Source organism: Myiozetetes cayanensis, unplaced genomic scaffold, assembly GCF_022539395.1.
Source record: "Myiozetetes cayanensis isolate MyiCay16 unplaced genomic scaffold, myiCay2020 scf13, whole genome shotgun sequence".
Classification (NCBI taxonomy): Eukaryota; Metazoa; Chordata; class Aves; order Passeriformes; family Tyrannidae; genus Myiozetetes; species Myiozetetes cayanensis.
This window is the reverse complement of record NW_026086937.1, coordinates 20,588,207-20,649,884: the sequence shown is the minus strand read 5'-3', so window position 1 is coordinate 20,649,884 and position 61,678 is coordinate 20,588,207. Positions and strand designations below refer to the sequence as shown.

Here is a 61,678-nt window from a genome sequence, read left to right as displayed (position 1 = left end):
GCAGAACTACTATACCATGACCAAAGAAAATAATTCTTTTAAATCTTTAAAAAGGAAAACCCGTTAAATATATATGGCTTGCAAAACAAGCAGCAGAATGCTCTTTTATTAAATGGATTCCTTTTCAGTGGCTAAATTTTTAAAGCTTAGATGGTAGAAATAACTGATTCTCAATGACAGCATATATCTTTCTTGTGTCTGATTAGCTGTTGCCATTATTTATAGCTCTGTGTATGTGATAGAAACATAGAGAAGACAACATGAATCTTTCTGCCTCTGTTGACAGGCCAACTAATCCATTACTAAGTCTCCTCCATTCTTAGTCCACTTACCTGTAAACCAATAGTGTCAGTGCTGAATTATATTTGATATTGAAACTATTGATGAATTGCAAAGGTTAAAATTAAAGTGTGATTTATGTTGCGATCAGCATCATGGTGTTAGAGCACCAAGTGATCTGTGCAAAATTATAACCATAAATACACTTCAGGCTTTGCTTTAGAACCTCTGCCAAACAGCCCTACTCCTTTTTTGTTTCATTCTCTGTCCCTCTCTCCTCTCTCTGATACCGTAGCAAAAGAAATGCAAATAATTTTGCTGATAAAGATCATAAGCTGCCCTGTTTTGATGACTTTCTGCACAAAAGGATGTTACTCTCTTTCCCTGGAGACTCATCTGAAATACTACTGCAATCAGTGGAAAAAAAATATTGAGTGGCACAACACACGCTGAGTTTCTCATTTGACAAAGGCTACAAAGGCAACAAAGTTTATAAAATCCCGGGTATAATTCACTGCAGTTCGGTAACTGGACATCTTTACTAGCATAAAAAATACTTAGCAAATGAAACATTTCCTCGAATAAACTGGAATAAAAGGTGTCCCTGTCAATAAGCCTCTGCTTCCTTCATGTAGGCACCAGTTTTCCTGATGAAATATTTAACAAAAGTGAGCAGGCCATTTTCTGTATCTGTACTTTGTAAGGAAACATCCCTAAAATAACTTTCTGATTCTCAGAAGGAGGTTAGAAATCCTGACTATTATCCTACCAATATCTCCCACTTCTCTATCCTCTTCCTCTTCAGGTGCAGAAGCAACAGAGCAGGTCCCAAAATACCACTGAAATGGGATCATCCTGCAGATCTGCACCTCGAGGCTTAGGGAGTAAAGGTTAATAAATTCTCTTGCCTCAGCAGGTCTCCCACTCCATGTTGCATAACAACAGTGAACTTGAAATGCACTCCTGGGTGTATCTGAGCAGGGATCTTCAGCCAATTCCTCCTCTGCACGATGCCAGAGAGCAGCCTGGCCTCACTGTGCAGGTTACAACTGTAGAAAAAAAACAGTGGAAAAAGGCAGAACTACCAATTTCTGGGGACAGCAAGTCCAACCCTGTTGATCTTTTCCTTCTCAAACATGGAATTATAAAATTACAGAATCATAGAATGGCCTGGGTTGGAAGGGGCTTCTAAAGCTCGAACTAAAATCTTAAAGAAATATCTCTCCTGATATTTGCCTGCTTTCATCTTGCTGAAATGTATGCTTGGCTTTCCTGCAGTAATTTAGTGTGTGTTTAATAAGGAAGAAACCTCTCTTGGAGAGCAACCCAAAGGGATAGATTTGTTAGCACAGTCCTGATTTAATTGGTTACACAGAGATTTTGTACTTCTACAGGTCATGGAGGAGAAGCAGAAACAATGACAGATGAATAAATTCCAACTACACAAGAAGTATTTATTTCTCTGTTTACAGTTTCCAGTCACAGAAAATGTTGTGTCTATTAATCCTGACATTCTATATGCCAAGAATGAGTTATTTGATGCACTGCTCCTCAAGCTTTGGTCCACCCCTTCCTGACAGCAAAGAAATAACTTATCCCTTTAAAAATGTTGCCTGGTCATCTCTGGAGGTTTAAAGGCCAGTTGATTTACTGTTCTCAAGTTATCTCATTAAAGGGACTGGATGGATCTTTGTTAGACACCTGGAAAATGGGAATATATGGCAATGTATCTGCCTGTCCATGTGTCTGTCCAGGTTTAACTGCAGAGAAAAAATCCTCACAATCCACAGATGTGTTTCCAGCAAAAAGAAAATGTCATAGGATAAAATTAATTCCCTCCCAGTTAAGCACAACTCCGAAAACTTGTGAGATTCTCAGATATTTGCAATTTTTTTATTCCAAACCAGAATATTACCAACATTCACATGAAAGAAAATACTCAAACCTCTGACCTTCATAAACATTATCAGGAGCTTTGCCTGATTTTACCCTAAGAAGATAAAGTAAGTCACATTTTGAGACTGAGCAGCAAAGTAACTCAGAAAGGGCTGGTAAATCCTTCCTGGAGAATTGTCCCACCAGTTCTGGGGCATTTTCACCCCACTGTCATTTGCAGGGACTAACTGGAGCTTCTCATGCAAAGGGACACTCAGACATTTATTCTTTGCTGAGTTAAACCTGGGAATCAGGATCTTTTCAGTACCTTGAAGATTAGAAAAAAACTTCATTTATAAAAACACATTTACAAAAGCAAATGAGAATTTCCCTGGTGGCGAGTTCTGTGGGATCCCCTCAGCACCTGAACCCAGATTTCAGCTCTGTGAGCATCCAGAAGCAGGAATGGAGCTTTCTTTTCCTACAATCTACTACACCACTCCTAAGAGTATTTTATAAATAGACTTCCTATGTTTAGATTTATACACATTTAAAATTCACTAACTGTAATTCTGAGTGATCCTAATGTTAGTTATTCAAACAAGCAATGGCAGGAACTGATAGACAGCCTGCAGAAACTGATACCTGATCATTTTAAAGATCTATAAAATTAGTTTGGTGCACAAAGCAGATCATTACAATCTACAGATGTTTATACAAGTGGAGGGGCTGTGGTGGTAGGAAATATGATGCAAAAGACAGCAATTTTCAGGAGAGAAAAAACTATGCTTTCAGGGTTTTTTAAATATTTCAGTGACGGGAAACACTGATTTAGGTTTACGTACCTGAGTGATTTAGAAATAAAGGACACATTTCAGTGAAAAATGCTGTGAAACTGGAGGAGGGGTGGGGAGAGAAAGGGAAAACCTTTGCACAAAATGGTTGAAAAGCCACCAAACTGCTCAAATGCCAGGGGTCTCCACAGTGGAATGGCTGTTGTTCTTTGCAGCAGGAGAGTTTTCCCACGTCATTGCAGATCGGGATGACAAATGTATTTCCATGACACTGAAGCCAAATGCTGTCTTCCCTATTCAGGCTGAGCAGTACCTTGTTTTGGAAGCCTGTCTGCTGGATGCAGTCCAAGAACACTTGACAAAGGATGGTGGCATGTCTTGTTTTCATGTGTGTTGAATGCTTCGAGCGATTTCAGACGAATGCTTGTGGAATAACCCAGCGGTTGCGGAAAATTGCCCAAGGAAAAGGATTTTCACATCCCTCCTCTGAGGATTGCTGGTGTTTCCCAAAAGAGCACTCCAATAGTTGTCAGAGAACATCTTTGGGACTCCCACTTATATTAATGAAAGTGCACAGTGTGAGCAAAAAGCTTGTTTAGTCCTATTCAACGTTCCTTCCAAGAGACTGAACATATTCTGTTCACTGCGGAGCACTTTTCCTTTGTGGGAATTCATTGGAGACATGATTAATAATTATTATCCTGTCCATATTAAAGAGGATCTTGTAGGTGAAGAGAAAGATTAAATGTACTTCCTAAAGTTACGTCTTAATGAGTTCAGTTTGACGCAGCAATTGATTTAATTTCGATTCTCCAGGAATTTTGCAAGCTGCCATTTCGTTGTCATTTGTGCTTGGTCTTTGATTAGAGGAGTTGTGAAGACAACAGCTTAAGATAAAGAAAGGTGGGAAGCAGCGTTTTCCAAGTATCCAGGTTTTAATTGAAACTCCTCACTCAAACAGGAGGTCCCTTCTGTTCTCTTTTTTCTATAAAGTAAAAAAAAAGACAATGGGAAATGGTTTGGGGATGTGCCAGGGGAGGTTCAAGTTGGATATCAGGGAAAATTTCTTCACTGATGCAGTGATTAGGCACTGGAACAGGCTGCCCAGGGAAGGAGTGGAGTCACCATCCCTGGAAGTATTCAAAAAATGAGTATACATGGCACTTTGCAATGTGGTTTGGTGGGCATGGTGATATTCAGTCCAAGGTTGGACTTTGTGATCTTGGAGGTCTTTTCCAAAACCTTACAGATTCTACTGATCTTATTGATTCTATGATCCTGTGCTGGTCACCAGAATGAACCATCACTGTGCTACTGAATTTCCATTTCTCTTCTAGGTAGTGCAGGTTTGGGAGGAGGATTCCCAGTGATTTATATATGGGATAAGAAATCTCTGTTCCCAGAGAGTCCAGTTTATATTTTCTCTATTTCCACCATCAAAGAGATTTCCTGGCAAAGAATGTGCATCCATCAGCTTTGTCTGGTCAATTAAACATATCTCTGAGATGAGATACAGTGGAGGTGTTTCAGGTGTCAAGGCCTCTCCACCAGAAGAGATTGAAGTTGGAAGTAAGAAAACGAGGCAAATTTCTCTGCCTAAAACCTTCTTCAGGTTTAAGACAAACTCATAAATCTGAATTCCATCTATAGGTTAGAATAAGAAGTATACACAACCAAGAAAAACAAATGGCATTTTGCAGAAAGAAGGAACTGAACAAAGTTTCCTTCCACTTGTTACTAGAATAGTTCATTTAGGTTATGAAACAGCACAACAGCATTGGTCCATCTTTCCAGAGCAAGCCCTTAGTGCACCAAAAATGGTGGAAGTTTATAATGAATATAAATGAGTTAAAAACTTCTCCCCCAGCCTGACAAAGACTCTTCTTGAATTGCACAAATGTCCACAGTGTAATTGTAGTGTTATTTATATGGAGCTCCCAACATGGAAACCCAACAAAATGACACGGTAAATGACACACAATTTAGAAAGTAAACAGTAGTTTTTTCCCCTAAGTTGCTTCTTTAACTGCATTGATTAGCAATTCATCATCCTATTTAAAATTCAATATTAACAAAATTGTAATGGATCAGCCTTGCTCTGAAATCAATTCCATAGTCATAGCCATGCCCTATTATGAAGTAATGGCAATGCTAATTTTATTCTGCCAACTGTAAATTGAGTGATTTATCACGCCATTATACAGTTACACCGCTCCTCAATTTGTTTGCAAAATGAAAAGAGGCAAAAGAAGAAACCTCAGGGTTACAACTCCCCGTTTTTGGTTGAAGTAGCACTGAGTTTAGCCAGTCAATCCATATAAACTCTAACAAAGGATTTTAAGAAAGGAGTCAGAACCATCTACCCTGATACTGCAATTCCCTCTGACTTCAGACTCCCTAATAGCTCCTGAGACTGGTTGGTTTTCCTGTCGGGTGAGAATCCAGCACTCAATTTCTGTTACATTTCAGGAAGAGATTTAATAAATATGACGCAGGACCGAGAAATAGAAAAGATTGGATTCTGTCCCTGATTCAAGATGAACTTCTACAAAAACAGAAAACAAAACCATGGTTCTGTTTACAAAACGCTTTGCCCAGCCATCCCTAATTGCTGTGGTGAATGATCTTTTACGGGCCGTTTTCACACTCGGTAAATCCGCCTCTTACCCCTACTTACTGCATATCTAATTTACTGTGAACAGAAGAAGCTAACAATATTACATCTGCTAAAGGAGCTGGGATGCATGAAAAAGGCCAGCCATTAATGTTTTGTGTTATTGAGCTTTTAAGGTTTTTGACTGCTGGCGTTATGCAAAGTACAGTCGTTTTAGTCGTTTCTTTGGTGGCTGCTACATTTTCGCAAGGACAGGCTACATGGCCTGGAGTATCTCTAAATAATGATTAAAAAAAAAAAAAAGGTAAAATAAAAGTATTTGACTTATAATTATGTAAGATGCACTCTAAGCTAACCTTAAGTGATAACATACATTAAACTTAAATAAGACTTGAGATTCTTGGCAGAAGCCTCAGGGATTGATGTGATGCTGCCCAAAATAAGCAGAAGGGCAACTGTAAAAAAATCTAAAAGAATGACCTATTTGGTTGTAATGTTAGCAGTGTGTAACTCTGTGTTTGTTTCACCTTTTTTCCCCTTCTTATTTCTGAATATATTGAAAATGCCTAAAAGTCTCAAGTTGAGGACAATTTTTGAACAGCTCAGAAAAAGCAGAAATATGACAACTTTGAGCCACAAATAAGTGCAAAAAAGGGTGGCCAACAGGGAGTAGTTATTCCTAGAAAACTTTTGAAAGTGTATATAATCTGTAAATTTTCATGACCGTGTTTTTGAGACTTGAACATTCTTTTCATTTCAGTAACCTGAAAATAAGAGTCATGAGAATGAAATACAGTCTAACCTAAAAAAAAAAAAAAAAAAAAAAAAAAAGGCAAGAAAGGGTAGCAAAAAGAAACAAAGGAAAAGTATTGTGACAAGAATCCAAGCTAAGTTAGTAATAAAAACCAAAAAAAAAAAAAAAGTCAGAAAGAGGTGACATGACTCACCATCTTCCTGCAGGACAGACACACCATGAAGGTCTCCTCCTCAGACATCCCAGTCCTCTGGAGAAGGACTGACCTTACTGCAGGTTTCCAGAGACAGGAACTCTCTGCACTGACTGTGTGTCCTTCCCGTGATGGAGCCAATTTAGCTTTCAAAGCCCTGAACCCACCCCTGATCTGCCAGCAGCAAATGCAACAGGGTGGCAGGAGACAGCCTGGAAAGGGGAACATTTGCTGTGAAGCTGTTTTATAATATCTCTGGAGCTCATGGCTCATCAGTCAGGGAGCAGTAATTGCCCAAATTAATGCTTCTGTCTCCACGGTGCCCTGGGGTCAGCGTGGGCAGTTTTCCCTGGGGGCAAAGGGGAGCGTGGCTGCTTCACTCACTCGGGCAGTTCATGCTCCAGCTCACTCCTTCTGGGAGTGGTGGCTCTCTGAGTGACACCTTAAGTGCAAAGCCATTTGTCTTATTCTTGCAAATGATACATCCAAACGCTCCAAGGTCTTTCATGCAAAAGCTTATAAGGTTGTTTGCAATTAAAGAGCCCGTTTGTATCCGTATTCCTCTGGTTTGACCTTACTTGAGAACCAATTCAACAAAAAAAGGAGGAAAAAAGCTGTTAATTGTAAGTAGTCTGGGAAGTGAGATGGAAATATCAAGCTGAAGATAGCTTTCTGCTTTACTTTCTTTGATACCACACGTACCTGAAATCTCAAAGTGTGGCAAGAGTCCTTTGTTGACCTACAAAACACTTGTGTGACGAATTTCTTGCTCAGACTGAACCTAAACCTTTACAGAGTAGCTGGAGTCTTTTCATTGACTCTCATGGGCATGGACCAGCTCTGAGCCTCTCCTTTCCTTTTTATCCCATCCTGATTGTGGGAAAAGCAGGGTAAATTACTGAACTATTTAAAAAAGTTACCCTTCTGCCAGGCAAAGGGGACATGACCACATTGCAGGAGGAGACACTTGCTGTTGATCAGCTTCTTTTCTTCCCACAACAATCCAGATGACAAGAAGTCCATGTGAGTGGAAGGGATGAACAGCTTTGCAGTGGAGGCAAAAAGCATGTCAGAAAAGCAGATATTTTTTGCAAAAAGTCACAGAATTTTCACTGAAGCAAAGGGTGAAGCTGAAGTTACTCCTCACTGTGCATTCAGATAACCTTTAGAAGTGTTAATGTTAGTGTGCTGTGTGTCTCATAAAGTCCTTCCAGGCATAACACACAAAAAGTGCAGACCTTAATAACTTACAGTGATATTTCTATAGAGACTGGAGCTCATCACTTGCAGGTTCAGAACAACGTGTCAAAAAACCCAAGGATCAAAACCTTCAGCTAGGAATGCTAACACTGCCTCATTTTAAATTAGGGGGAAAAAAAATGAATAGAAAGAAAGAAGAGAATGAGTTGTGAAGCGGAGATGATATCCAGCTAGCAAACACTGAAGGAATTAATACAAAAAGAAGAGGATCTGAGTTGTCTGGCACAATTGTGTGAAGATGTTTTTCTCTCAGTTCTATAAACATGGCAGCTTTGGAAGAAAACATCCTAAATGAGTTCTGCAAGCCGTGGATATCCCCTAGAAAGGCTATCACTGAGCTATAGATTGATATTTTAAACTCAATCTGGCAGAAAGATCCATGTGTGGAAGGGCTGTGCAGCAGCTGCTCTTGTGTTGATATCGCTCAGACAACACCCAAACAATGTGACAGGAGAAGCAGAAATCTGAATAACGTGGTACAGATGATGTGGGTGCCAAGAGGAGTGTTAAGGTGACAACCCCAAAGAGATTCACTGCCCTGCCAGCTACTCCTAACCTACAGGGTCCTGGGGCAGTGCCCACAAGTCTGGGGTGATAACTCCTGTCAGAATAAGCCCAGGAGCAATTTTTTTGGAGAAGGAACCCAAAACACAGAGCTCTGCAGAAGAAACAAAACACAGTGTTTTAAGACCGTATAGTACATCCCAGAATGCAACTGCTCTGCAGGTTAGACAGAGTCTCTGGCACTGCAAATCAAACATGATGTGAACGTGGTCTTTTCCTAACATTAAAGGAGCCCACGGGCAAGTAGAGCTCTGTGAACCCCCCCAGTGAGATTGTTCTACAGCACAAGTCCTTGGGACTGTGGGAAATGCTGGGTCTGCTATAAACAACCACATAAAGGATGTCAGCAGTCCTGTTTGGAGCTTGTTCCTTTCCTTTTTCTTATATTTTCTTCTCTGCTCACCAATATTCAGCAGAACTCATTTTCTCAAAGGGAAAATGCCCTAAATATCACACAGTGCACCTGTTTTCCTGCTCCAGCAAATATCCATCCATCCCCTACCATTTCAAATGCTGGCAATAAGGCAGCACATTTATTTCCTACAAGGGATTAGTTCCTTACAAACCCACACTGCTGCTGCACTAACAGGGAACAACTGAAGGTACAACCACTGCATTAATACTTTACCACCAACAAGCTTTGATCCTCCCTGGCTGCAGCTCACCATGGCCAATTAATTCCAGCTGAATCCTTGCCTATAGGCTAAAAAACACCTAAGCACAAGTCTAATGCTCTTGGAATGGTTCCCTGGAGAGCAAACCTACAGACAGAAGCAGTTTTGAACTAACTCATCTCCTGAGAGGAGGCAGAAGGCACTGGTTTCCCTCCAGGCTATTTAGCCAGATATTTTCCTGGCACCCACCACGGGTTTGCAGTCAGTCTGAGCTGAAGCTACACGATGTCACTGTTGTACCACTACATGCTTGAATTGCATTACAGCTGACTTGAAGTGCTGCTTCTGGATTGCAGGGCAGGCATGGTCAAATCTGCTTATGAGCTTTGGGAAATTTGACTGCATCGATGTCCCAGCTAACCTGAAATTTGACTTTATGTCCCAACTTACCTTGGTGACCTCAGGGGAAAACTGTGGAAAAACCCCATGCAGTGAAAATTTCTGCCTCTCAGTCTTACCTGTATTCTGTAACCTTCCCAGGGTGTTGTGGTTCACATTTAGCCATTAATTCACTGGAATTGGGCTGGCAAGCAGCACACTCGATTTATATTTAATCCACAGACTCCTGAATGTTGATATGTGCCAGCAAATCAAATGTAAATGCAAAGTAATATGTAATCTGTGAAAGCTAAGGAAAATTACCAAGTGACATACATTACCATGTGAAATAACTACATCAAACACGATTCCTTCCAAATGAACAGAGATGAGCCCCTGCACTGAATTTAAAAGGTCTAGTGATTCAACAAAGGCTCTGTTAATGAATCAGGAGGCTTATCCAAGGGGATATTGAAATAACCCAGCTCAGCAGCCCAGGGTTTCTTTTATTTGTTTCATTCATTACTTTGTTTACCAACACTAAAACCCTCTGCACTGCGAGTTGGCCATGAAGAAATCAGACTGATTAATGGAGAAAATGAAGAGAAACCAGCCCAGCTGATTAAACTGGAAGATAAACAAAATTCCTCTTTTTTTAACCAACTTCCTTGAGTTAAAATGAGACTCAGTAATCCTGCCTAGAACTGCTCCTGTATTAAACATGCCCATCTCGAATCTGGCATCTAATTCAGGGGCAGACCTCTGCAAAGGTTATTCATGTGTTATTTTTCCAGCTTTTTATTAGTGGTCACAGCAACTCAATTCTCTCTTGCAGAAGAGTGAAGCTAAAAAACACAACCCAGGCACCCTAAAGGCTCTGAAAAGAGAATTAAGCAGAATGTGCACTTTGAAAAGCCCCCACTCTCCCCCATTCTGTGGTGGGTTTGTGCAGGGGTGGGGGCAGGTGGTGCTGCAGGTTGTAGGACAAGGCAAGAGCTCTGATTGTGCATGTCCTATCCATACAAATTTGCCTGAATTCAAATTACAGGTGGTTTGTCTTTCATTTCAAAAAAGTCATGTTCACAAGAATATTTTCCAGACTACCTCAGAAATTAATTTCCCAGGCTGTGGCAATGCTGCAGAAAACACAGTTCTGTCTCTTTTTGACTTTGCCAATCAGCTGAATGTGCTGAGATTTGGGCTCTTCTATCCTGATGCGACTTTAGAACTTAATTTTACACAAAACTGTTGGCGCTACAACATTAAATGGGAGATGAAGTGCTATAATACACCCATTGCCTTTTTATTGAGTGCTTGGGGTTGCAGCACAATCCAATAAAATAAAATTTGTGCCCAAGTTTTTATTCTTTTGTTTTGTTTTGTTTTCCCAAATCGAATGACAACTGGAATCATTCAGTAGCTGCATAAACACCAAAATACTTCCTTAATCTCAATTTAGAATTCCTGAAAAGAGTTAAAGAGGCATTCAGCCATTAAAACTCTACAAAAACAATATAGATGCACTGGGTCACATCATCTGAGGATACAGGGTCAGAAACTTCATGAAATTTTCACTAATAAACTGATGCAAATAGAAACAAAATTGTCACTAATGCACTTCGTGTATGTCTTAGAACCTGATTCCTTCAAAATCCGTGACAATTATGGACAATTAGATTCAAATTTAAACACACTTCGACTTGCAGTTCCACAGCAGTAAATCTTTTTCTCCATCTTTATCCTTTGCTATTTCCAGCTGGAATTAACTTGTGCTGATATAGCTGAAGTATAATCAGAAACAGAGGTAATAATTACTTTATAAGGTATCAATTTGGGAAATTTGAAATAGTCTCTCTTAAAATGGCTATGTTAATTTAGCAAGTGGGATAACTGAAGCAGGAATGACAGGCAGGGATCCTGTACTGAAGAGCTGAAAATGATCCACTGACAAACCCTCCTATGGGAGGAAAACATGTCCAGTCCAGGTTGTGAGATCAGATTAAAAAAGGAGTTACACTCTTTCCCACACTCCAGAGGAACAATCTTCCTCCTGGGGAAGCCAACAGACACTTTCCCCACCATTTTGTGCAACAAAACTTAGAAACCTCCAGACTCTCTTTAGCAGTGAGGGTGTAAAAGTTACATTTAAGGGTTTTTTAAAACTTTTTGAGGTCCAGAATTTAAAACACTGGTGCTTTTGAATATGCCAAGTGGGAAAGTTTCTATGATTAGAGCATCTGTAATTTTAAGTACCTCGCACTGTCTGCCTGCTGCAATCAGGGCCTTCACTGAGAAACTCATCTCTGAACCAGCAAAGAGCTTGTTAATAATTCCTGATTTATAAGACATGGTATTTGTGCTCAATAATGCTAATTTTATGGATTCACGAACAGCTTCTTAAGTAATGTCATTATTTAATGTCAAAGGAGAGGGGAGTTCAAATAAACCAGCTGCATGTTTTCTCAATTTTGTGAGCTGCCTCCAGAGGAGAATACATTAAAAAAAAAAATCGAGAGTTTTGGCATAACTCACATCATCAGGATGGATTTACCAATCACACAGAACTGAATTATACCTCTTATTAACTAACAAATTCAATATTTAATATAAAGGCAACCTGAAGGGGATAATTACTTTTGCAATCTAAGCAGAAGATTGTGGCATGCAAAGGTGCAAATTGTCAGAAAAACAGGGTTTCACAGAAAGCCTTTCACAAATAGTCCTTTGTCTGGGAGCAAATTAGACCTCTCTGATTAACTTTGACACATGGAGGGGTTGCAAATGATTCAATTAATTCAAAAATTACTTTCATGGAAAAGATTTGTGTTTCTCTGCTGTTTAACTAATAATGAAATCAGTTTGATGGTACATTTAGACTTAGGAAATCTTGTGCTAGAAGGATCCAGATAATATGGTAAGAGTTGTTTGAGCTGGTACCTAAAATATTCAATTTGCAGCCAGATCCTGCAAAACTTGTTGGGATCTGGACAAAATTTCCAGCTATCACATCAAACAGCCAGTTAGTTTTTAGTTATAGACTATTTCATCTCATTAAAATCAGTACAAAATAAACCTCTGAGTCTTTTTATTCTCTGATTTTCCCCTTTTAATGTGGGATTCAATGTAACTGAGCTGTAAAAAATGTTTAAGTTCTTGTATACATCAGATATTTTTGCACATCTTTATTCCTAAGAGGCAATACTGAGAGTGCAGGCACTCCACCACTCAGATGTTAAATGGATCTGTACTGGAGGTGTTCTCCAGCATGGATTTGAGAATTACAGAATCACTAAGGTTGGAAAAGACCTCCAAGATCATGGAGTCCAACCTTTCCCTGAGCATCACCCTGTCCCCCAGCCCAGGGCACCGAGTCATTCCTTGACACCTCCAGGGATGGGGACTCCATCACTCCTCTGGGAAACCCATTCCAGTGCCTCACCAGCCTTTCCATGAAGGAATTCCTACTGATTTCCAGCCTGAACCTCCCCTGGCACAGCTTGAAGCCATTTCCTCTTCTCCTGCTCCTTGTTCCCTGATCCCCACCTCTCTCCACCCTCCTATCGGGGAGTTGTAGAGAGTCAGAAGGTCCCCCCCGAGCCTCCTTTTCCCCAGGCTGGAGGTACCACATTCACTAAGTGACTCATTAGTTATTAATTATCTCCCCTTTCGGGGTGAGTCTAAAGTTCTGACCACATTAAATACAAAATTTCCCATTGTGAGAACAGAATTGCAAGAAATCTCTCCTGGCGAAATTACAGATGGGGTCAAACCCTGCAGTCTTTATTTGACAATATTATCAGAGATATGGGATTTAATGACAGTGGTTTGACCCTATACTTCTGTACAGCAGATGTCAGCTGAAGTCCCACCTGAAGACATAACTTTGAGCCTGGCAGGAGCTCAGAAACATCTCCTTGAGCAAAACAGGGATGAGATTTATCCCGTGGTCTTGTCTGCCCTTTCTGAAGAAAGTCCTGCCATGAGTAGGTTGAAGTATTAAAATCCCTTCCAAACAGTTTGTAAAGCTTCTCCCTCACAACCACATTTTCAGCACTAAGTGTGCTCTGATCACAGCTTAATACACAGGAGCTGGTCTGGAATTAAACTTTGCCATGTTGTTATTACACATTTTTAGGTATAAAGACAACAAAACCTACACAGGTCACACTGCAGCTTCCCCTTGCATTCCTCTGATGCTAAAAGGAGTAAATAGATTGCAAGAGAGCAGGATGAACTTACACATTTAGTTTGTTGTTATCTCCAGGCCTCCTCAGCTCGGTGTAATTCAGCACAATTCAGTAAATTCTGCCCAAGGAACATCTGAAATGAGATTACAGGAGAATTGAAGGTCAGTCCTGAACTGTGTCATCAGAAGGAAATGCAATGTATTCTTGCACTATATTTATCTCTAGTAAATGTTGTGCAACAAATAGGATAAAGCAAGAGGTGCACAGTGGGCAGGGAGATAAAATTGAAAGCAAAATGTTTGCCAGCAAGGGCACATGTCAGAGAAAATCTCACCAGGAGGCAGATCTGGAACGCTGGGGCTCATTCTGAGCGCTGCTGCCTGAACTCCTCAGTTTTTAAGAGTCACTTGTGTTTGAAGTTGATTTTTCTTCTTTTTTTTTTTTGGTAGAAAGGGAATTGGTGCATTTGAATACATGTGGGGCAAAAATAAGCAAAAAAAAAAAAAAACCAACTCCTAAACTTACACAAAAGTTACAAGACAATTACTGAAAGAAATTATGTTTTTAACTAAGGGCTCCACATCAGCCTTCCAGCCAAGATTTTCATGTCTCTTACAGGAGGCAGAGTATTCCAAATACCTTAGCAAATGTCTGCTAAAATCAGATTTTACCTGCAAATGGGCACTAAATGCTAAACAACAATAGATTTTCTAGGTAATCAAATTGTGCTCCTATTAATACTTCTCATGAAACACATTTTATATTGAACCCCATTGTGATTTACTTATTACTCACTATAAAGCATTTTAGCTCTCCTTTTTACAGTTAATTTGTCACATAACTCTTCTCCTCCTCTTGCAAAATAAGCAGGGAAATATCACTGAGTTATAAATTCCATTTTTGTTCCCATCAGTTCATTATATAAATTATTCAGAACTGCTTTTATAAAGTGGGGACTTCGGATTCCTTTAAAAAATAAGAAGAAAAGACAGTCCTGAAACAGAAGAAAAAAAAAAAAAAAGGTAAAAAAACTTCAAAAAATTTGATGCAACTTTTAATTATCATTTTCATTAAGCTGCAGCTTGTTCACCAGTTTATAATCTCAAGAAAATATCCTTTATTCAATAGAAGCTACTCAGAATATTTTATACACTTACCATAATAATAAGTCTATTCCAAGCCTCCTAACAACCCTCTCCCCGAAAGGAAAGAGGAAAGAAAACAACAAAGGAACTATTCCCAAGGCACAAAATCTCTTTTGGGTTCGAAGTTTCCATTTACATATTCATCTCCAAGAAAGCAACATCTTCTGACACCTCCACAGCACCTTTTTACAGCAAAACATCCTCTCCCTCTGCAAGCCAGAAGCCACCACCTTGTACGGTGCCAAACGAGGAATTCTAATCAAAGAATTCCAAACATTTCCTAATTGGAAAATACATCCAGCTCCCATTCTGAAAATAATCAAAGAAGATTTCTAGCACTTACATCAAACCCCACGCTCCTGAGGGTGCAGGAAATTTGTATCCCAAGCACCAGGAAGAGTTTGGGAGCACTTTGACTTTTATTATCAATATTCAGGGGTTGTAGTGAAATTCAAATTCCGTGGTAGCAGCCAGTGGTAGTTTGGCAATCCATGAAAAAATTGCTGCATTTGAATTCCCTTTGGCTGGATGGGTATGGAAATAAGAATCACCGGTTTTCTTTTTCTTAATTGATTTAAATCAAGCATCTACCACTTCCTGCAGGAAAGCAGATGTGAAAATGATGTTACTACGAGATAGAAAAGTCATTTTTTTCCAATCAATAAGGCAAAACCATGGATGCAATTTCCAGTGGCTACTATTAGTATAGTTATTTTGATAATACACATATTTATTAACTAATATAATATTCTGTTGTGTACAGTGATGTTCACTGTGCACAGTCAGATGACTCTGCTTTGCAGCTCATTTGATTTCTATCTTTTCTATGACAAAGGATAGCAAAAAAACCACCCCAATTACACTTAAAAACACCCAGTTACACTTAAAAAAATGTTTTGTTCATTAGAATTCTTCTTTTTTTAACACAAAATTAACCAACACAGTGCCACAAGAACTGACCAGTCTTGATGTGGGGTGGTGTATAAGAAAAAAATACTCAAAGTACTTTAAAATATAGCCAAAGCATTCAGAATCTGGGGTCCAGCTGAGAATGAAACAGGGATGTTCATCTTCACGTCTTGCTCTGCAGAAGGGGAAGGTGGCAACTTGTGGTGAAGTCACCACAAAGCAGGAAATTGGACAATTCCTGGGTTGTTTGTTCCAAGAAAACAAATGTCAACAGGAAACTACCAGATAGGATTCTCCAGGAAAGACAGATCCATATGCCCTGGAACATATGCCTGGAACAAGAAAAGATGAGGAACGTGGAGAAGAACGTGTGAGGGATGACATTTTAAAGGCAAAACAACACTCAAGATGTATCTGAAGGTCTTTTCTAACCCTGTTTCCTGCTGTTCAGTGTAAATTCTGCTTTTCAACTTTAGTTCAGCAACACAGAAAGTGTTTTCCACTGTGTGACACATCTTAAAAATTAAACTCATTTAACTGGTGCCTACTCTCACTAAAGCATCAAGGGTTCTGAGAGGAATCTCCAAATCCATCTCAGAGTGGGTGAAAGTGTCTGGTGAGCCAAGAAAAGGCTGAAATTCTGGAGCAAGGGGGCAGAACAAAGATAATTCAGGGAAGACAGATGGCAGATGTAGGAGATGATTCTGAAAGGGAGTTTGGGAACTATTTTGCCCTGTGGAGGTGGGAAGAGGGAGGCCCCACTACCTCTGAGCTAATCCTCCATCTGACTAAGAAGAGAAGGATACATGTCAAGAGATGGAAATGAAGTGTGACAAGAAAGGGTAAAACTTCAGTAATTAAGAAGTCAATAAACACCCATCACACATCAGCAGTGTTACATCAGGCACTGGGAGAAAACATGTTGCCTTTTGAAGACCAGAAAGGGAAGTCAAGAAGTCGTAAGTTTCATCTGGAGCATCAAACACTAAACTGATTTTCTTTAGATAATGCTGTGTTAACATCTGGATTATTAATTATGGAGCAGATGACAGTTGACAGCAGATGTCAATAGAGCATTTAGAAAGGATTCATCTGACTGAAAACAAAAGTTTTTTATCTCCCCAAATAAAAGGCAGTTGCACACATAAAATAGATTCTAACAGTGTTGCAGGGGAATGAGGCAAACTCTGTATATAGAAGTGGGTTTTTATAAGCTATCATGTCAAACTACTAATATACATCCAGCATAATAATAATGGAAATATGCCTGAATCCTTTTAGTCAACACCACTCAATCCTTCATGGGAATATGATAAAAGCTGTCAACAGAACTGTATAAAGGAGTCAGGATTAGTGGTGTCTTTCAGCAAAACAACAGCAAAGTATCTACTGGATAAAAAGTTTTGTTCATGATACTTTCTGTCCATTCTTGCTCAACTCAAGTACTTTTTAGTATCACAACAATGGGTGAACGTCCAGAGATATTATTTGCTCTTTGATCCTTCCTCCAATAAGCATGTTACAGCTCTGTTATTGTTTTAAAATATTAATATACTTCGGTTTGCATTTATTGATTTGATTTTAAGGGGATGGATCAGGCTGTTCAATAGGATCAGAGACTGAAATGTTTTATAGTTGTTATTCATCACTCTGAATTTCAATAATCTGTGGCACTGCCTTGTCCTTTAAAATATTGGCAGCACTCTGTGGTTTTTATTAAAATATCTGGGATGCTTCTTTTTAATTTGTCAGACAAGGGAGGGCACAGGTGGTAATGCAGAATAGGAAGATTCATCTGCAACAGAAATAACCTCCAAGGACATTGCCCTGCTGTCTGTGTTTATTCAAAACTCCTCCTGACTTTTGTGAGAATTCTTCCCAGCTAATGATGCTGAGTGCCAGCCCAGGCTCTTTTCACCTCTCCAGCAGGTAAACAATAATTTTCATCTGCTCTGATAAATTCACATCATTCGATTTCCACCTTGCTCAGGGATATCTGGAAGAAGCAAAAAAATATCCCCTCTGCTAAAATATGCCTTAATAAAAGAGTACATTCCAAATAACCTTGCAAGTTTAAACAGTGCCTGTTCATGTTACCACCCACAGCTGAAAAGGCACCACCAAAGACACGAATATTGCAGACAGGTCACAGTCCCATGACCTAAACCAACAGTTCCTTGTTTGCAAAGCTGAAGATGGAGCAGAAAGGCAGATTTTTTTTTTTTTTTTCAGGTAAATAAACGTGTCCAAATTGACTTGGAAGGATTTGCAGCTGGGACAGAGGAGTTGTCAGTGAAGTTCAAATAAATTGGAGTTCTCAGAATGAATATAAAGCTTCATCTCATCTTGCAGCCTGAGAAAAACTAATCAAGTCCAATAATTTATTCAAGGGATGCCAGCTAGAGGACAGCTGTCATCTCAATTAAATTAACTCCTATTGCCAGTCATGCCACATCATTCCTCTCTTGACCCCAATACATCCATTTAACATGTGCTTATGAGTTATAGACTCTCCTTAAAGGTAATTCTGGATTCGAAACCCGTGTTTGCCTTCTGGGAATTTAGTTTTGTCCCATAAAATTGCCTTGATAACTACCAGTCAAACCTGGTAATCTTTAAGGATCCCTCAGTTTGATCTTTTTTATACCTTAATGCATTTAAACCTTAGAGGATTTTTTTTTGCTTAATTTAAAAATGAAAATAAATTCCGTAAATGCGCAAGATGAAAGGACTTCATGGAGAATTTGAAAAGTTTCTCCTGTAACAGAGGAATTCTAACCAAAAAAATGTAATGGTAAAAAAAATGAAAGCCTATTTGATTACACAATTTCTTTTTTTTTTTTTTTTAATTAATCTCTTGTACACTTTGGTAACTGTATTTTTTAGTACCATAGAATAACAAAATGACAGGATGATTTAAAACATCTGCACTTCACCAGACGTGTGCAGAAGACGGAGAGAAGGGAGTTTTGCACTCTGATGAAAGCTCATGGAAGAATATAACATTTTATTGAATGTGATGAATGTAATGTAAGATGTTAAAGTTTTAAAACTCTTCCATATTGTAATTTGTAAATCTTTATGGCCAATATTCATGCCAGCCAACTGCTGTAATAATCACTTAATTCCTGGCTCCACAGAGTTTAACTCTACATCCCAACAGCAGAATGATTTTAATATTCTAGCAGTTATAGAGTGTCTTATTTAAATCCAGGTGCACTTTGAACTACCTGCTCTTTCAAAATTTAGCTTGAACTAATAATAATTATACACACACTGCTAGTTTTCAACATCATATCCTTATCCAGGGATAGGTTCTAGACAGGGAAAGCAACATAACAAAATTCCTGCCTCATCAGAAGTGCATCAAAAACTAGGATCTCTTTGCAACTAGGGAGCTAATAAAAGTAGATTAATAATCTTTTGTAAGGAAAACTGAATTCATATTTTCTGAGGTTCAAATTTAGGCCTACATTTATGCATGATATGCTAACCAGGAACAGAAATAAGGGATGCATGGTAGATTAAAAATGGAAAGGGTTAATTATATATTGCAGTGGTTTTTCCCTTGTGGGCTATCTAAACTGAATAAAAAGAAGCAAAATATCAAAGTGATTAATTATCTGATAATTTCTTCGACAAATGCAATAAAGTTTCTCTCCTCTTTAAATAAAATTAAAATAATGAAGTATTTAATACTAGACAGTAGTTTTTAATCCTGGACATCAAGGAACTTCTCCGTAGGAAATACCATATCAGTATCAAAGGAATTTTGGAGTATTTAGGTGACACTGTTGAGATCAGTCTGTGCAAGGATATATTTTGTTTCACTTATCACATCACTATTAATCTGAATATTGTCAGAGAAGCGGCACCTGCTGTGATCAGCCTGGAAATGGAGGCTTCTCCACAACGACCAACCTCCATTTTCAAAGAACAAACAAACTGGAGGGTCGAGATTTAGGGCTTTGTAAAATGAATAAAGAGACTTCAAGGAAGGAAACCACGGAGACTGAAACATTAAAGAAGTACGAAACCAACCAACCAAGAAACCACTAAATATTTCCAAAACCTGCCCAAACCAATCAGAAACCTCTTTCCTAACCCAAGCCAGCTGAACAACCCAGCCTACAAGAAAGAAAAAAAAGAGGCACAAAGGAGCTTGAATAACAACCAGTCCTCTTTTGTACTCTCTGCTGTCTCCAATTGCTCCCCTCAAGTGAACAAATCACGCAGAAGATGTTACCAGTCAAATCTGTGATGTTAGTTAGTATCTGCACTAACATTTCAGCTACTGAGTTAATCAGTACTACGTGTTCTGCCACCCACATATTTGACCTTTCCCAACAAAGCCACGCAGCGTTTTAAGCGCGGCGATTCAAGTGTGACATCTCGGACAAGCTGGAGGTATCATTTGTTGTAAAACACTTCGTGGGCATAAATTAGGTTGTATAATTTCCAGGCCCTCAATCAAAAAGCAATTTGTTTTTCTCTGAGTTGAAATGGGTGAGATTTAACTGGTTAGGTTTTAGGCTGATTTTTGCAGCCTTGGTCATGACAACAAATTGCTAGCACAGAGCTGGGAAAGGAACCAGCCTCTCAGCTCAGGAGTGTTCAACAACTACAGGAGATTCCTTAAACTGTTTGCAAAGCCATAACAATATGCTTTAGTGCCAAATCTACTAGAGCCCCAACCCTAAATCTGTACAATTTCTGGTTTGGGCATTCTCTGGGAATATCTTCTCAACCTCTCTTAAATAATTATACTCACCTCATCCTACTGCTTTGTAGCATTCTATTTTTATCACTTGCTTCCCAAGATACCCTTTGCCAGATCTGTGTAGTTTCTTCCTTTTCTGTCTACCCAGATATTTCTTTAAACATTGCTTGATTTTAGGGCTGTGTCCCTTCCTGTTACTATTTAAGACCTCCAACATTTTCTGAGGTTTCAGAGCACTTGCCTTAATTCTGGTGCTCTGGGCTATTTTCCTGCAGCACATCTGTAGTTTTATATTTAAGGGAAAGAAAGTCCCTTCTGATTTCAGGCAGGATCAGGTGAAATGTCCTTCACTGTCCTTTAACCCCTGGTTATCAGAGCAGAGAGTAAAACATTTTGGTAAAGGTGCTTCTCTCCAAATAAAAACATCACTCCAAAGTTTCTTGTTTGCTGCATCTCTTCAGTGTTTTTACTGAAAGTGCCACAAGTTGGAATTTTCTATTGTCACAAAAGGCCATAGCATTTTTGTACTAGTACTTGAAAGATCAATAATTTTGAGTTTTAAGTTGGGCTTTTAAGTAAGGTATGGAAAAGCGTGGCTTGAGGCAGAAATAATAAAGATAAACCATCTGATTGCTCTAAAAATTCATTTTTTCTGCTCTCAGTTTGCAGTGTTGGAGTCAGGTGTTATCAAAATTCTCTATGTGCCACCTGTTTCCAATGTGTTCAAAAGGAAGTGCTGCAAAGTTCAGGAGGGTGGGAGGGAGATTTTACCTTTTAATCTCAAAAGCCTCAGAAGTCGTTTGAAACCTGACAAATGAGGCTCTTGCAAAGAAACTTTAACATCAAGCAAGGGTTTCCCCACATTTTTTTCCTGCCTACAGTAAGATTTTTAGACATATCTCAGTTTTCCCATGTTCCACACAGATGTGGAATGAACTGAGTTTAGAGATATTTTAGGTACTTTTCAACCCTCTGTGAGTCCTTGAAAAGTACTTTTCTGAGGGGAAAAAAAAAATTAAAATAAAACCTTCAAGAAAGAGCTGTTCAGATTCCAAGACATCTACTGAGGTCTAAGTAAATAAAAGAAATCTCCCAGCTAAATGTTTCCTTTGGCTGAATTAACCTCTGTTTCAGCTGAAAAAGGTTAAACATTGACATAAAATGTACCTTTCTGAAGCAAGTTAGAAGAAGTGGAAAATCACAGGAAACAAATCACAGGGGTTACCAGGACAGAGCAATTTTCTGGATCTATGCAGTGTAAAACACATCCTTAGAGCCTCTAATTCCTTGTTCCTCTCCTGTGGGAATTCAGCAGCTCATACAGAGGTGGAAGCCAAGGTAAAGAGGACCCTGAATCTCTACCTCGAGTTTTCTTACCTCTCAAACTGCAAATCTTTGGCTTCTGGAGGGTCCTCTGATTTCAGTTTTAAAGTTTCCCAGGTTGCACTTCCCTACTAAGATGCAGAAAATCTGATGTTTGTTTGACTTAGTAGAAACATCACCAGCAAATGACAAGTCAATAAGGAGTCTGGACTTCACCTTGAACCCTCAGCCTAAGGAGGGAAAGTGTCATTCTTATGGGGAAGAGCAATAAATCAACCTTCAGTGCCAAGAATGCAGTGTGGGCTTTGTTTGCTGCTTTGCATTTGCTTCACATCCCTGTGGGGTGGTCACGAAATCATGTCAGGAGCTGCTTTATCTCCCAGATTCAAAGTCATCATCAGCTCTGAAGTCTGCTGCCACTCATCCGAGTGCTGGAAGCATCAGGGAATTCTCTTTCAAATTCTTAACTGGATCTGAACTGTTAGCTAAAAAAAAAAAAAAAAAAAAGGATGTTTTTGTCTACCCTGGGATAAAAATAGTCCTGAGATTTTGGAGGACGGTTGGAGTATCAAATACTACTGATACAGAATACCTGCTTTGCAAACGATGCCATGAAGGATCAGATGCAGATGATCTGGAGGCATTTTGTGAACTCTAAAGGTGAATTTTCACCACAATAATGGTACCAAGTGAGTCCAAATCTATTTAAACAGTAAACTGGCAAATATGTCTCAGGTTTCTCCTGGATTCTACAAGAAACAGGTTGATAAATCTGTAAGACAAAACTACTTATATTTTACTTATGACAAGTGCCACATTTTCTTATGAGTTCACCTTCCCCTTAGAAATATTTCTCTTTTGACTAGGCTGGTAAAAAGGTGGTGTTATTGTTTTAATAAAACCACATCTGCAGAAATGCTGAAGGTCAGATAGATGTTGGGTTTTCTGACACCAAATGGGAGTGCACAAAGTGTCCAGCTGAGGTTTCTTAAAGATAACATTTTTCACCATGGCCAAGCATTGCCAATTAAATGTTTCAAAATAGACAGGCAATAAAGAGATGGTTGTAAACTAAGAATGTAACAAGTGCTTATTCTGTTACTGGGGTTTTTTCCTTATTTATTTCCTTGGCACCAATTATTGGCCACCATTAGAGATAAAATACTGGACTATTCATACCTACTGTGTGACCCAGTCCACACAAATAAGTAAAATGTCCATCCCAGGGTGAAGCTGAAAACAGGAAAAGATGGATATTCTTCTCTTTTATAGGTTTTCACTGTGGAGAGAAGGAAGAAAAATTAAATTATCTCTATAAGAGAAATGAGAAAAAGTACTCACAGCACAATAAAACCTCGATGTCTGATTATCTTATACAAAGGAGAGCAAATAGATATTGCAAAATGGTTTTGCTTGAATAGAGTTGAAAACTAAGGAGAAAGACTGTAAGGAAACTTTTTTTCTTTGACTTTATGCTATTTTTAACCAAAGTAGATTTGTTAATCTTTGTGTGGTTATTTCTGTAAAGTGATTTAAATATGATGGCATTTACCATCTTTTAGGCTGGGGAGGGATTTGTTTGACAGGTTCAGAGCTGGATGTGGATGTCTAGAGAAACTAAATATTTAAATATTTTAAGCTTTCACCATAATCTAAGAGTATTTGAAGGCCCAGTTCAGTTGCCCACAGTTAGTTTAGTGACATTTAAAATCCCAGCATTTCCACCTCCTAATCCACTGCTGCTTGTATTGCTGATGAACCCCTACTTTTATCTTGCCTTTAACATATATTTAGTGCTAGAAATCTAAGGGTTAATTAACTAATGACCTTTTTGAATGGATAAATATATATATACACACATATAGCCTCAGCTAGTGTGTTATTTCTCTTTCAGTTTGATTCACAACATCAAAATTAACCTTTAGTAATATTTACCATTACCTATGAATATGTTGTTATAGAGTAAAAATTAAGGCTGCTTTCCACATACATCACCTTTTAAACTCCGAAAACAAAGTCTTTGAATATCCAATGATATTATGCAGCTGTCACTGAGCTTTTTCAGCCAAAGGCTCTCTGGTTTTCCAAGGAAACAAAAATTAAATTCCAGATGAAAGTCACTAAAATTTAAAATGGATGGAGAATGTTGCAGTACTTTCAGCTCTTGACACTAATGATGGCTTTTAAGCTATTGTGCTCCTCACTTAACACTGGGATATTGTATAACTCTGGAAAGTATTTCATTTCCCCTTAGTTAGACTGCAAATGTTTCCTAGCAACCTGGGATTGAGAAACTTAAAATAAAAGATTAATTTTTCCTGGAATCACAGGAATGTTCTCTCACTTTTCCTGTTCTGGAGGAAAAGTAGCAAATTCCAGTCTTGATCTTACTGATCTTGTCCTTTAACAGTGCTATTCAGATTTCAGTGCAGATCATTTGATTGTACTGATGAATATGTGGAATTGATCTCTCACAGCCACACAGCATTTGTTTGTAAACTATCAGCACTTTCTGATCCTCCCATGTGGGCTGGAATATCTGTTTCCCTGGATTTATTCCTGGATTATCCCAGGTGATTGTGGCAGGATTTCAGCACTGCACTTTTACAGATCTAAACGTGTGTATGATGCTTTTCCTGATCTCTCTAAGGCTGGTTACTTCTTGTCTGCCTTTGGCACAAGAGGCTTTTATTCCCTCACTGATGCTCAACTACTTGTTTTGATTTCTGGAAACTTGTTTAGCAAACATTAAACTCCCCCACAATTGTGAATACACCGGGTACTGTGCGAGACAGTGTATTTATAGCCACCTCTAATGTAAAAGGCATTTACTTCAGAGGCAGTTATAAATTTAAAAATAAAAAAAAATAATAAAAAATGAGTATTTTTTAATTTTCATGATCCACAGATATATTTAACAGCATATATTCCATGGAGTAGAAGGTATCTCTTAACTGGAGCTTCTGGCATGGAATTTCTTTGACTTTGCTTCCCTCAGTCAAAGGAAACTGCAGGGCTCAGATTATTTCACAGCAGACACTCTACAGGCTTCACTTCTTTTATTATTCTGATCATTAGGAACGTGTGAACTTCTTTCTAGGCTCTGACTGCACTCAGGACTGTGGTAGTAGCAACCCCAGTCCCTCGAGGTGAGAGAGGAGAGACCAGGGTGGAATCACCAGCAGCAATTCCTCCTTCCAGCCAGGAAACATTGCACTCCACTGCTACCTGCAGTTCCTGCCCTCAGGGTAGAACTCTCAGCTGAGCAACTCCTCCTTCTCCAGCTCTGGAGGAACCAAACTCCTTCTGCCAGATGAGTCTAAACGGAGCAGAAGGGGACTGATCCCTCGGGGAAAGGTCGGGAAGCACAGCCAGTTGGAAGGACAGCCTTGAGTTAGTAAAGGAGCTCGCTGTTCACTGGATCTTTGCAACAGCATTTCTGCTTCAGAGAGTTAGAAGTTCACGCTGAAGGAAGCCTGAGACAGAGAATAAAGTGGAGAGGTGAAGGAAAGGTGATGGGAGAGCAGATCTCTTCCCAGGGAACCCCTCCAGGGCCACCCTAACGTGGAACCTGCTGCGTAAACTCAGAGAGTTGATCAGAGGAGTTGTGGGGTCACGGGGCTAGGGTTGCCAAGGGATACACCAAAAGCTGCACTCCTATTGCAGAGCAGACTGAAGTGATAAAACAGATATTTACACAGCAAGCAGCAGGTTAGAAGACAAACACCTAACCTAAGTGTGGAAAACTACGGATTGGGTTTAATTAGCTCCCCTGACTGCCACAGCTGCAGTTCACCAAGGAGATTTTAAGGAAGAAGGGCTGTTCCCTCAGTTCCCCCCAGCTACAAAGAATCTGAACAGATTTCTCCTGTTTGATTGAACCAACTGCAGCTTGAAGGGAAACACAGTTGGCTCATGAAAATGCTGATGGATCTGTAGAAAGAACAGAAGACGTTGGAAGTTTCTTGATTTAGCCTTTGAAAAAGGCAGCCAATTTTCATCTTCGTTTATCCAGGCACATATGGATGACTCCACAAGTAAAGAAAAAGCTCCTCTTGGTCTGTTTAGGGCATGAGATCCAAATGAGCTGAGACAGAGTCAGTGCTTTGAAATTTGGCTTATCAGTTATAAAACTTAAGTTTTCACTTTTGGAAAACTTGTTACATAGGAAGAGCTGATATATTCCAGGTGAGCTGTTAAAGGTGGTAAACAGAAGAGGTTTTAATCAAATTATGATTCATTAAATAATTTTCCTGGAGATTTATCTTCTCTGTTTGTCATCAAAATTAAAGGCGTGGTGTGTTTTCTGGTACAAAATGGTGAGGTTTATTTTAATTAAACCAAAGTTCTTTTCTCAGTAGATAAAATTAACTGAATTGAATTTTTGAATTTCCTTTTATTTACCTAAACATCACAACGTGAACTTGGACTGGGGAATGAAAATCATGGTAAATGAAAGTCACAAACTTGGGAATATGTTACTTTAGAGTCTGCCTGAAGCTGATTTATCCATTTTATGATGTAGGGCCTGTTGTACAAGGACATCTACTTATCATTTGTGTTCTCTGAAGTTTTACAATAAGTTTGATTACATGGTAACCTTCATCCCACGTCTCTTGCCTATCAAAATGCTTGTTGTGCTGTAAATAGATCTCAGTTTTAGAGGTAAATATTCAAAACCCTCAAGGCTGAGTTAATAAGTTAGAGAAGCCTATTCAAGGGAAAAGAAAGAATCTACTTAGGCTGTCAATACAATTCACAAAATGAATTTTTCTGCTCTGTCAAGGGAATGTTGGAGTCAATATTTGTTGCACATAAAATGTCAAACACTAGAGAACTACCAAGTTGTCTTTCTCGCACCAGTGTTCTTAGAAAGGTGGCAACTCTTCTGGTTTAAAAATGACAGTAACAGTTTGGAAGTTTTAACTTTACCATTGAAGGGCTGGGGATGTAAGAATTTTTTTCTTCTATTTTTTTTTTTCCCTCTAAAGCCTGGGCACCTTGCCAAAAAAAAAAAAAAAAAAGAAAGAGAGAAGAAGAAGGAAAAAAAAGTGTTTGCTGTAGAGTTATATGAAAGAAAGAGTGAAACACCTAAAGAAGAAATGACCTGAAAATGCAGGATGAATTGCCAAAGGTAACAAAGGGCTCAGGCTGCATTCCTGATTCATGATAACCCAACAGTGCAGGATGGATTGTGCTGCTGTATTAGAAGGACACTATTGATCTAGAAATCACACCTTCTTGCAGAGGTGCATAAGTCTTTTGACTTCTAAGCATTGGGCTTGGCAGAGATGAATGAGAGAGGGAGAGGAATGTTAACTCGGGAGAGAGAAACCCAGAGCTGAAATGGGCTCCTGTCCTTGCAGAGGCCTTAAATCCATCATTTTCTGAGGTGACAAAGAGGTGATGACACAGCTTTGCTGCCTCTCCTGAACCAGAACTGTGCTCTGTTTGATGTCTGTGTCATCTTAAGAAGGAGCACACGTGGTGAGGATTTTGTCCACAACCTGCTTGAGGAGAAATTTGTGACAGCCCAAGTGTGACCTGGACAACGTGAGCCTCTGGAGGCCTTGCCTTGCACTCCAGGTGGGATAAAACTGCCTCCAGTTTCAATGGATGGAAAGGAAAGAGGAGTTCCTGCTCTGCACTGAGATCCCCCTTTAGCCCACAGGGACACTCCCACTCCAGCAGCACTTGGAGCTCCAGTAAATCCATGCAGGAGGGCCAGGCAAGGACAGAAAACACCCAGTTTCCAACTGTGGAATGTGAAAACCAGACGTAAGAACAGAGGGACTCAAGATTACTACCTATTCCATATTTTCAATTTTATCTTTAGACTGAAAGCCTTTTGCATTTTCACTGGGAATAAATGTAATTATTTAAAATGTTTTGCTTCCTTCATACACCTGCATTAGAAGCTTCCTTTAGCAGCCTTAATTTCTTTACCTCTTGGCAAACCATCACAGTTGAAAACACACTGTTTGCAGTCTCTTCTACCAAGATGAGCATGTTTTACAAAATTGATTCTCAGAGGTCTCCTCTGGGAAAGTAGCTACTATGATTTTGTTCCCAAATAACCTTAGAGACAAGTTTAAGGGGTTTGTCTTCCTCCTGGAATTGTCAAATCTGTAAATAAAATTAAAATTACAAAGGTCCAGCTACTATGGCATGACTTGGAAAAACCTGGCACAGCCAAGGAAGCCAAAGATGGTCTCAATGTAAAATTGATTCCCAGAAATGCTTAAAGGTAATTGAATTGTGAAAATATGCCAGTGTTGTTTCCTCTCCCAAAATTTGTTTAATGCAGGGAAACAAACAGGACTAAGCCTTTCTCTCAAAGGTTGTAGAACAGGACCTGTTACTTTTATTTATTTGAAAGTGAAGTTCATTTTAGTTACAATTCTCATAATTCACCCTCCCTCTATGAGCTGGGAGAAAAATCCCTCCCTGTCAGAGGATCCAGCTTTTTGTTGAACATGTAATTATGGGTCTGTGAGGAACTTTGAAAAGTTTCTTTTAGCTTTAATATATTTTCTTCTGCAAACATTCCAGTATTTAGCAAAATCCAGAGTCTTCCCTGTGTGCTATCCTGGGTTGGCAGACCAAGTATGGTTTTGTGGAAGTCAATTTTACCTCAGAAAAATAATCGAGTTGCACATTCCAAATTCCAAGTGTTGTGGCTGTTAGGGAGGTCTGTGTCATTTCTTTCCAAGGTGGATATGGACACTTAATGACAACTACTCCTGAGAATAATGGCAGGGCTGTAAATCTGCATAGGGAGATGATATATAATTTTTTTTTCTTTAAGAAATCCTTGCTTATGCTTTACGATACAAGGATTTATCCTGCGCTCTGCATGTTCAGCACTTAATTCTGACTAGTCCTCCTGAGTGCCACAGAATGTGAATATTAAAAGTAGTAATAACATAACTGGAATTAATCCACACTCACTTCGTGGTGTGGTGTTTTTGTGGTTTTTTTTTCTCCAGAACACTTTCTAGGATTGTGTCAGTAGAATTTTTCTGTCTTGGAAATCTGGTCTGCAGCCTTGGAGGTCTAAACGGCCTCAGAGAGTCAGAGAGGATGTGAAAGCAAGTGCAAGCCTCTGTTTTCTCAGAAAAGCAGGAAATTTCTTACTTTACCCTCCTGTCTAAGTCCTTACAGTCCATTAGATGGGACAAACACTGAACATGTACTTTTCTTCATCTTTTCCTCCTCTCTTCTTTCCAAAAAGCTGGGAGAGCCAGTCCCACAGAGCAATTATGTGTCTCACTAAATTACACTGTTCAATTAGTTCACTTGCTCCATGTGTGTGCTCAGCTCACAGTGAATGGGATGTAATTCAGTTTAATTTAAAGCCAACACCTTCAGGCCATGTTGTTTTACCCTGTCTGAAGTCAGGAATGTGCAGGTGAACTCATATTGCTGGTTTACAACCCCTGAGTCTGAGTTTTGACATACCTGCTGTATATTAAAAGGCCAAAAAAAAAAAAAAAATCACTTAATGCCCATCAACACACCACCACAATAACACCAAACACTTTTGCACAAAGCAATAGTCACAGTTTTATCTGCTTCCCCCATTATTCCAGGCCAAGGTTTTCCACAATGCCAGCAAATTTTGCCTGGTTGTTTAGAGACGTGAAGAAGAGAAACACAGGGATAATTCCATCCTTACCTGGCCAGGTAGCAAAAGCAGCTGCAATTTTCCCATTTGGACATTGGAAGAGAGAAGGTGGGATGATTATTTATAAATTGGGCTTAGCACAGACTTTTTAAACTTGTGAACACTGGCTTAAGACTTTCAGCTTTCCGATTTGGGAGAAGAAAATAGGAACTGTTATTTTTCATCCCCACCCTTTTTGGGTAGGAGCCTGCAAGGATATGTTAAATTACTGGTACCCTTAGCTCAGTTCAAAACACTTTGATGCCTGCAACCCAGAAATACAGCTCTCCACAGGCATGACCACGAGGCAAGGATTTCATCAGCCTGGATGCATTTCATGTTCCTCAGGTGACACTTGTCTGTCAGTCAGTGACACACTGGGCTGAACCTGGAACACTTTGATCTGGGCTAAATCCCAGCAAGTAAAACAACCTTAACAGACGTTTCCTCCAGGGTGAGCAGCAAAATCTTGTGGCTTGGAATTGAAAAAAATCAATGTCAGGTTCAGCATGCCTTGAATATCTCATCTGGGATGGATTTGATCAGTGTTATAGCCACAAATAAGTGATTTTATTTTCAATTGTAATTCCTCCCTTGAGACAGGACTTCAACCCTTGGCCCGTGGTACTTTCCTTACTATGTAATAAATGGTTTGATTCCAGTGATTTACATAAATAAATTGTAAAAATGATCCTTAGAACAAGGTTCCATATATTAAGATAAGTATATGAGGTCTGAAACAAATGAAAACTCTGGCTGTCCAAGCCATACTCTGGTGTGCTGATATTTAGTTTCAATTTTTTGCAAGTCAGTCAAAAATATGGACTCAGATCTCACGTAAAGGACAGACAAGAACTTATGAGAGGGTCAAATAGCAGTAGTTGCCAATAGTTAAATTTATATTAATATTTGCCCTCTCCAGCCCCTGCAGGCAAAGATGTCTCCTGTGAAGTCTATTTGAATTACACAGAGAAAGAACACGATTATTACATTCTGGAGAAACACATTAACATAAAAACATGAATAGCTGTACTTACCCAGGAGAGGAGATAACGACCCTTTTCTTAAAAAGATGACCTAAAAAGTGCCATTTATTTTTGAAATATTAGAATTACTTCATCTATTAAAAAAAAATGAAAGAAGAAATGTTATAAAACTATTAAACTGTGAATGTTTTATAGTAATAGTGAAAACCAGTAAAATGTATGCTGGAAACCAGATTGAACAAAAAAAAAATAGGAAAAAAAAAAAGAGCCAAGGGCCCCTTACCTTTTAAAAATAGAGTTCTGATCCTCCACTTGAAGATATCCACAAGCTCCTCCTTCTCTGTTCCTTGTCTTCCACCTCTCCAAAATTCTTCAGTGCTGCACTGCCATCACCATCATGTGACATCCGTCTCCTCCCACTCCATCCACGTCTCCATCCCAGATCCTGCTGCTCTCCCCAGCACAGCCACATTCCCTCTGCAGGGTCTAGAAGTCTCCTTCACTGTAATTAATTTAAGTGCTGCAGGAATTGCCTCAAGCAATTAAAATTAGGAAATCAAACAGAACAGTTCTCCAGATAACATTTACCACTCTCCACTGGAGTGAGAATGTCAATATGTCGTGATGGGTTTTCATTTAGAGAAAGGGAAATGAATTACCAAAGCAGAGAAAAGCCCATGATTCTACCACAGCAAAACAATATCCAAACACACACACAGCAGCAGCAAATAAATCATGAGACGTGGCCTTTTTAAAGGTCACAAAATAACAAGCAGTTCAAGATTAATTGGCATTGGCACATCTATTGTAAAGAGAGGGGGGAAAAAGTGATCAATGATCAAATGACAGAAAGAAGCCTGGAGAATACACACACCACAAAATGATGAAGAGGTCAAGGGAGTGACCTCTGATGTGAGTGGATGAATGTAAAAGTGAAGAGGAGAAGAATTACTGGAAATAATAACTTTTAAGTTGCAAAAGAAATGGTGACTGGGTCTTATGATGAAAGTAAAATATTTAAAGAATTCTGTTCAGTGGAGAGTTAGTGTTCATTAGTGAAAGGGAACGTTGAAGGAGAAATTTTAAAAGCCTGCAAAACCTGAAGTGTTCAAAAAAACTTATTTGGAATGTATGGATACAGAGAAAACACCACTGAAGCATCGTTATGTCCCCAGTGAAGTCAGAAATAGGGAGATTAGGATAAGTATGTAGGAATGATTGTTTAGATTAGGCAATCAATAAAATGTATTGTCTGGGATTTTGAAAGGTTTCTTCTTCTCTTTGGCTCTTTTTTAATTTCGCATTTAATAAAGAGCCTTTCCAGTGCCAGTGAATGTGAGCACCCAAATGCTGTGCATCTTTTTGGTAGTGAAATCACAGCTGAATGATAAAAAAAACACTGACATAGATTTGCCACCTTTGAGCAACTTTTAAAGCAGTTTGAGCTTTTAATCCAGCTCTTGTAAAATCCAGAGCTTGGAAAGTAGATAGGGGAGCAACCTGGTCTAGTAGAGGGTGTTTCTGCCCATGCAGGGGGTTGGAACGAGAGGATCTTTAAGGTCCCTCAAAACCCAAACCTTTTTGTGATTCTTTGACAGTACTGTTAGAATAAAACATCCTAAATAGAGACCTAATGCAAAATTTAGAACTTCTTCATTCATTCTTAATTAACCACACTCTCATTAATTGTCTTAGAAATGGACATGAAAAAACAAAATGAAAAGAAAGTAACAAACAAAGCAAACAAACAAAACCCAGGAAAAGATAATTCTATGGGTTTACCTCTTTACTGAGGGACATCATCAGAAAATTTAGTCTGAGTGTTAAAAAGCCCAAACACCTGAGATGTGAATGTCTGAATGATCCCCGTGTTTCTGCCTTGATCAATAACCATCTGTGCAACCTGCAGTGCAATCATTACCTGGTTTTGAGATCATTTTTAAGGCAAGTTCCTCCTACTTAGAGCAAATCTGAAGACATAAATGAAAATATTAAGCTGAACTTTCCCCACAATGCACGGAGCTGATTGGGATGGGAATCTCAGGACAATTGCTGAGAAAGGCTGCTCAGATAATGACCCAGAGCCAGCACAGGCATTTACATTCACTGTTATTAGTATGCACCTCTGATGCCTTTGCACAGTAGGAATAAAATGAGAGGAGATTGTAACATCTTGAATAGAATATTTCATCTCCCTTTCCTATCAGTTACTTTCCCATATATTACACCACTTTTCTTCCCTGTTCACAACACTTAATTCACTCCATCAGCACAGAGGGAGAGACAAGTCTGCTTTTGCCTAATTAATAGAATAAGAGAATGCTTGTGTGTTTGCCCTTTATAAGCAAGTGTATTGATCACAAAAACGACTGCTTTGGAGTAAGTTCTTGTTTAATTATCACACAACTAACCTGTTTCTATCCCATTTATTTCTTTCAGCTGCCTTTACACAAGGCAGAGGCATTTGCTGCGGTGATCACTGCCAGCATTGCAGTCCACACTCTTTCTACAGCCCAAAGAACACAATTTATGGAAATTATGGCATTATGACTTATTAATGACTTATTATGACTTATGGCATTATCAATCTGAGAAGAGCAAGGCACCAGTAGCATTTACCTGCCACGCATAACAACTCACAGTGACCATTCTGAAAACTCAAAAGAAGCTGGTGAAGACAGAAAAGGAAGAAAACAATATAATTTCAATGCAGTCCCAGGTCTTATTTCAAGACCTAAAAATCTCTGCCCTCACACAGCCTGAGGAGCTTCTCATTTACCATCTCCTCATTCACTGCACTGGAAACAGAGGTGGGTATTGTCTGTTGCACATCCAAGTCAGGAATGTATAAGCACAGGTAAGAAGTGTGGGGCTGTTTTATAGTCAAAAACTGGTTTACAGACTCCAAATCTCAGGGCAATCTCTGTCCCAGCACAGACAGCACAGCAGTGCCAGGCAGACTGAAGTAGCTGCAGCTGCATTTTCTACTCTCTTGTTCACCCAGCTCCTGGGCAGGAGGTCTCTTGAAAGCAGGTAGAGCCTTGGTGATTCCAGAAATCAGCTCTGAGACGTGGATAGATTAATGCTGTTCTGATATAATTATCAACAAGAATAAACATAAGTACCTAAAGAGGCTTACAAGGCTGGAGAGGGACTTTTCACAAGGGCAAAACTTGACAGGACAAGGGAAATGGTCTTAAGATGAGCTAAGGAAGGTTTACTAGAAGGGTGGGGAGGCCCTGACAGAAGTTTCCAGGGAAAGCTGTGGCTGCTCCATCCCTGGAAGTGTCCAAGGCCAGGTTGGAGGGGAGCTGGAGTAACCTGGGCTAGTGGAAGGTGTCCCTGCCCATGGCAGAGGGTGGAACGAGATGAGCTTTAAGGTCCCTTCCCACCCAAACCTTCTGTGATTTTGTGTTTCATTTACAATAACAAACCACAGCAACTGCACAACAATTTGAATCTTGGCACAGCCTTTCTGTGCTGTATTTCCTTTAATGACTGATGCTGGAAGACTCTGACTTGATATGAAGTCTCTTTGATAGGTACCAGGGCACTAGGACTCATGTAAGGATTAAAGATTTTTTCAAGAGAGGTGTGGAGGGGCAAAGCTCAAAGATTATCTTCTTTCCAGACAGATGCCACATCAATAAGATTAAGATATTTTCCCTTCCTACAAGACAAAAATAAACAACCAAGGAGAAAAAGGAATAAAATGATTTTTTTGTTTGTTTGTTTTTTTACCCCCAGCTAGTGAGCTTTATTAGCTCGAGAGAGGTTTGGGAAAGGCTTTAAAAACATATTGAGATAAAATTAAACATTTCCCAGCTTTATAAAGTGGAATTTCCACTCTCAGCTGGGCATCCAGTAAAAAAAAAAAAAATAATAATAATAAAAAAATAAATAAAGGGATTAGGACTTGATTGAGGAGAATACTTTGGGGCACCTTTACAAGCAGTCACGGGTAAAGGGCACTGAATTTAGCCAGTCCCATTCCCTCATGTGGTGCTTGTGGAATCACCTTCCCTGGGGGATTTAAAGATGTGCAGATGTCCCCCACTGGGGACATGGGTTAGTGCTCAACATGCTGATGGGGGTTGACTGTTGGACTTGACGATCTAAAAGGTCTTTTCCAGCCTTCAGAATTCTATGATCCCATCATTTTCCTGGGTTTAGTGATGCAATAGCTGCTTTTAGTTACTTTTATTTGGTTTAGCTTTTTTAGTTTTAAATTCCCTTAAATGTTTCCCCCTTCAGTTTATGAGAATATTTAGGAATAATCATAAGTTCCATAACAGCTTTTTTATTTTTTTGGGTGTGTTACTTTTAGACTAAATTAGAGTTTACAGTATCCCTTTAATTATCTCAGTGCTAACAAGCTGTTACAGTATTAAAACACATGCAGTAAAATCCTACTTGATGGAAGATAATTTTCCTATGCAAATACCTTCAGTTATGACTAGATAATTTATAATCATAAATACTAAGTTCAGACAAACAAAGCCTGATCATTCCAGCTAAAGAAGCCTAGTTTTGAAAAGAAAACTACTCTGGTAGTGACAATTGTAAAATGGTTGTAATTGTGTTTAGTGTATAATTGTGTATTAATGCATATTGAACATACACTCTTTTTCCACATGCATCTCCAACAATTGTTCTTGTTACTTTTTAATTAATCTCTCACCCTATTTTGTTGCATTTAAAAAAGTAGCTAAATCTTAATTCTGAGAAATTCCAGCCTCACCTTTGGGATGCCATTAGGAATGTTTGAGTTTGCTGCATTATCCCTTGAAACTCAAATACCCAAAATATTTCTACCATCTTCAGGAATTACATTAAAGGAGGACAACTACACCTAAAGTTTATTTTTCTTGTGTTGCTGTTGTTGGCTACCACTTCAATTGAAAAAATAATTTGCCTAAAAATCAATAAATATGAAAAAAATAGCTACAAATACAAGAGTCATGTTAAACACTGATGATTACCAACTGTTACCAATCTTCACTTAATTTGGTGGCTCATGCACAGCCTGGAAACTTGTAGCTGGGCATTTGCAATGCCCAAGTATCCATTTAATTTGACAGATGTGCTGGTAGTTTCTACAACCAGCTAATAGCTCTCCCTGCTTAGTTTACTGAGACTAAAAGGAAAAAAAAAAAAACAAACCTGAAAATTAACCACTGGTTCAGAGCACTGAAATCCATCTGCTTCATTACAGCACAAGCAGTAGATAAAAAATGAAAGTATTTACTAAATCTAAAAGGAGCCACAGGGCAATTGAGGTAATTGGTTCATGAATCTGCCCCGGTGGATTTTTAGTAGTAAACCAGTGTAATTAAATTTGTACTTGGCCCCCAAATAGATACTCAATCAAAATATTCTAGAAAAAGTTAAAAAAAAGGTAAACAAATAAACCCCAAAACAAAACATCTGGGCTTTGTTTGAAGTTTTCTTCCAGCGGAAAACACGTTTCTTAACTGAGACCAGCTTAGAGGTAAATGAGAAATTTGTTGAAGTTTGGGGATTTTGTGAGAAGCGTCCAAATTTACTACCAGCCACTACCAATTTTAAGAGGTTTTAGAAGCAATTATTTTATTTCATGGATTTAACTGTATCTAGGAGGAAATTTAAATAGAGATGGGGTGTGGGGAAAAGATAGAAAATTACTTTCAAAGCATATATGACTGGGTTCTGACTTTATGGTGTTCATATACCCCTAAGGCTCGGGAAATGAAGAAGGAAACGTAAGGTATAACTTGAACCTAATATTAAAAAAAAAAAACAAACAGCAAATAATCTGTAAAGGGTGGATAAACAACACTTTAATCTCTTTGGTCATAACCATAAAACCTGCTGAGGCTGCCTGAGTGCCCAAAAGTACACGTTTAATATTAATGGACACATTGTGGGATGAGCACTGTGGAGAAGGAAATCAAATGGGGTCTGTGGGAGAAAGGTCAGGGCAAAATCCAAGCATTAAACACTAAAATAAATTTGAGCAATAAACTTTTTGCCTTTTTCTTGACTTGGGAGATATTTTTGTGATTTCTCTTTCAAAGTGAAAGCACGAAATTTAGGATTAAATCAATGTAAAATCAGAAGACAAGTAACTGCTCCCTGCAATACGATTTCCTTTATGCAACATAAATAACTAAAAATATATTGTTTTGTAGCAGACATCAGCTGGCACAAATTACAAACCCTAAAATATTTTTGTGGGCATTTGTACAAGGGCAAACCACGACACCAAGGGTGGTGTGATGGGGGTTTGATCCCTGGGTGGGCTCTGTGAGCCTCGTGGGTCCCTTCCAACTCAGAACATTCTGTGATACAACGCTCTGATATTTCTGCCAGGCCCTGAAAATCACCCTGTGGCTTTAAAAACCCAAATTCTTGTCTTCAGTCAGTGGGTGTGGACTGACAAATAGAAAATGAGGGAGAGAAAGGAGGTTGTTGTGACCACCATCAGGCCATGTCAGGGGGTGCCTTGACATGTAATTTTCACAAAAAGCTCTGTAGTGTGGTGACAATCTGAATTTTTTGGGACAGCTGCTCCAGTAATGAAGTGAGTTATGCAAGAGGAGTGTGTGTAAAAGAGCTGTAAGTCTTTTCACCCCAGGCATCTGCACAGCCAGCAGATATTTCCACGGGAATCAGAGGGGAGCAGCTGTGTGCCCTGTGGGCATCCCTTCTCCCACTTCAACAGGCTCTGCATTTTTTGGCACTTACCTGAGATCAGGATTTTCACCTGCCCTCACAGCAGAACACTTTGCACCAACGATTCCTCCATCACTGGGAGTGGCCACTGTCAGAAGTACAAAATCTCTGTACTGATCAGTCTGGTCTCTAGAGATCCTGAATGAGGCAGAGCTGAAAGAGAACAGAATTATTGTTTAATAAAAAGATAACATCTTGAAAAAATATATCCTTCATATAGTTGTGCTGATAGCAGAGGACAAACACTATAGATTTGACTTACAGTGTTCAAAAGAAGTGATGTTAAAGTTATTTCAATTCACATTTCACTCAGAGCGATGTGAGAATTTACCATTTCTTTATTTTTTTTTACCATTACTCCACACCATCAGTATTTACCTCAGTGAGAACTGTACCCAGAGATTGAATTTCCCTATAATATAATACCTGTCCCTGTTCCAGTTTCCCAACTGGACCGAGGAGGAACAGCTCCTGATGGAAAACCAGAGTCCCACAGGCCACATGGAACTGCCAGGCACAAAAGAAGCTGGAGCTGGAGCTGCAAAGCTCCATAAATCCAACATTTACACACCTCCCTGGGCACTCAGGGGTGATTTACAAATAAAGAAAAACAAGTCAACCAAGCAGTTTGTAATTGTCATAAAGAATTAATAAATAACAGTAAGCCACTGGTTAATTATTTGCCTTATTCATCAACATTTGTATATATGGACAGATCCCTAACACTTTTATATCCTTTCTCCTACCAGATGTGTGGCTGTTGTTTCACTTGCAATAAAACCCTGATTTGCAGAACACCACGAAACAGCAGAATAAAGATATATTTTTTTTCAGGTGAAAGAGATTTCAGGTACAGGTCAAAGTGATCCTTTTCCTTCCTGCATTGTAGGAGCTGTTCCAGGCTCCTGAAACTTGCAGTGGATAAAATTATGCATAAGAATGGTCATTTCTAGTATGTTCCAGTAAATTCATAAATAAAAGCCTTTCTGTTAGTTTATTACATTGTTGGAATGAGCAAAACATGTTAATGAAAGTAAATACATTAATCATATAAATTAATGCCTATTCAAGACAAAAGTGTTGTAGTTAATTCCTTTGTGATCCTCATGCAAAAGCAGCCATGGAATTTCTTTATATTTGAGTCCCACCACTGCCAAAACATCTCCCTCAGGGGGCACTCAGAAGTGTGACTTCACCAGCAGCTCTGGCAACACTTAAATTGACCTTTTAATTTAAAAACTCCCCCTTTTTTTTTCCCTGTGCTGACGGTGTTTAATTGATCAGAATTCAGCTCCTTGGAACACTAATGCAATCCATGAGCACCAGTGACCCCAACACAGTTAAATATTCCTTCAAGCACTTGATTTTAATGGCATTCAGGCCTCGAGATTAACTCTAGTTCCAGACTAAAACACCTCTAACCTGGTCTTTTGAAGGTGACTGAGGAGGTGAATTATGGTTTTAAAAGGGCAAGCACAAAAGTCTAACTAATTAATTAATTGGCTTTTGTTTTATAACAGGCCACTTGTGGAGCCTGTTGCCTGCAAATAATTCCAAGGAATTACAGCACTAGATGTGCTGGATCTTCCCTTCCAGTGGATGTGGTTATTTAGATTGTGTAGGAAGGAAAACTGCCACAAAATCAAGCCCAAATTTCCCCTCTTTGTTCACCAAATGAAAATATATCACAGAATCACAGAACCAGAAAGGGAGGGAAAGAATTCCAAGGTCATCAAATCCAACCTTTGTCTAAATCCCACCATGGCCACTAAACCATTTGTTGCCTTAAACCCACTTATTACTGTGATTTCTGAAACATCAAGCCACAAGCTCTCTGGAAGCTTCTTAAATGTGAATACAATTAATTAAAAAGAGAGATTAAATTAATGATCAGCATTTAAATAACGTAGAAGTGGATTTAATATGTAAAAATCCATGAATATCTGCTATTTAGTTTTTTATTTCACACTTAATGTCTTTTCAATCTGGTTAAGAAAAATAATTAAAGTCAACTAAATAATCTTAAGGGCTGGTGGTTGTGGAGCTGAATTAGTGGTCTTTGGTGCAAACTGAAATATTAAGTCCATTTGTTTTCTTCTGTAGCGATTCCTGAGTCCATGTTTCTATGAAATTAAAATTTTAATGAAAACCCAGATGCTTTCAGTAATTTTAATAGTAATTTTAACAGTAAATTATTGTTAATAGTTAATAATTTTAACAGTAGAATTAGTAATTAAAAAAAAAATAAAACCACCAATGAACAGGAAGGAAAACTGTCACTGGTAATTGTTTGAGATGCAGCTGTAAAATTAATATAAATATAATATAAATTAATACCATTAAATCCCACCAATGAAGTAGCTCTGCATAGACTTTCATCAGTTTGGAAACCCACACTTTTCCATGCAGTGCCTTTCATAGTTTGCTCTCAATAAACTGCTGAGACCTCTGCATAAATTACTAACTATGGAAACAGTGGAAACCACTCTGGTGTACAGCATATTCTTTTGAAAATACAAATAATATGATGTGTGTGTATTTGTGGGTCGATATTTGAGAGCCTGCCTGCAGAAACAATAGATGATTTATTTCAAAACAACCAAACATGGCAGATATGTAAGATTTTAAATTCCTTTCTACTTAACAACACAGTAAATTAGAACTTGGGTCCCCGTATCCCCAGAGCTCAATTAAAGCAGATGTTTGAAAAACAGATAGTAAAACAATCCGGTTCGAGCAGCATTTCGAGACCATTTCCCAAATAAAGCAGAAGGCAATTTATCTGAGACTCTGTGCACTGCATACTAAACTTTTTTTTGTCTTTGTTTAACATTGTTGCCCTGAAAAGAGCTGGGTGGGGGTTATGTTTTCATTGTGTCGAAGACAAGAAAGCTCAGAAAGTCACTTTCTGTGACTGCTCAGAGAAGTAGGCTTTTATCACTCAATATTATCTATTATCTTCGCAGTCTATAAAGATTTAATCTATTATTTATCTATTTATTTATGGGTTTTATTATTCAGGATTTACCTGAAACTCCTCTACACAACATTTATAAGTTTCTTTAAATACTGATGCAGTTAAAGGACTGATGGTGTTCAGAAGACTATTAAGACTATAAACATCACCAACACCTTCTCTAAATGCAAAGCTCAACACCTTTATTTTCCCCTCTGTTTTTTTCCCCTCCCCAGTATCCTTGTTCCTGGTAATGCAATGCCTGTCCCAGCAGGTTCCTGTGGGAATCAATCTGCCACCTTGCTCTGAATTAATAAGCATCTCAATTGCACGTGAAATGTTGCACTGCATTAGCACGAAGGGATGATCAATAAATGACCAATTCAGTCAACATTTGGGGAGACCTTGCAGAGCGTGAGGTCAGGCCTGATGAGAATACAATGGCACAAGTGGCACCAGGCAATTGCAGTGATTTGGCAATAATTAGGATATTGCTTTTACCGAGGCAGAGCTCTTAAACAACCCCGTTGTGCTGGTAAACTAATATAAATACCACAGGCTCGAAAAACACCGCTGATCAATCCCTTCTAAATAAAACAAAGTCCAGTTTTCTCCTGAAGGATGTAATGGCAGATTCAACACATCTCATCAGGTCCACCTTAGTCAAGCAGCACTCATTTTTCCTTTCACTAAATCATTTGATCAGTAAATTATATTTTCATTTGCAGTAGTATAATTCCAAGTTGTATTCCAAAAATATATCACAGAAGAAACAAAACTGTACTTTTCAAGTGAATCATTCTAGAAGAGGAGAACATTTACCTTTTCTATAACACTTTTGATACTATGGAAAAAATTAAGTGATATTAAGATGCAACATTTGAAGGAGTCAGCAAACACAGCAAGAAGAAAATGGGAAGTGCAGAGTCCTGTGGATTTTTCACACCTCCATAAATATTATCCTTTTGGCTCTCTCATTTGCCTACTGTCAGAAAAACGGGACCCCTTGGCAGAGCTCACCTGTACTGTCTTACTCCCTCTTTATACCTGTACAAAATCTGGTTTTTGAATGCCCAGCTTTTACTCTGGAGACATAAAATCTTTATTTTGTGTCTTTGAAGACCAAAAACCATCTAATGCAAAGGTTAATTCCCATAGGAACATCATAGGCAGTCTAATTCCCACAGGAACACCAGTTTGTCCAGAAATAACCTTTCACCAAGTCTGTCTGTAATTGTGAAAGGACACCAGCCTGGCCAAGGTGAAATTTTAGTTTAAAATCTAACAGGCTAATCATCAGCACAAGGTCTGAGCAGCAAATCTAAGCCAACAGCGTGTTCTTCTGCCAGAAGTAATAATTCAGCTATTTAACAAATCAGATTTTAAACAGGTTGGTTCTTCAAGGAGAGTAGGACAATAATGGACTTTCCCACCCTGGGAAGTTCTCTACACCACGAGTGAGCTTTGGCTCTCCAGGAAAAGACACAATTTCACTTGGATTCACACAATAAAGTCAGAAAGAAGTGCTGCACAGTGGGATTGATGATATTCTCTGAGCAAAGGAAAGGACTGAAACAATCTCGTGCTCATGCTGGGCTTGATGCAGACCCATGGCTCTGAAAGCCATCAGCAGCCACAGATCCCATACAGTTCATGTCTTGGACATCCCAGAAAGAAAGTTCAGGTAACTAATCTGAAGGACTGTGACTTCTCATCTGATAGCAGAGAATAAACACAACTCACCATATCATTTACGTGGAATCATCTTTTCTTCATATACGTCCTCACTTGTACTCCTTCCTGAACATGATCATCTACCTTTGGCCAGACCTAATACAAAGAAAAGTTTCAAATTAATTATTTGACTTGTGTTTTTCAACCCACAGCAGACCAAACCTGCACGTTTGCATGAGAGAACCCAAAAGTTTGCCTTTTCTCCTCCTTTATTTCTTTTTTCCAGTGCAAACTTTTGCACAGAACTAAGCAGAAAGTCTGAAAGCAGGAGCAGATCAATGTGTGATCCAGATATTTCTCACCTTTAGAAAGCTGCTGTATCCACACAATTGCCAGCACAGTAACTGTGTGGCTTCCTACTATCTCTAAAAAAGATCAGAAGTTGCCTTGTTTATATATTTTTTTTTTAAGAACTGCCCTTCAGTGCTTTCATCCAGACACTGATTTTTGTCTCTGTGGGAAATGGGCACTTGGGTTCTAAATTCAAACACCTGCAGGATGCAAAACCAGCTCCTTATCCTCTGCTCTCCTGCTCGTGGTTGGGCTAATTTTAGAATGTTTAGGTTTTTAAAAATAACAAACAACAAATTCACAGAACACAACATACATTGTGTTAAACAGGGGTCAAAAAGGGTCTTGATCCCTTTTCGATCTGCGACCCTCTCAGATCACAGCTGTGACCAAAGGACTCTGGTTGTGAAGCAACAGCACAATTGTCACCAAAATTAATGGCAAGGAAGCAGGTGAGTCTTTGTGAAAGTCCTGCTTTCAGATACACTTTCAGCTCAGAGATCTTATTAGAGCACTATCATTACTTCACACTGGAAAAAAAACCAGCTGAAACTATAATACAGGATATTAAATTGTATTTATGCTTAGAAAGATTTTTTTTTTGCTTTATTAGAAGAATAGAAACAAATATTAACTATAATTCAGGGTCTAAAACTCGTTAAAAGGAAAATTCGAACCACCTGGGTCACTGCAATTTATTCTTAGTTTCAAGAAGAGGAAAATTCATCTAAATTTAAAAAGACAATCCCTGTACAATTGATTCAATTAGACACGAGAACAGTTGTAACGATTTGTAGGATTATTAGTATGAATAAGGGTAATCTAATTTTTTAAAAAATCATTTTATGATTGAAAATACACTTTTAAATAGATGTAGATTTTAAAAGAAAACCAAATTTATTTCTCTTTTAAAAACTGCCTCAATTTCAGAGTAAACCAGTACAAGTTTCTGAAGTTACTCCACGTTTCTCCACCGTCTTTGAGGAGAAAAACCTGAAAATAGCACAAAACCAATAAAGGAAATATCAGCACTTCACTGGTGATAAAGACACAGATTAACCAGGCAAGCCCTCTATGGCGAATCTTTGTCACACCTTTGCAAAACTCCTGCCAGACAAATGAGAAAACTGAATTATCACCACAGTTATCACCGAAATTCTGTGTGCATCGTGTCATATTCATACCACAGATGGTTTTATCTACCTGTTACTCTGAAAAATGCTGTGGTATTTCATGGGATTTACCTGATATTTTGTCCTGGAGAGTAACTGGAGCTTAAATTCACACAGTCTTACTATAAACTGATTATTTCAATCGTATCAAATATAGTAGTAGTATCCTTAGAATTGGGAGTATTAGTATTATTAGCATTATTAGTAGGATTAATACTAATAGTAGTAGTGCTGTTGTTATTACTATTAATTTTCTCCTGTAAGTGCTCTCTCATTAATTGACATAAAGGTAAAGCTTGTTACTCTACGTGATTTATTTTAAATTATCAGGTAATACAGAAAGGAAATTAAATATTTATGAGTTCCCAGTGACAAATGAGAAAGGTCATTCATTTAATGAGTGTGTTGAATATTAGATATTTGCTCTCTCTCCTTAGCAGAGCCTGCAGTAAAACATTCACTAGGACTGCAAATATTGGTGGCAGAGGATACAAACAGTGACTCAAAGAGTTCCAAAGCTAAACTGAAGCAGACTGAAACTAAAAGTGGGGCTCTCACACTTTCATTTCATAAAAAATAAAATAAAAAAAAAAATCTGAATTCCTGGTTTTCACTCCAATTTTAAATAAATATATATATAAAAAAATGAGAAAAAACTCAATCATGTTTCTGCAAATGGAAAGTTCAAAACATCACCTGTCTTGGAAAAAAAAAAGAATTATATATGAGAAATTGAAGTGAGTCTAGAAGGAATTGATGACTTTTAGCTGGAACTAAGAGATAAAAGATTTAAAAGACATCATGTTTTAGGAAAAAGATGGGCTGGAGGGTTTTTATCTCTATGGAGTCAAATACAATGTTACACCATAGAAACTACACACAGAAACTTTGTTTTAATGGGCAGATTTTCATTCCTTTTACTCCAGTGAAATGTTTAAATATAATCATTTTATGCCTTTATCACTTACAGATTCTATTAATAATGAAACAGAACTTACACATCTGGCAAATTGTTAGTGGTATTTGAGAAAGGAGATTTATGTTCAAATCTTAGGTTCCAATGGAATGATCTCATTACTGAAACAACCTCTTCTCAACATACATCCTTAATGTTGAAAACTACTTGAATTTTAATTCAAGTGTATAGAAAAAATATCTGAAAAGGATATATTTATCATATATATTCACTTTTTAATTAGTCTTTATATCCGTAGTGCTTGTAGAGAAACATAAAATTTCAAAAGCAGGGATATTATTAATGACTGTATTTTATTGGTATCAGTGAAAAAGTCACATGTTGAAATCCACATCTCATGTCTGAAAGAGATAAATAGTATTTTGTGGTCTGGTGGTACATTAATATATATAAACATCTCCTTCATCATCAGTTCTGATAGAGCAGGATATCTCCATGTTTTCTGTCATCCAGATGGAAGACAACTGTAATTATTTTTGTTACCAGGATTCATTTAGCAACTGAACCCCTTTTTAATAGTGGCCAAAGAAAAGGTGCAGAGAAAAACACAAAATATAACTGCAATAAGAGTGATAAAACTGTGGATAAAAATATCCCTGGGGAAATGCTCTCCTGACCTTCATCAGTTCCCTGGTTACTGAAGAAAGAACTCCCACCTCGTGATTTGTGGTGGTCAGGACTGCAGCTCTTCAGGGGACACAAAAAGGAACCAAAGGAGTCCCCAAAAAAATCATGTTCTCACTGTTCCTCATCAATCCTGTCCTTGATAAGAGAATAGAAATCCAGTCTACAGATTTAATCCAGTCTACAGATTTAGTGTATTGAATTTTCCTCACACACATCTCCTCCAGAGAATTTCTGCTATGCAAGACATCCCAAACACCTCTTTGCTGGTGTTTTTTACTCATTTTTGCTTTTTGAGAAGTACTTGGGCAGAATATTTGTTTGGTTTTGGATAAAAAGCCACCAAAGCTGGACAAGTTAGGGCTGGGTTCTCTCCTGTTTCCTGACCTGAATTAGAGCAAGTAGTTAAAAACAGGTAAGACCTTATTTTACATTTATACAGTTTTGATATAACATTGATACCTCATTGTTTTCTTCGTTCTGTTGTTTAAAAAAACCTGTGAGGCTGAGGTGGAGACAAACCTGCAACATTCACACCACAGGGATTTTTAAAATGTATTATCTATCACATCCATGGCCATGTTAGAAAAGGAACTAAATCCTCCTGTTTAATGAACTTTTGTAGTTGCTACATCTACAATTCATTTGTAGAAACTCAGACTGGCTTGTTACAGAAGCAATGAAATAAAATCCTTTTTCAAATTAAATATTCTCTAGTTCTCCAGTCTGGCTGCACATTTTAATTATGACTCTAATGAACTGTAAATGTGACATCAGAATTCTTGTCTAACACCGAGAATTTGGATTTAATTAAAAAAATAGAATTATACTAAGAAGATATGTTTAATGATTATAGTGCAATTAAAATAGGCAATCAAGCTTGCATAAAGTACATAATCTTGGGATATATTCACATAATGTTCCTTTTGTTTAACTGGAAACTATACTAGTCCCTAACTCTGCTCTCCAAACTGCACCATGGATAAACTTCCCCATAACAACCCTTTTGCAGCATCTCAACTGAGGTTCCTGTGACCAGATCCCTCTTTCAACTTCTAATTACACACATTTAACATCTTTTTCCATTTAACACCTTTTTCACACTGAGCATCTCCTGCCTCACCCGTCCAGAAATGACTGACAGATCAATTTGGGATGAATTTACACCAGATAAAAGGGGGAGTTTTGTAGCATAAATAATGGGGGAAGGGAGAGTGAGAAGAAGAAATTCTTGTCTTGGACCAATTTATGCAGGTTTTGCATTGGCAAAATTAAAAAAAATAAAAAAAGGCAAATTTAGTTGAACTGGAAGGCTTTAATTATTTTGCCCATATTGTAGGCAAGGAGAATTTGGTATAATTTAGTCAGGATTTGGGCTTTCTTTCTTCCCTTCAGCTCTTGCTCACAATTGCATTTTCCAACCTTTCTATTAAAAATGCTGAGGTAACCCTGGAGATGTGAGGGAGGGATCAAACAGGAACATTTCAGTGAACAAAAGACAGATTTTCACACACATGCCACAGAGGTTTTATGTAATCTCAGGCAGTGCAAATCACCATTTCATCTCTGCCTTCAGTCTGAATTCTTTGAAAATGGACCTCTTTGAACTGCCCAGAGTTCCTTGAAGGATGAGCACCACAATCTTCCAAAAAGGTCATCATTGTAGGAGGGGAAAGCTGATTAAGATATGGAATCAGTGCCTCAACCAACCTGCAGGAAAAGCAAATATATGCATTGCACTGCAGGAGGTTTTTTAAAATCCTTCTATTTAGATCAAGTGCTTTGGAGTATGAAAAATGGTGGTCAAATCTCTAAACATTTCAACTTAGGTGGAACCCAAATCAGTTGTCTTCAGGGGAAATTAACTCACAGTTGCCCAAGTTTTGGGAAACTTTGCTATATTGAACCAAATATAGAAAATCCTATCTCCCATGGCCATGCACACTTTCTTTTATTCTCTTTTTCTTAATTAAAAATACCTCTAGATCCAAAAAGGTTCCTGTTATTCCCTTTCTTAACTAAAAATATCTCTACAACCAGAGGTACATACATATGTGGATCTGTACAATGACCTCGAGAACAGGGTGATTAGAAATGCATAAACTTTGCAGTACTTTTAATATTCCAATAACTCTGACAGGTAAAAATGCTGAAAGTTTAGAATTTATGCATATTTGGGGAAAAAAATAGAAGAATTTTCATGAGTAACTAGAGAAACATATCAATTATTCATTTCTAAAATTGCAAAAAGAAGGAGTTCATCTTGAGAAATCAAGCCTTTCTTCTCTGCAGGACTAAGAGGTACATTATTGTATCATTAAGTGTTTTAATAAGACATTAAGTCATAAATACTTTTAAAATCTGGCCTGCAGATTTCAGAATCATTCAAATACTTTTCAAGTATAATTCCCCAGCTGTATTTTAAAAATGTTTTCAGTCCATTCGCATTCGACTTTTTCATTTTTGTAATGGATTGGAATAATATTCATTTCATCTCTGTCATGTACTTCTATAAAAAGTCAGATTTGATCTCGGGTTCAGGTTTTGGAGACTGCTGCTTTTCTCTCCTGATTATTTTATCTGACTGTTTCAGGATTGCAAAGCTCAGATTGTGGCAGCCAGTGTGATAAAATCCATGGAATCAAGACTAGTCAGGCTTATTTCTTAAAAAAAAAACCATCTCATCAACTCACCAGTTTCCTGCATGTGTTCAAAATAATGGCTCACCGAGTCCCATAAATGTTATCAGAAAGAAAAGTGAAGAAATGTCACATAAACTCTGTAAAAAAGAAAAACCAGTGTAAAAGGCATTAGCTCATGAATCTGCATCCTCTGAACATGAGTCGGACGTCAAAATATCTCCCAATATGTTGTATATAATGTGGGAAACCTGACTAAGAACTATTTCTTCTTGCTTTTATTGTAATTTAAGGAGGAAAAAAGTGAAAATGTAAGCCATACAATTATTTCCATTTCTTTTTCCTGCCACAGCTTGGAATAACCCTTTGTGATCCAAGAGAAATGACCACGGAGAACCCAATCCTGAGAAGTTTTGTCCAGCTGAAAGGGTAACAAACCCAACAATTTGGCAGTTACATCTGCAAGGGCAAAATCCCCTTTTCTGTAGGTCACAAATGGATGACAGAGAGGCAAAAGTGCACCCCTGGAGTGTCAGGAACTTCCACGTCATCGTGGCCCCAGTTCTGTCCCAGGCAGAGCAGAATAACCCCAATACTTTCACTAAATCACTATTGCAATAACTGAGAGCAAAGGGGCTCCTTTGGCCTTTCCTTTGCTCCCAGAGAAGAAAGGCTGTGATCCCTCACTAATTGAAGGGCATAGGGCACCTTTTGGGGAAGCCTTGGGATGGTGGAAGGTAACTGGAGACCTCTTCCCTTTGCACACAGAATGATGGAACTTGCAAGCATTTATTTAAAGCAATAATGAACTCTCTGATCTCTTTAATCACATAATCCAGAGAAAATGATTCTTGACCACTCCAAGAAAAAGTTGCAAATGATTAATGCTAACTGTGCTTCAACAGAAGACCTGTTTTAACCTGATTTGCCCTAAAGACACTGCGCTTTTAGCTTGGAAAGGTTTCCTTCAACCAAAAAGAAATTAAATTCATTTTCCTTCTAATTGGTTCCATTTCTTTCTCATTTCAATACTAAAAGTGACTTGAACAGAGCTTTAGCTGAAAACTTAAAACAATTGGGATCAGCTCTTTCAACTGGACTTCAAGCAAATTTTGCTCCTCTAATTTTTAGGGTTTTTTTAATCAAGTCTCTAACACACCATGTGGATTTAATGGAACAGATTTGGAGCTATAATTATAAAGTGAGGCTTTAGAAGTTCAGAGCAGCAACTCAGATGTAGTAGTTAGATGCAAAGTGTATTTGAGGAAGGAGAATCTCACAGTCTTTGCTCCTAACCCAGGGAATTAGCAAAAATATAATGTCTCTTAGAAGCATCCATGGCAGTGGCTGCTGAAGAGTGAAAATCTTATTGCTTCAAATTTATGAAAGTACATTTCTTGTTGTTAGTGTTGTTTTCTTATTTTTGACTTTTTGTCAGGTTTCTAGAAGAAGTTTTAAGTGTTGTTGCAGCACATTGCTTCAGTGCCTAATTTAAGTTCCACCTTACTTCATCCCAAAGCCTTAGGAAAATAAAGTTTAAATCCTGTAGCCTCTTCTAGAAACCAGTTCTTCTAGAATATATTGACAAATTTCAGATGTGAACTCATGTTACCTTTCTTTTTAAAATATAATGTCTTTATCCAAAGTAAAGATTAATATAACAAACAACATAAACGGGAATGCTCACGAGTAAGATCCATCACTGTTTTCACATTTTGTACAACATCTGCATCCATTCCTTTGAATTATCTCACTAATAATTTAAGCTTTATTTTATATGCATTCAAGTCTAGTTTTTAAGGCTTTCTCCAGTTCAATAGTGCTACAGATGCAGTAAGTTCATAGAATCATACCTTCACCTTTGCCACAGTCCTTGTCCCTCTGTCTTCATGAACTGTCAGGGCACGATCCACTGGCTTGTGCATGAACCCCCAGAAGATCCAGTCAACCAACAGCAACCAGAAAGCAAAGATGTCATTCTGTCTGTGCACTGATCTTTGTGGTATCCTCTGCTCTGAGATCACAGTAACCTGTACACTCAATGTCATTGTTATCTGCCAAACGATGGCTTGGAGCATGATGTTACTACAAGAGCATCATAAATCAAATATCACCGTCTGGGATTGTGCCCAGATGTTCCCAGGAGACCTTTGTCCTTGTGAGACAGCATAGCATGGAATGTTGGCCACTCTGAAAAAGTAATCAGGTAAGAAACCTCCTGAATAAGTGTAAGTTATTCTCAGCAGAAGGCAATATTGCTCCAGTAGTGTCCCTAAACAATATTCCTTTCCAAATTCCAGCACACAGCTCTGACACAACCCTCGCTCTGCAAAGGACTCTGAATTTTACTTCAGCTATTTAATGCTCTCATTGCTTTTTCACAGGGTAAAACCACAGTGAAACCAGGAATCTCAGGGTTTGGGCACAGCAAAAAGATTTCTCCACAGTGAAAGGTGATTCTTGTATTTCTTTCACAAGCATGAAAGTTTGATAGCTCAGAGGCACCACAAGTGCCTCCCAAGTTTGGGAGTTACTAAGGTCAGTCATGAGAAAAAAAACTCAGAATCACTTTTTACTGGTGAAATATTAAATTTGTTTTATGAGGAATATGTTTCATTGATTCCCATGCCAAGAAGAACAGGCAGCTAATAAAGCACTTGGGAGCTTTTTGCCTATCCTTCCAACTTCCCATGTTGAAACTAAAACTGTTGCTTGAGGGGTTTTATATATTCAACAGAAAAGCTTAAAAGTACTTTAAGAGAGCAGTGTTTATTTAAATGTCTAAAATATTTTACTTCTCATCTGCTAAAACACATTTTCTTTCCTTTCCTTCTCACTTTCTTTCTCTCTTTCCTTCTTTCTTCCTGCTGTGACTCAATCTTATTTTCTCACAGGTTCTAACCATTAGAATTTTTAGATGTAATAAGCATTTTTCTTCATAATACAGTTATAACTTTCATCCTTTACAAAATTAATAAAGATTAGAGTTGATTCTGATAAAATTATAAAGTAGAGTGGGCTTGAACTTTGCTAATTTTAGTCCTGATTTAACGAATTTCATAAGTCCATGGGTATCCTTGAGGTGAAGAAGACTCTGTGCTTTGTGTGTTTTGTGTAGGTGGATAAGCAATGGGTTGAAAACAAAATATCAGCTATTATGTGAAAATGAAAAGATATTAATTGGTGTAAAAAAAAAAAAAGACATCCCTGATGAACACATGCATGTAGATGAGTAAAATTTCATGAAAAGAGCCTTTACATGAAATGAATGGAGGATGGAGTTCTGCAGGGTGGGAGCTGAGGTGCTTACAGGCAATGCTTACAGGTTTGGAATTTTCATTTCACACTATGTCCTTAAACAAGGCCCCACTCCTGCTTTAGGAATTACAGACACCACGTTAAGCCAAGATTTTCACGCCCTGTTTGTCCACAAAACTCACTCCACCGCGGCACGAGATGCTGCGGCTTCACCGGGCGACGACAGACGGGCAAAGTTCTTGTATTTCAGAATTGGATTCCCCAGAAACTAATTGAATTCCTGGGCTGGGGATTTAAAACGCCAAGTAATGCATTTTATTAGCACAATGGCTGCACACAGTGGATTTCATGTTCCACTCCTGTTAACAACGATGTTGTGCCTCTCTAATCTGCAGTGCCCTTGTAACTGCGCCGTGGTGTGGAAGGCTCTGACTCCACTACGAGAGTCAAGGATCTGGAATGCTCGATTTCCTTCCAGTATAGTCACACCAGCTGCCTGTTAAAGCCCTTCAAAAGAAGCAGCTTTGTGGATTTGTAGGTACACGTAAACCAGAGAGGGATTCTGAACAAAATGGGTTTAGCTCGATGAGACAAAAAGCACTGGATGACCAAAAACTACCCCGAAATCAGCAGAGTAGAGTTATTCTGGGGTGTGGAAAATTGAAAGAATTCATATAACATAATTCTGCCACACTGAACTATGAAATGTTTCCTTAGAGGAGCCTTAAATACCAGTTACAGCTCGTTATTTTTATTTATAAATTAAAATTCTGGCCCGGATTCAGGGGAAATTGGCACTATAACTGGACTGCATTTCAGGGAAGAGAGTGTTTTAGTAGCAGAGATAGAAGATAAATACAACTATTTACTCATTCTGAAGAGGCAAACCTTGACTCCTTGGGAATGATATTTTCAAAAAGCACTCAGCACTACTTCATGTTCCCCTAAAGTCACATAAAACTCCTACTCAGTTGATCAGACCATTTCTTCCCACACTAACTGCTGTTGATAATTATTAAAGATGACTTGATACTTTCTCTTGGCCGTAAGAGAAATGAAGAACCTTTTCTTTCCTCATGCTCCCCTTTCCATCTAGTCAGTGGCATAGTTTTCCAAAATAATTCTAACTGTTCCATGACTTCCTGTCAGAGCAGGAACACATTACAGCACATGGAAGATAAAATTCAAAGCTTCCCTCAGGAAGCCAAAGAGATTTAGATCTTTGCCCCTCAGTTCTCCTCAAGCCTCACTCTTTCCTGAGGGAAAGCCTTACTTTTTCCTTGTCTGGAGAGACCCAGACAAGGTTTATGGATGTTCATTAACTTTGACCCCCTCACTTAGTTAAGTAACTCCAACCCAACAAGCCCTTAAAAACAGAGCTTTCAAGGGTCAAAAATATCACTTATAGACAAAATCTACTCCCTACAAATCCTTGGAGAGAAAAAACCCTCCAGACTCCTGCTGTCAGAACCAGAGGTGGGGTTTTTAAGTCCAATGCCTTTGTTTTGTGTGCTCCCAAAAAAAAAGTGGGAGGGGTTATTTGCAGGAGTTCTGTCAACACCATTAAGTGTTTGGCAAACTTAGATACTGGGTAAAACCAGTTTGGATCCAGAATAAATTGTACTGTGTGACTCTTATCAAGGGTGAGAAATCAGCACTGGGGCCTGCCAGCAGAACTTTTTCAAACAGTTCTAGGCAGTGCATGGAAGGCTTAACTCAAGTAAAGAAAAATTGTTCATTAATTAAACTGTCAAACCCACTTCATTAATTAATTTATCCTCTCATTTGTCTTTACTGTGCATTTTATTTCAGTGCATTTCAGCATTCAGCTGAGCTCTGCACTTAATGAGAGCAAAGATATTTCCATACAGATCCTAACCAGAGGCACCCATGGAATGCATCTGTAAATATATATATATATGCATTAAGAAACCTAATGTGATATTAGATTTTCAGCTGTTTGGATGCATTTTGTTATTTTTAATGAATGATGAAAGGAAACTTTCTGTTTACATAGATGTTCATGAATTTTAATGATACACTAGAAGGAATTAAACCAAAAAGCACAGTTAATATGGCAAGACTTCCCACAGACAGCTCTCAAAGACATGAATATTTAGTTTGCAATTTTTGGGGAAATGATACAATCAACTCTTCCCCAATCTAATACTGACATAACAAGCAATAAAGTCAGGATATGCAACAAAGCCTTCCTATAAAATGGAGGCATATTTCAGCTATGCATCTAAGCTTTAAATAGTTTGAGAAGAATTTTAATAATCACAGGTTAGCCCAATAACAAATAAGCTGAAAATACAGAATAAAAAATGTGAATAATAGTGATCATAAACACAGTAAAACCTCATGGCAGTATCAATTCATTCTTTTGTTTAAAACACCTTCTAATTCTTATCTGAGTTAGTGTTGGTCTTTTAGAGAAAGAAGAATTTTAGAAGTTTGCTTTTTTAATTCCTCTTTCAAAACACACTTATCATCATAGAAAGCTTCCAATTCTTCTTCAACATACTAATGTTTAGAGTTAATGCAAATTATTTATGTGCTCTAAACCAAGGTACCAAAAAGACTGATGTATAAGCCAGTCCTGAACTTCAGCCTCAAAAAAAATCTTTAAAAACTTGGCTTACTTACCTTTGATTATTTTAAATAAGAATTTATCTCCTGCTAACCAGGATGGACAATCCAATTAAAAGGTATATTCAGTGTTTGCTTTTCAGATGACAATGCATGATCTGATTTGGTTGTGTTCAAGAGAAGTTGAGTATCCTGAGCAAATAAAAAAAAAAAAACATATTCAGGCTTTTTTTTCAACTAATCCTAAAATAAACATGACTGAAAAGAAGAAAATCAGAGCAAACATAATTACCTCAGAGAGCAGACAATTCCCATAGATGATGCCATCAGGTTTTCGCACATGAGACAGCCCAGTTGCCTCCTGCAATAAATGGAGATGTGATCAAATTCCTCCATCAGGTTTAGGAGACTTGAAAGACAGATCAGACAGAACTCAGCCTTGCTGGGTGTGATAGTTAGAAAGATACCTGAGTGTAGAAGACTAAGGAAACAACTACATTTATCTGTGTTTGTCTGTCTACAAAATCAGGAGAGGAATGTGGGATAATAAAGTTGAATACATTTTGAACCTAGAAAGAGAAGTAATTCAGATAACTCACCAAAAAATGTGAAAAAAAAAAAAAAAAGGGGGGAATATCGAGCAAGAACATGAGAAACAAGCTGATTTGGCAGGAATTCTGTAGGCAACTGGGATGTACATGGTGGTGCTATTGAATCTACACAGTTGTATTGTAGTCATCAATCACTTTTCCCAGGGTTCACCAAACATGACAGGAAAAAGAGAGAGGGATTTTCCAGAAATACCCACACTTGACTAATGTGACATTTTTCTGACAATACAAGAATCCTGCTCACTTCACTTGGCACAAGAAATTACACTTCTCATTCCTGCAAGGAGTCACTGCAGAGCACTGGGATGGGAATGGATCAGGTTGAATTTCCCTAAATGACACGTGGGAACAGATACTACAGACACAATCCTGGCTGCTGCTTATTACTCCAGAAAGTGCTTTTGATTTAGGAGCAGGTTCAGCTACTCATTTTTAATCTAAACTCGTGTTCTCCACTTTCTTGAGAACGAAATGAGGCTCATTTAATATATAAAACAAGAACAATCATCAGTATTGTGCCTCAATATCTGTGGGCCAGCCAGGGTCAGTCTGGTTTTGGGCACAACAGGAGCCACAGGATTTTCAAGTTTTACTGCTCTACAAATCTGTGCATTCTCTCTTTATTAGGGAACTGTAACATATAAAATAAAAACTAGAAGGAGCAGCTCTCCCATAAATTATTGGTTATCTAGTGTTGACAATGCTTTGCCTCTTCTCATCCCAAAAAGATTAATTTGGACATTTGAAAAACCATACTGATCAGATCAAAATTCCCCCCCCAACTCACAGAGACCAGCCTGAATTTCTCTGGGGAAGTTCAGAAGCACAGAGCAAGTGGTACTTCCCAGGAATGTACCATGTACCAACTCCATCATCCAAAAATTTGGGCTCAGGAGGAATATATATCTTTGTCTTTCTGAAATAACATTAAACTCTTCACTGGTAAGTCAAGCAGCTCAGGACAGGGTATGATAAAGAGTGAGATCCAGAACTCCAGTGAGATCCAGAAGAGGTGACTTAGCCTGGAAATGTTAATTTGTAGTTACAGCCTCTTCAAATAAATAAAATGGCTGTAACAGGATGAAAAAGTGAAAAGTGGGGAAAGATTTTTTTTTTCAGACACTTCATTAAATAATAATAATAATAATTATTATTATTATTTCTGGTATATAAAAACTAAAGTCAACAGCAAGACTCAGACCACCCTGGTGACCCAAAAGGATGACTCAAAGGTATTTATGCAGATACATTTCAAACACCACAATGATTTTTCATTGATATAAAAGCCATTTGAGTTCTAGGACCGTCTGAAAATTCTAGTCTCATCAATCTAACTTTAGGAATCCAAGTACTTTAACAAACATTCATGACTTAAATCTCTCAGCCCAATTAAGGGGTAGTGTTAAACTAAATCATCAGCAGCAGGCTTGATTTATACCAACTAAAGTAGAAGACACCTAATGAATATAACAGTAACAACTCACCAGTGAATCTGCACAGGTTGGTCACACCTGATTCTTCCCAGGTTCTATCTCTAAAGTTCATCTAACAGCAATTTTAATTACTAATGTATTTAATTTGTCAGAGATATAACTTACAGCTATTACTTAACTTGTAAGATATATATGGAAATGTCATCTATATTTTTTTTTCATTGACAGTTTTCCTTGTTTTGCCCAGAATTTTTAAGAGATATATTCTGTACATGCCTCTGTTCTTAAATGCCCATGGTGGATAATCTATTAAATTCAAGATAAACTGTTAAACATCCTTCTTGCACATCCTGCTGATGACAAAGCATCTTAAAACCTGCTGAGTGGTTTAACACAATTTGGCTGTGGTTATCTCCAGGCATGGTCCCATAAGTTGCTGAAGATCAGAAAAACACATTAAATTTTGTGAGAATTTCCTTTCCTTAGAAGGGCACAGTCTAAACTTGTCATCCTATATTCATATGTCATTATAAGTTCCTTTGTTTTACGCCTTTCACTTCCTACAGTGAATACATATTTACAAAGATAGATAGAGGGGGATTTTCTGTTCTATTTTCCATTTGTTTGTGCTTACACATTCATGTCATTGTGATCAGCCAATCATGAAGATGAAGATCATCAAAGCATGCACAGATGCACCCGTGTATGTTTGGAAAACATAGAGAAGACTTGAGAAACATTTTTCATTATTAAATAGAAGCCTGGAAATCCCTTGGGCCCCCTGAACCAACTCTGCAAAGATGTGAGTCCTGCTCAGCTTTCCTCTTCAAGCTGACTTTTAAAAGCTGATCCTCCTCCAAAGTTACAAGATCTTGCTAATTTTTTATTTGTCTTTTAACTGGAAATGATGTAGACTTGAAGGTTTTGTATGTTGAGTTATTATGGCAGTTTCAATGATGAAATGAAAAATTAGTCAAAACAATCAGTTGTGATGCCTTGACCGGGGACATTTAAAATAATGCCAATGTGACCTGAGGTTGGTTGTGTAAAATTCTTTATATCTGACAGAGACATTCAAACAAATAATGACTTACAACAGTAAAGAGGTAGAATTCAAAAGAATTGAATGCAAAAATGAGAAAATCATTATTTTAGACTTTCATCTTACCTGAGTTTTACTAGTTCTCTCTAAAATGTCTGCATGTATAATTATAACAGTAAAATAGTATATTATATTTTTCATTATCATTAAATAAATAAATAAACTCTATTCCTAAATAAATATAAATGTATAAACTCTATCTCCTGAAGCCAGGAGAAAGACAGAAGAATATTTCCCAGACAGTAAGTCACTCCTGGAGCCAGGCAAATAGCCAAAAAAAACCATGATTGCAAACAGCAGGAAGCATTTCTCCTTCCTGCTGCTTTTCTGTCTCCTGCAACTTATCATTACAAACCCACCGTGTGGAGGTGGGGCCCTAGTTCTTCCTGATGGATCATGGCTTCTGAAAACTTTGGAAATTTTCCTGAGGAAAGCTTGTTGAGAAATTTCAGTTCGTAGCAAAGCTGGTGCAGGAGGGAAGAAAATTGTTCAAATATCATCAACCGAAATTTCTGCCTCTGTGAAGTCGTTTCATTTCACTGCTCTAGTAATTCTGGCAGTTTAATGGGGAATGAAGTTGTCTACAGTAAAATATATTAAATATCAAAAGAGTAATTTTACCAGTAGATGGACCCAGAACTCCAGAATACTTTTGTTCTGATCCTTTCTTTGGTATCACAGATTCTCTCCTTCCAAGTTCTAGGGAAGTCTCATTTATGAAAGGAGAGATGTCTTCTTTCTTACAACCATTAAACTGGGAAACTAAAGAAATGTCCTGCCTGTGTTTATATTTTGGGTTTCATTATATTTTCCTTCTCCTATTTAGACTTCATTCTACTTAACAATGAGTGAATTCAAAGCCTGTTTGCTGTGAAGACTCAAAACATTCTGCTCCCCAAAGAACAGCCAGGAGACCACCTGTGATTTCCTTCTTTTCTGAGGAGCTGAATGCCAGCCTTGTTTCTTCACCCTCTTTAAACTGAGCAATAATTCACTGATCAGCATCACTCATTCATGATATTGACTCATGGTTCACACATGATCTACCCAACCACAGACACAAATCTGTCCTGAGGTTGTGCCTGCTCTGCCTTGGAAAGCCAGAGAAGCTCTGGAGTTTGCAGAACTGGTTGGAGGAGGAACCTTCTGGCCACCCCAAACTAGAGCATCTGCTCTCCAAGGTCAGCCCCTCCCTCCTGCCCAGCAACCACCTGGGGAAAACAAGACACAGACGGGGTTCCCTGAGCACCAGAGTCCCCAGGCTGCCCCAGAAGCAAAGGAACTATCAACAACTGGCAAATATTCATGGTTTGTGAACAGCTGTGAACAGGGGAAACAAAGTACTTCAAAAAAACCCCAACAAACTCAACAAATTTAGCCCTCTAAATAGCCTTATTTCAATAAAACAGAAATATTCTCTGTGGTTGGATATTTATCATATTTTAGCAGAGAATCAGAGTGGTTTGTGTTGAAAGGGACCTTAAAGACCATCTTTTTCCACCCCCTGCCACAGGCAGGGACAACTTCCACTATCCCAGATTACTCTAACCTGGCCTTGGACACTTCCAGGGCTGGGGCAGCCACAGCTTCTCTGGGCAAGCTGTGCCTCAGCACCCTCAAATATTAACAAATTTGAGTAAGTTTAATACAAAATTATGTGGAGATTGTGCATGGGTTGCTGTAATAATTCAAATACCTGCATTTAAAATCCAGTGTGGAGACAGCAGAGTTACCAAAAATCAAGGTGATTGCAACAAATCTGAGATGGGATCTGATAAACCTGCAAGAAACTAGTAGAAGTCAGAGAATAATTAATCCCCAAAATATACAACCTAGGTAGTGACTAAAAAGTTGTTATTAAAATGAGCTTTTGTGATTTACAGAGAAAGCATCACCAGTTACAGTTCATTGGTTGGAGAAGACCAAAGGCAGATGACATAACAAACAACAGCAAGACATCTACATAACAGTAAAAAGTATGGACATATTTTTAAATATTTAAAAATAGCAAAGGATATATAATAATCATAAAACTGAATAGTAAATAAAATAGCTAAAAATATTTTAAAAATAGTAAAAGGGACACTAAAAATTCAGAAATTTTCCTCAAGGAACGGGTAGAAGCAAATGGGAAAAAAAAACAAACACAAAAAAACCCCCAAAACTAATAATTATGTAATGATAATTAAGCAATGGAGCAGGCTGGGGAGTTGCCAGTGCTCGAGGTCTTTAAGAAGAGGTTAGATATGTAGGAGATATCAAAGCAGGCTGTGAAACCTGCCTTACAACAGAGATAGAATGAATTATCTTTTCAGGTCTTCTCCACACTTGTCAGTCTATTTTCAGTATTTTTATGTTGCTGGTATTTACAGGTTCCTGTTTTTTTTTTTCATGAAAACATTTGTTCAGAGGACAAATAAATAAGACATTTATAGGCATAGTTCTGAAGTCTGTACAGTCTGTGCAAGTTTCATTATTTTAGGCTAAATATAAATATCATACAAAAAATACCCACCAAATAGCATTTCTGGAACAGAGACAAAGGTATTTCTTCATCTTAGTCACAAACAGAATAATATATTGCAGAAAAAAAACCCCAAAACAACCATGAAAATGGTAACAAGCTCTGTCCTCCCCCCCATATGTCAATATATTTGTTCTAAAATCCAAGTAAAATGTACAATCACTAAGATTTTTTTAAACCCAAGTAAAACAGAAAATGACTAAGGTTTTTTTACAGCAACTTCACTGGTTTGAACATTGCCGTGAAGATCCATCAGATCTTGCCTGTTGATAAGCTGGGATGACGTGGGACACAAAGCCTGTCCCAGAGTGGAAGATGGGAACAGTGGTGTGCTGTGGATTATACAGGACAGTCAGAATATTCCCCTTTTTTATTACCCTTGATTATGGGAGCTGATTTATCCACTCATTCTGCACAGACTCTCTCAAAACCCCAGCTGCTCTCAAACCCACTGGCAGATTTCGCACATTTCATGGAAAAGTAAAAGATTTATTAAGAATTAAGTCGCTTCAAGTTCAGTGAAAAAATGTATTTGAGAAGGACAGAGAGAAGACTTTGAATATTTGCGAGTTTAACCATAACTTTTGCTTTCTTGGGGCAGTTTTTCAAATCTAGTTGCCAAATTAATTTGGGGTCAGTAGTTTCACAGCTTGAGACTCAAGGTGCAGCCACTTCTTAGTTTAGCTGAACTGCTACAAGTGCTATTAATTAGTTTAATTTTCTTATTGAGTAAAATCAAGCTATCAGTTATAATGCTTTCTTTTTTCATTAATTTTATTTTAGTACAAATACAGTTTAAGGGCTGAGCTATGCTTCTAAAGATTTATAATGGTGTAACCTCGAGGACTTGGTTACCCTGTAAAAGCCTGCTTAAAAGAGATACATCTGCACCTACTGTAGTCCTATGCTTTTTTTCCTCTGAAATATCATGTTTCTATTCTATCCATTTTCAGACATAAATAAAATCAAGTGGGAACAAGTCAGAATAAGAATTAACCACAAAAATCCAAATTTTTAGATGGGTTTGATTTGAAAGATGCCAGCTTGATTTATACCACGGAGATCCAAAGCCAAATCCACAAATAACTGTATTTATCATTATATTCTATTAATCTATTTAGGAAGTAATTTATTTAATTCTACAGGTTTTGGGGTTTGATTTGGGTTTGGTTTTTTTGTTTGTTTGTTTCTATAATTGTTAAGAAACTTGGCAAAGGGGGAAAAAAAGGTCACTGTATGTTCTGTCAGCATTTCACAGCTCTGCCTGTATGATTATAATATTTTAAATTAAAAAGACTCTGGAAGAAGAGTGATATATAACCTCTGGAATAATGCTGTGTTGTCTCCCTACAACAGGGACAAACAAGAAAGCAAAATCAAACCTGGAAAATGCCATTTTGAAAGCAGGATCTTTCAGCAAAAGTGGAGGGTAAACAGTCTTAAGCCACATATAAGAAACGTTTAAAAGTGGATACAGCACAAGTGCTCCATAAACTGCAGTTCCATACAAATTAACAAAATAAATAGTAGCATAAATGGTGATAATTACATTATTTTCACTACTCCTCTTTCTGCAGCTGTATACAATACTCAGCCTACACTCAAATACTGAGTAAATCAGGGCAAAGTGAATTTAATAGGTCTATTAAAAGTGTACTGCTAATGCATCTTTATGTAACTTTGAACAGCAACACCACTTCTACAGGAATAAGGATAAATATAATGTGTCCCACCAAATAGCAGTAACTGATTTTAACAGGCACTTAGACAGAGAATATTTGTTTAGATCAATATCCAATTAAGAATCCAGCTATTCAGAGTCCACGCTTTGGTTTCCTTGCAAATTACGAAAGCAAAAGCTATTAGTAAATCTTATTAGTTTCATGCTGGTCTCTTGAGATTTCTTTTTTTTTTTTTTTTTCCACCTGAATACTTTGTGTCCCTTAAAAGATAATTTTAAACACAGTGTGATATTGATTGTTTCAAGGCACTAATGTGAACTGATCAAACACAGGCAAGGGAAATTTTACTGTATGCATAGTCAAACTGGGGCCTAAGATCTGTCAACATCACAGGTTAATATTTCCACTTTACTAAAAAAATTAACAGCTAATCAAGTCACTCAAGAGGAGAATGGAGCCCTACTAACAATTTGTAATCATGGGCTCTGGGTAATGAATATCAAGGAGAAGTAGCTGCAGCAACATCATGAAAATATGAACTTCAAAGGCTGTGAGGGCTGAAGAGTTTATTATTTTGAAGGAAGGCAGAAAGAAAATAACTCCTTTTTCTGGTTTTCCCCTGCATTCTTTGTGTTCCTTCTGCCTAAGTGACTCATACTGATGCAGACCATACATGCTGACTTCTTTTATGTACTGAATAATCATACAGGATGAGGAGTGAGACTGGAATTAGTTTTCTTTACTGAAATAGCTATAACCCTTCCTACATACAGCAGTTATTATTTAATGGAAAGGCACTGTAAGTCACAATGCTGCATGAAAATGATGAGATTTTCCCTTTCCAGAAAAGATGCTGAGATCCTGGAATGTCTCCCCTTCACAAGATGAGTTGTTTTTAAGGCACAGCTTCTTTCTCTTCAGTCCTCCAACATCAATCTTTTTATGGAGGGGAAAAAAAAAAATTCCTCCTAGGCTTCAATATTATACCCAGAGAGGTAGTTGGAACGTTTCAGTGAAGAGATTCAAAATTAAGCACCACATCTAATTCCTCCTTTTCACTTGATTTTCCCTATTGTGCCTAGGTAAGAGATGGACTATGGCTGGCTGAG

The 61,678-nt window shown here is 38.1% G+C and overlaps 2 long non-coding RNA genes across 2 annotated transcripts; both read right to left on the bottom strand.

Moving 5' to 3' along the window:
* Nucleotides 1–9,471: 9,471 nt before the first annotated feature.
* Nucleotides 9,472–49,483, bottom strand: LOC126636142 (uncharacterized). The gene is made up of 11 exons (XR_007627915.1): nt 49,221–49,483; nt 47,422–47,507; nt 41,675–41,761; nt 36,988–37,128; nt 30,545–30,763; nt 30,313–30,395; nt 22,789–22,888; nt 21,664–22,094; nt 14,308–14,506; nt 13,565–13,645; nt 9,472–9,635 (listed from the first exon to the last, which is right to left on the bottom strand). It is a non-coding gene; the product is annotated as an uncharacterized LOC126636142 (long non-coding RNA).
* On the bottom strand, nt 49,480–58,148 carry LOC126636148 (uncharacterized). Its single transcript, XR_007627922.1, has 4 exons — nt 58,060–58,148; nt 53,510–53,578; nt 53,275–53,409; nt 49,480–49,557 (listed from the first exon to the last, which is right to left on the bottom strand). It is a non-coding gene; the product is annotated as an uncharacterized LOC126636148 (long non-coding RNA).
* Between the last annotated feature and the right edge of the window lie 3,530 nt (nt 58,149–61,678).